Source organism: Sceloporus occidentalis, unplaced genomic scaffold (genome assembly GCF_023333645.1).
Source record: "Sceloporus occidentalis isolate IW3139 unplaced genomic scaffold, rSceOcc1.0.p SCAF_54, whole genome shotgun sequence".
Taxonomy (NCBI): domain Eukaryota; kingdom Metazoa; phylum Chordata; class Lepidosauria; order Squamata; family Phrynosomatidae; genus Sceloporus; species Sceloporus occidentalis.
In genome coordinates, this window is record NW_028317034.1 from 5430564 (window position 1) to 5501524 (window position 70961).

General features: G+C 39.6%; 1 protein-coding gene across 1 annotated transcript; it reads right to left on the minus strand.

Annotated features, from left to right (window-relative positions):
* Positions 1-14092: 14092 nt before the first annotated feature.
* LOC149288058 (DNA-binding protein RFX6-like) lies at positions 14093-46584 on the minus strand. Its single transcript, XM_089492221.1, has 19 exons — positions 46362-46584; positions 46036-46192; positions 44470-44593; positions 41123-41184; positions 34421-34498; positions 34067-34094; positions 32459-32566; positions 30158-30235; positions 29962-30075; positions 29832-29881; positions 22576-22735; positions 21997-22141; positions 21602-21696; positions 20953-21070; positions 20237-20359; positions 18369-18575; positions 17271-17783; positions 14784-14996; positions 14093-14280 (listed from the first exon to the last, which is right to left on the minus strand). Exons 1-19 carry the CDS (start codon positions 46582-46584, stop codon positions 14093-14095), a joined length of 2784 nt encoding a protein of 927 aa, XP_089348347.1.
* Between the last annotated feature and the right edge of the window lie 24377 nt (positions 46585-70961).

The following is a 70961-nucleotide window of genomic DNA, read 5'->3' on the forward strand; positions in this document are numbered from 1 at the left end:
GAAAATTAAGAATGTTTTCAAAAATAAACATGTTAATAGTTTCATAAGTTAACGACATGCAAAGTGAGTGAAAAGAAGAATAATCTATGAAATCAATATTTGGTGTGACCACCCTTTGCCTTCAAAACAGCATCAATTTTTCTAGACACACTTGCACAAAGTCAGGGATTTTGTAAGCATGTAGCTATGAATAGACAATTATACCAACCAGTTGCTAATGACCAGCATTAAAAAAGGTCAGCTGGACAGACTTGGCTAATGTTGAGTCTTTCTAATGAATAATGAAGTGAGGGAGTTGAAATTACAAAACTCTTGCAAACTCTCCTGCCAACACTTACTTGCATGTATTTTAGGTAAGTAAAGGTTGCCTAGTTGCAGCACAGCCCTGGAGGGAGAGAAATGGACGCAGGGGCCCATGACTGGGGGGGCCTGGGCTGCCCTTCCTCTCCTCCTCCACTTTCACCTTTTGAACTGTATAAAGTTACTAATTGCCCAGCTATATGTAAATCTGCAGATTAGGGGGTCACTCGGGGTTGGTCAGCAGCCCCCTGGTGCCCCCCCCCATGATATGGGCTATAAATTTGGCTCCCTACAGGGTAGGGCATTATTCCTTACTGCCGTTTGCCTGAAAATATTCCCTCCCACCCTCCCCTTTTTTTGTGTTTGTTTCTATGGTGTAGGTTTTATGCTGGCATGGTGCTAGAGCTACTCACCTTTAGGGGTGGTTGGCTCGTGGTGCACAAGCCTTCGGGCTTAAGTGCAAGACACTCCTTGGGCTAAGGGCCCTTGCGATTCCTATTGGTGCCACGGGCTGACGGGCAAGGGACGCCGTCAGTCACAGCGGGTATATGGTTTACACGCCTATGCCAGATGGTGTTTATTCATTGACGGTTTCACTGGTTACTGTTTCAGTTTGATGGTGTTTAGTTAATTGTTAAAAGGGGCGTTCGTTAAGCGCCCAACACATTGGTGTAAAGTTTACAAAGGGTTAATGGTACTTAACCCTTGACACATTAATTGTGTTAGTGTCACGGTGCGGAGATGCAAGTTGGATTGCACCGTGGACATATTAATCCATATCTGACTTTTATTGACATTGTTAAATAAATAAAGTCAATTTGTTAAAATTACATTTGGTGTATGTCTTTATTGTGGTTATGGGAGGAGGGGAAAAAGGGGGGCTGCCAGGTAGGCCCTCCTCCAGTCATGTATATTATACTTCAGATGATCCCAAGTTTGTAAGTGGGTTAAGTAACAACCTTAACAATATCTGTTTGTTGGCAGATACTAAAACATTACTTTATTTGTAACAGTGTTCAATTTCTATTCATATTAACACAAACAATTATCACATAAGCATGTCTACATATCTATAAGCAATATACCGTATTTGCTCGATTATAAGACGACCCCCCAAAATCTGAATATTAACTTAGGAAAAAAAGAAAAAGCCTGAATATAAGACGACCCTAAAGGAAAAAAGTTTTACCAGTAAATGTTAATTCATGTAAACTATTTTTTTAAATAAAAGCTATGATTGAGAAAAAGATTTTTTTTGTTTTTATTTTCTTGTATTTTCCATCCTGTCCCCCAGTTACGCACATCTGCCCCCAGGCTTGCCACACCAATATGGCACTGTGGCCCATGATATGCCTTTTAACCCTCTATATGCCACTGTGCCCCATGGTATGCCTTTTGACCCCCTATGTGCCACTCTGCCTCCAGAAATGCCTTATACCCCTATATCCCATTCTGGCATTTAGGGGGTTAAAATGCATATTATGGGGCAGAGTGGCATATAGGGAGGTATAAGGCATTCCAGGAGGCAGAGTGGCATTAAGGGAGTTAAAAGGCATTGTATAGAGCACTCTGCCTCCAGAAATGCCTTATACCCCTATATGCCACTCTGGCATTTAGGGGGTTAAAAGGCATATTGTGGGGCAGAGTGGCATATAGGGAGGTATAAGGCATTTCAGGAGGCAGAGTGCTCTATTAAATGCCCCCTTAACGCCACTCTGCCTCCTGAAATGCCTTATACCTCCCTATATGCCACTCTGCCCCATAATATGCCTTTTAACCCCCTAAGTGCCAGAGTGGCATATAGGGGTATAAGGCATTCCAGAAATGCCCTATGCCCCCATTTAACACACACACACACACACACACACACTTACTTACCGGTGCTTCCAATTTCCTGCTGTATTGCCGGGGCAGCGGGTTGACGTCTCCTTCCACTGCAGCCAGAAGGAGGTGGAGTTGGCAGCGGGGGTTGTCTGCGTCCGTTGCGCATACCTTCCCCGACTGTCAGAGATCAGAGTTCCCGGCACCGGTGCGGGGAACTCTGATCTCTGACAGCCGGGGAAGGTATGCGCGACGGACGCAGACAACCCCCGCTGCTAGCCACACCTCCTTCCAGCTGTAGCGGACGTTGTCTACGCGGATTGCGTAGACGTCAACCTGCTGCCCCGGCAATACAGCAGGAAGCACTGGTAAGTGTGTGTGGGGGGGTGTTAAATGGGGGGGACAAGGGCAGGAGGATCCAGGTCCTCTGCAGCGGTGCGGGGGATCTGGATCTTAGTCTCATAATCAGACCTCTATTTGAGGTCTGATTAGAAGACGACCCCGATTAGAAGACGAGGGGTATTTTTCAGAGCATTTGCGCTGAAAAAAACCTTGTCTTATAATCGAGCAAATACGGTACATATATTTACAGTATACATGCAATATATGTGCAGTTGCAATTGCAAATAAGGTTTATTGTAAAAATTTACAGACTTAAAGCTGTTTGCAATGAACAAATCAAACAAAAGCAATTGAAATAGTTCAACACAACAAATGCTTCAAGTGGTTTCCATCAAATCGGTTTAGTAATATTCTTGTGTTTGCGTGCTGCAACTGCCTTCTTCAAATTCCACCAGAGATTTTCTAGTTCAAGTCAGGTCAATGATGGCCAATACAGAATCTTTCAGGAGTTCTTCTGTAACCAAGCCTGTGGATCATTGTCCTGTTGGAAGGTCCAATGACGCCCAAGCTTCAGGTTCCCCGCAGACGGCATGACGTCTTCTCTGTTTTGCATAGTTTTCTTGCTATGTTTTTTTGAGGGTACCCCTAAATGTAATACATCGATGGCACAATTATTTACCCATTTGATTTTGCAAAAAGAGAAAATAACATGTAAAGGTTTTTTAACCCCTTGATGACAATTGCCGGTCCGGGCACGTCACGGAAAATCATGTCGTTAACGACAAATGACGTGCCAGGACCGTCATTTGTTAAAACGGGTAAAAAAATCGATCCGTGATCGATTTTTTATACCCAAACGGCGTTGCTGTAATGCCTTGACCTCGAGGCATTCAGCAACGCCATGATCGGAATCAGGGGCCATGTCTGGCCCCTCCCCGGGGCGTCAACATCCGCCATACAATGTATGGCGGCGGACGCCCGTTTTAAAAGCGTTTAGGAGGCGATCAACGATCACCTCCTAAACTTAAATGGTGTCGCTGGAATGCCTCGATCAGGAGGCATCCAGCGACACCAAACACTTACCTCTTGATGGACTGTGACCGCTCCGGAGAGCGGTCACAGCCGCAGCTGCCGGTGATCTTCGCCATCAGCAAGATGGCGGCGACCCGGGAAAAGGTACTGCATTCAACCATGCAAGTCAATGGAGCTCTGCTTTCTAATCACAGTGTGATTAGAAAAAAATAAATTAAAAATAAAAAAAAATTAATAATCATTAGAAAAAAAATAGTAAAAAAACAGTAAAATGTAAAAATAATTTCCCTCTGATGTCACTATCAGGGGAACCTTCAAGTTGAAAAAAAAATCTTAAAAATGTTTTAAAAAAGGCAAAAAAAAAAATTAAAATATATATATCAAAAATATATTTTTGTGAGCAAGTCCTAAAATTAGCACATTAGCTTAAAACAATTCTCGCATGGAAAGAGTTAAAATACTAGCATATTAAATGCCCATGGGGTGTCTACTTTTAAAAAATGTATGATTTGATGGGGTAAATTGAATTGGCCAGATTCAACAAGGTCCCAAATAACACGGGGGGAAGGATGGCCACACATCTAATTTCCAATTAGAAAAATGCACACGTACCAAATGTGGCCTTTTAGTTCCCCCCAAAAATGACAAACCCATGCATGTGGGGTATCACTGTACTCAGGAGATGTTGCTGAACACATATTGGGGTGTCGTGTGACAGCGGCATATACCAGGAGCTGTAAATTCATACATAAAGTAGGTGTGTGTGGGAAAAATACACACACAAAAATACTACTGCAAACTTTGAAAAAATGCTGGTGGTAAAATGTGTGCATGCAAAGAGTTAAAATACCAGCATTTAAAATACCCTGGGGTGTCTAGTTTTCAAAAATATATGGCTTTATTGGGCACACTGAAATGGCCCGGCTCAAAGATGTACCAAATAGGGCATGGGCAGTGGATCCCCAAATGCCAAAGTTCCACATTGAAAAATGTGCACGCTCCAAATGTGGCCCTTTTGCCCCCAAACAGCCAGGCAAAATCATTCATTTGGGGTATCACTGCGCTCAGGAGATGTTGCTGAACACATATTGGGGTGTTTTGTGATAGTGACATATACGAGAACTTTTTAATTCATACCTGAAGTAAAATGTGTGTGACAAAACAAATGCAAAAAAATGACTACCACAAAGTTTGACAAAGACTGGTGGTAGATATGGTGCATGGAAAGAGTTAAAATACTAGCATTTGAAATACCCTGGGGTGTCTAGTTTTCAAAAATATATGGCTTTATTGGGCACACTGAAATGGCCCGGCTCAAAGATGTGCCAAATAGGGCATGGGCAGTGGATCCCCAAATGCCAAAGTTCAACATTGAAAATGTGCATGCCCCAAATGTGGCCCTTTTGCCCCCAAACACCCAGGCAAAATCATTCATGTGAGGTATCGCTGTACTCAGGAGATGTTGCTAAACACATATTGGGGTGTTTTATGATAGTGACATATACCAGAACCTGTTTATTCATACCTAAAGTAAAGTGTGTGAAAAAACAAATGCAAAAAAAATGACTACCATAAAGTTTGACAAAGGCTGATGGTAGAATTAGTGCTTGGAAAGGGTTAAAATACTAGCACTTGGAATACCCTCGGCTGTCTAGTTTTCAAAAATATATGACTTGATGGGGTAAATTGCATTGGCCGGCTTCAAAGATACCCGAAATGACACATGGGGGGAATAATTACCAGATTTGGAAAAAAAGGCTTTGAAATAGCAAAACGCTACCTGTACTTTTTGCCCCATAATGTGTAGAAAAAAGCAAAAAAACATAAAAACATTGGGTATTTCTAAACTCAGGACAAATAGTAGAATCTATTTAGCAGGTTTTTTCATTACCTTTTATAGATGAGTAAAAGATTTTTCAACTAAAAGTTAGAATTTTTTTTCTAAATTTTTCACCATATTTTATACTTTTTTTAATAGTAAATAATATGATACAATCATCTAAAGAATGCCCTTCTTGTCCTGAAAAAAACAATATCTAATGTGTGTGGGTTCAGTAAACGGGAAAGAAGAAAATTACAACTAAACACGAGCAGCGCAGAAATGTTAAAACGACCATTGTCACGAAGGGTACAAAAAGTAAAATCAGCCTTTGTCACAAAGGGGTTAAAAAAAAATCGAGTGAACACATTTTTGCAGGAATGAGCTATAGCATCCCCAAATCACAAACTTGTTATCATTAAATCAAGGATTATAGCTCTGGGTTGTTTGGAAATAAGATTTTTACATTTTTAAATTATAGCCTTTTTTTACAGTATGTCATCTAAATATAGATATTCAGGATGCAGGTATCTTCTTGGTTGCCAGGCATCCCTACTTGTCCCACTGTCTGTAACCATGGAGAGGTTAAATGTCATTTTTTTTCTTCAGAGACACACAAGCCTCAAATAAATGGCCTTCTATTACAATATTTTATTTAGAAAGTCTTTTACCAAAAACAATACATTGAGATTTCTCTCGTTTTCAAATTTGTCCTGGGGACCAAATCCGGAAACGATTTTACATACGGGTTTTACAGTTACCGTATTTTCCGGCATAAAAGACGACTGGGCGAATAAGACGACCCCCAACTTTTGCAGTTAAAATATAGAGTTTGGGCTATACTCGCTGTATAAGACTACCTGCTTGGATTGGGTGGGTCAGCTCTCCCTAACATACGTACACACCAGCTTACAAACACACATATATACATACACTGCCCTTAACATACGCCTGTCCATACATACACATTTATACACTGCCCTCACCACACACCCCTGCCTTTACACACACTGCCACTCTGTGTTTGCCCCCCCACCCGAGATATGCTGCCAATCTGTTTCCCCCCGAGATATGCTGCCACTCTGTGTCCCCCCCGAGATATGCTGCCACTCTGTGCCCCCCTCCCCTAGACTTACCAGTGTCTTACGGGGCCGGCAGGGGACATCTATTCTACGCAGAACTGTATACAACTTCCGGAAGTTGTATACCGTTCTGCACTGGTAAGGAGGATTGTTAAAGCTTACCGCGCAGACGTTTACCGGCGAGCGTAGACAACCTCCGCTGCCAGCACGTCTGCACGATGTGCTTTAACAATCTCCCTTGCCTGGACTCCCCCCGTGGGAATTCCCGGCAAGGGAGATTGTTAAAGCATACCGAGCAGACGTGTCGGCAGCGGGGGTTTACGCGCATCGCCGCTGCCGGTGAACGTCTGCGCGATGCGCTTAGACAGCCTCCAGTGTCGGCACCCCCCCATGGGAAGTGCTGGCAGGGGAGGCTGTCTGAGCGTATCAGAGAGTAGGATGCAGGTCCCCTGCACCGCTGCGGGGGATCTGTATCCTAACCCTGCCAGACCTCGAGCTCCCTGTTGGGCTAGTTAGAGGGAGGTCCCGCTGATCAGGGAGGGCACCCGCTGATCAGGGCTAGTTGGGGAGATCACGATCTTGCACCTACCTCGGCGCTGCCCTGAAGACCGGCCCAGGGGAGGCGGCTTCTCCGCTCGCCCCTCCCCTAGAGATTCGTGATTCTCCAGTCCAGCTCGGTAAGTAAGTATACCCGGCGTATAAGACGACCCCCGACTTTTGAGAAGATTTTCTCGGGTTCAAAAGTCGTCTTATACGCCGGAATATACGGTATTGATATATAGCATGTACAGTATAAATAGGAGTTTGTAATCTAATAACGGCAGGGCCAGACTGGGACTGAAAAGCAGCCCTGGAAACATTTGGAGACCAGCCCCATATAGTTTTTCTCACGGTCGAGTTCTTGTACCCACACGCACCCCTTATACATGCCATACAAATAACTATAAAACATTCTTTTTATCCCATTATTTGTATTAAAATGCCAGAAAGCAAAGGTGTTAAAAGGCCCTAATAAATTAAATACATTACACATAATGTAATCAAAACATTTGCTACTGCAAAATTATTTAGATGAAAAAGTTTTATTTTTATTCGGTAGAACAAAACAGTGATCACATTATTCTTCACGATATTCTTGTAGGAAACTTTTATTTCTTTATTAATTCATGTAAACTATTTTTTCATATTTAAGAAAAGCTATGATTGAGAAAAATAATTATTTTCTTGTTTTTATTTCCTTTTATTTTCCAACCTTTCCAGACCCTGCTGGGATATCCGATCGCTCCGATGAGGCACAGATCACAGACACTAAACTTGGAGGGGCTTTTTCATCACTTTACCTAATTTTGGGAGGATTCAGAGGGAAAATGTTTCTAATTTTTGCTAGTTTTTACTAAATTTCTCATCCTAAATTTTCAGCTAATCATCTAACTATGGTATCAAAAGAAAGCTCAATCTCTGCTTGAAAAAAAACCCATATAGTTTACATGGGTACACTATTCACAGGAAAATGTGAATAATCGCTGAACCAACATACCGCAAAAATGGCAAAATTGCTCTGGGCAAGTACCAAAAACCCCTGGGATTGAAGGGGTTAATGATTAACGTGTTTAACAAGACACTTTGGCCAAACTTTATTTTTACATTGACAGTAATAACTAATGAAGTAATGTAGAAAGCTAGGACCCGAGCTTCATGCTTCTCCTTGTGTATGGATCATAGACCCCACTGTGTATATTAAGATACCTAATCATGTCTGATGCCTCAGGGCTGAACAATGCATTTCTTTGAAATGTGATGGTTACAACTCTGGTAACGAAAGAGTTAAAAAAAACAAATGCAAACCAGGTGATCTTTAGCATTCTAAAGGTTTCAGGAAAGCCACTAATGCAAAGTTCTAGTTAAACATTGTCCTGCCATGTGCCTTATACCGTCTGTTGTTTTTAAACTAAAGCCTCCGCAAAGGTTGTAGGTGGTATTGACTTTGTAATTAAACTATTTTAACTTCAGGATTTTTTGTAATCACTGCATTTAAAGCCATCTGTTATGGTGTAAAGGTAATTTTTTTGCCAGATGGAACAAGAAAAAAAAGCTACAGCTCCAATATTTTATCGCTCATATCGATTTTACACCTTCCGCTATTTCATACTAAATTTATAGCTAAATACTTGCTATGGACAGCAAAATATGTACAATAGTTAATTATATTTTTTATCTTAATATATATTTATTTATTTCATACCTGACATTTAGTGTAGCTAAATATAAAAAAATAAAGCCAATAATATAATGCAATATATAAACCCTGGATTAAAAAACCAGCATAATCAGCAAATCCAAGTAGTTTGATGGAAAAAAAAATACATGCTTATTCTGGGTTCTAGGTATTTATAATGATGTGATACGGGGTTTGATTAAGGCTCACTAGAAACCGGATTTATAATAAGGATTGTAAATGCTTTTACTGAATTAGTTGTTGAATAAAAATATGCATGGAGAGAATTAAACATCACTGTGTTCAACCCTAATTTGTGGTATGTGACGATTTCAGCCTTACACAGATACTTTCAGATAATCTTTGTATTTTGCATTTCCTTATAAGATATGTGGTTGTAATAACAGTTCCGAATGTCTTCCAATGATATATTACTAAAGAAAAAAATCCCAGTGCAGAGAAATATTGCTTGAAGTAAGATACTTTCAAATTTAGAGAACAAGCGTAAACATTACATGTATGCTCCCCAATTTATGGAGATCCATCATACGTATGCCGGAATTCTTGATGTTTTGTTATTTTCGGGACTGGGTGCTCATGGTACCGGGACTATATCATTTCACCAGGATAAATATCTACTATGATACTTAATTAATTAGCTGCACAATTATACAGAGAATGTTATGATAAATGATCAGAACACATTTCATGAACGGAGTGCATCCATTTCTATTTTCTATTGGCTTAGTTGCAGCCCTACCAAAAACATACATGTGTATCCTCATGGGCAATGATTTGACTGTGTGCGGCACCCATCAAAACATTATGTTTATTAGGCAGAGTAAATATTTGTTGCATTATTGTTTACAGGTATAGTTTATGTGGTTTGCAATCAATCATTATGAGGTCCTCATCATTCGAATCAGTAAAAAATAAAGCATGTCTTGGATGTGATCCTTTCTTCATACCTGCCATAATTTTGAAATGCCAAAAAGGCGACTTGTGACCTATTGATAGCTACTTGTGCAACAAAGGCATTTAAAACAAGAATGGGGTATTTCACTTATGTTTATTTTCTGCCATTTAATATTGTGTCATTTAGGGCTGAAGAACACCATGAAACAATCACATCCGCCAATCATCCTGACCTCTTAGATGAGCATCAGAGGACAGAAAAGAGACACACTTATTTAGATCCAAGTATGGATGAGAAATATGTCTCGACCAGAGCTTGGCCAAGGGTGTCAGCAATACATTATCAAACAGTAAACTTCAGCGACACTTACATTGCTACTCATTCTAACTAGTTAGGTACTTCCTGTTACAAATTTTTCTATTCAAGTACAGTCATGTGACTATGAGACAGCAATTAGGTGTCATAAGGTAGAGCACCTTTCTGTGCTATAGCAGTAAATCCCTTCTATATTATTCTGTGGAAATCTACATCTGCTTGACGATGTGGTTTCATTACATAGTGACTGCGAAGAGCTCTCCATCTTATGATAACTTAATATATTAATACCCACAGGATGGATCTGCTAATGGTCGAATGGGCATGGGGACTGAGAATCATGTCGAGGGTATTTAAACAATTTAAAGCAAATAAAAATATGACTAGTGCTGCACATTTCAAAACACTTTATGTCTCTAGTAACATGAGTCAAAGTGTCACCAATAATTTACATGCAGACAGAGATTGTAGCCTTGTACAAAACAGGTCTAATACAGTGACATAAAAAACTAGACAGAAGGAGGAACGCTAAAATAATATACACTTAAACAAGGAGAAATAATCCTGTAACATGAAACTGTATGTTGTAAGAATTTAGCAATATAATTCCGAGCTTTATATTTTCCAGTACATGTATTGCTAGAACATATAAAATGCTTAAAAAAATGTTTGCCCGTGGAAAAGATTATGGATGAGGCTAAATGTTACGTGACTAAAAAATTATTTTGGGGAAGAGTGTAATAGGTTGAAACAGTGCTAGAAATTAGACATGTTCAAATGGGACAAAAACGGTTAGTTTTTCCGTTCGTTTTTGTTCCGACAAATTCTATTTCCTGCCCATTCACTCTTTCACGTTCTCTGGATGTACAATGCCAAATTTACCAGCAATATGTCAATTAGATTTCTAAATTAATCTGTTTTTGGTTTTTTTTTTCCGAAAGAAAGCTTGTCTAAGTGTGACTATTTATTTAGTCGATACTAATGTGAATATAAGCCCCTTAATCTATCAATCGCCGAACCAATGTATGGACTATAATTAAAGATTCACCAAACTTAGTGTAGAAACAGTTTTTTTTGTAAATGCATCTGAATCAATTAAAAGCTTATATTTAGGGGCAAAGGATATTTGAGGTGATACAGTATACTCCTAAGAAGTAACAAAACAGAGCTATTACTCTCCCTCTATGGGCTAATTAGATCTGCTATTTTATTACTAATTAACTGTGATAGAAAACTTGATGGGCTTACAAGTTGCACACCCAGGCTTTTTCACAGGAGCAAATTAGGTTTGCCAAATATTGAGCGAACAAAGCTTGCTTCTTCTAGCGTGGACTCTAGGCCAGGCCTATACCATGCTCATTTTACGAACAACCTTTGCTTCACCAGTATGCCCAATCACAGGGACCAGCTTTGTGCACACTATACAGAAATTTATAGGTCTGTAGCCATAAAACATCATACAAACTTAGTCAGAAATACAATAAAGCAGCACTCTAGCTTGAAGCTTCATGAGGTGTTAACAAGAAAGCACCCTTATAAATACAAAATGCATTTTTACAAGCAAGGCTTTCATATCAGCGATGTATTTAAACATAAAATTGCGCTTTTTCAGTTTTTTTTATAAACCTAACTATACAACACTTTCAAATGGAAACTTTGAATATAAACTGACAATAAACATAAAAAAATTGTGAACAAATGGGGGAATTAAATGCACATATACATCAACACACAAAGAATATTTTATGGAGTCTGTGGGGTGATCGTGGAGCTTTCTAGATGGTTTTATCACTAAATAAATTCTTAGGTAATGCAGTGACATATGTCCTGCAAAAATTCAACAAAATGACAGCTAGTACAACCTATATTTATTGTAAATGTTAACGTGAACAAGTTTACGTGAATAGTTTGTTTCAAGTAACTTGTCTAAATACAACTGTCTGTTCAGTTTGATAAATAGACATTATATTTGCCTTTCTTGCAAAAATAAAAGAAAAAAGAGAAAAAAAGACTCATGTATAATATATCCATTTTTTATTAATCCTTTTAAAATGCTGGATTTCTCATGTTGTCTGTTTTAGCTGTAGCAACCAGGCCAGAAGGGCAAAATGAACATGTGGTCCATTATTTGAACAAGGATAATGATCAACCAAGCCAACAGGAAGACAGGTAGGCCTTCCTATTTCATAAGCTTATTATAATCTTTTATGTGTTTTCTAATTGTATATATCCATCTGTGCCATCAAAAGGAGTACAGCCTCTGTGCCAGGAACCATGTTAGATGTGAAGAAGTAAAGCTAAAACAGGCCACTGAGATAAATTCAAATACACTCGTTTTCAAGCCCGTTCCTCAATTCTTATCTTACGCATATATTGTCAAAGCTTTAAGAGGAGCAGGGAAGCTTGTTTATTTAATAAAACAAAACAGATAATCCTCAATTGACATATCTGTGCTTAATAATGTTTTTATTGGTTCTCGTGGACCACTCGTTTGTTCTAATCTAAAATGTGCAATGCATATAATTAAGAATAATTAAAAACCTTTAGAATTTTGCCAATAAAAATTTGGCATTTACCTGTAATATATCAGTTGGGCTTTCTCTATACAACATAACCTGTTTCTGTATTTATATTTACAGTTGTTGATATCTTTAATTGACCTGTTTTTCTTAGAGGTAGATTATTTCTAACTGATACCAATGCCAGATTGATGACCAAGGGGGTTTGCTGTGCTTAATAGATTGTTTTCACAATAGATTCCTAATGCTGAATGTTTTAATGTGTGTTTCACCAACTTTGGTAAAATCCCACAGGTAAAAAAAGCGTTCATACCAGAGCGACACTCACAGAAAAGTACGTACAATATAATATACAATTAGATCGACAATGTTCTTGTTACCACAAGAATCGGTCACTTATTCATATGGTTAGTTACTAAACCCGATTGTGCTTTATTTAATTATTTGTGTTTTAGTTGAAATTGATATATTGCTGACAATTATATAAAAGCTTTTGAACAGGATGTTCAGATGGATGTTTCCACGGTATACGTATAAAGTGGGTTTTTATACAATTATTTGCTTAGTAGCATTTGGGAAAATCAGATGCTTGAAACATGTGGCTAAGGAAACCAATTAATTTTGTAAGATTTTATTTAATCACTTTGGTGATATTGTTATTGATGGATCATCAAAGTACATCTTTTGCCCAAATTTTGTCACACCAGCTGGGATTTGCCGAAGACACAATGGCATCACTGCTTCTACTCTTGTTGGGATCAAAACATTTTTTTGGATCTCTTTCTTGTTGCATCATAAATCAGGACTATAATTTGAAAAAACTGTCACAGCGTTGGTAAGATTTTATTTATTGATGTTTAATATACAACAGTAGGAATATTTTTTTTTACTATAGGTACAATTGAAACCATAAAACTTGACCTTGTAAACAGTTCCATAGGAGGTAGAAATATGAACTTGACACCATGTCAAGTGAAAAGATAGTAAACAGGTACTCTGTAGGGGTTAATAAATAGGAATTATTTATAATACAGATGTTAAATAAAGATACATTTTTACAAATAGATGCACATACAAAATACAAGTAATATAAATATACATACTGTATATATCTAAAGCTAATTTGGAAGGAGAACTTGTGATGTCAAGGCAACCTGTCCTGTATGTAAAATTGCTTCCCTCAATAAGTAAAGAAACAGACAGCAGGTGATCAAAACGGGGTTAGATGTGAAGAATGGGACTGACAATGACATACTTTCTGGGTGCAGCTGAGCACTGATGGCCAGGGTGCCCTACATTTCTATATTTCTGTTCCTAGTGGTCAAAGCGATAGTAGTGTAAACAGTAGTTGGGCACAGAGGCCTCTCCCCATGATCCTTTCTCAAGATTATTTAATTGAGGGCAGCAGGTTGTCATTGGATATCCCAGTAACCTTATTCATTGGTGCACACACTAGGAATATGTGCATGATATGGGTGAGTTAGGGTGGACAAAACCTTTTCAAATAAATGGGCCATTTGTGCATATGGTCTGCATATGTCCAATAAAAGTCATACTTCACATTCTGATATCATTTATGCTTATGGTATTTACAATAAAGTTGTCTGTTACAAGAAAACATCATCCAAATATAAGCAACACAATGAAATGTATTAATCCAGATTTCTTTCCATCAACAACAAAACATAGCCCTTTGAGTTTGGGAGGCCAATTGTCCATGTTGTTGCTGTTTTACGTGCTTCCTGAAGTAGCTCCCATGAAGACAGTGTTAATGGGTGGCAAAGAAGACACCATCTCTCTGACATCATCAGACTGTCCATGGGAATCCAGTGTTTCTTGGGAGCTGTACTGGTTGGATATCCCATACATACACTGAGATGTGGATGGTGATATGACACCCTGCATATTCGAGGCTACACAGATAAAAGTAATATTATGTTTATACAGCTGTTCTTTTACTAAGCTATATAAGTTTATTCAGACTGTAGTTGATTTTACGTAGGTTTCTAATGAATGAAATGCTTTGGAATGAAAATATGTTTTCCACTACATCTAATTAAACACAATTTTATCAGTGAAAAGTATAATTCTCTTATTTTTATATTTATATTTGTAACAAATCTAATTATTATCATCTATGTACTTATGGATACTTTAAAAGGATTTAAAGATATAATCTTTACAATCATTTGCCTTTTCTATTGTAACTAATTTCATTAAAGCTCAGCCAATCATCACATATATTTACAGATACTTTAAAACTAGAAAATGGAAAATATCATGGATGTTTACTAGTTTAGCATACTGAAAGTACTGTAACCTCTAGAATCTATTTGAATAAAATAGAAGTACTTAGTCATTCTGGTTTATGTACTATATATATATGATAAAAAAAAAAATACTGCACATCAACACTTACGTATCTGGTTTCGACAAATAATTGGAGGTGAAGAGTCTGTATAGTATGAACCAAGTTTTCTTGCAGTGTCATCTAAAATGTTGAGCGGATCATGAATATCATTATATGAATGTAGAGGGCGGATGCTACTGACACTACTAATTACAGACACGTGCTGATCAATCATCGATCCAAGTCTGTGAGAGTCTTGGTAACTTAAATTGTTCCCATAATATCCTGTAAAATATTAAGCATACAAAAATAATGGAATTAAACAGTGAATAGTGCTTTCATGAATAATGCATAAACCAGCTTATCACAAATCAGACCTATAGAATTTGTGTTTTTACCACAATTATAGAATTTAACCCCTCCGTATATGTACCTACCATGTACTAGTTTTTGTACTGTGACCTTCATGGGCTGCATGTGCCATCTATGTTTGTTTTCAATATGTCTTGAATACATTTACTTAAAAGGGTGGGGATTTTATGAAAATGATTGAATTTAAGTCACTTCTACTGTTTGAGTTGGAATGTATCGAGTCATATTAGTTGAACAATGTACTGATATATAATGTGATAAGATGTACAGGTTAACCTAAATGAGGTAGCTATGAATAATAATATAATAATAATAAAAAATTAATAATAATAATATACGAGTAAAGTGTGTATAGGATTGTCTCCTAATTAAAGCAAAATGCCAAAAACTATCTAGGCCCATAGCAGGGAAAAATTTATATGTTTTATATGACACCTATATTGGTGCTATGGCATATTGATGAACTATTTGAACAACAAAACATTTTCTTATGTTATTTGCATACCAGGGAACTTCCTAGCTCCGGCTACCCGGAGCCTGCCCTGCCTGCGTGGATCCCGCTGATGTCGGTAGGCGGTCCTGCTGACATCACAGGAACACTCCCATTTTAAGGGAAAATGGGCAGACAGCAGGGCGTGTCAAGACCCCACTCCTGGAACCCGGAGGATTCGGGTGTTGACCTGGAGAACCAGGGAAGAGGTGCTTCACCCGGAGATCTCTGCGTCAAACCCGGAGACACAAAATATATTGCTGGGGTGGAATCCCTGGTACTGCTGTCATACACCAGAAGTGCACAGAAGCAATTTGGGGTGTAGTCAGCTTACCGTGAATTTCCAAGAGATTTGTAATATTTTTTTCTTCCTGACTATGCTATGAATCAAGACCCCAAGGAGCTTCAACTGCAAGTAGGCCTGAGAAGACAACTCATCTGCAAGCTCATAGTTTTGTGAATAAACTCTGATAAACGGATGAAGCTGTGATGGACTGTAGCTTTAATTATACCAATTATTTTCAATATATTAGACAGGCCAGTCTAAAAATAATCACATTTGCTAGTTCAGTTGGACGGGGGGGCAAGTAAAGACAAATGACCCCCGTCTCGTTTACTACCACAAGACCATGTCACAATATGTAACCCCAGTGTGCTCCTACCTCCCATAGCAGGAGAGCCCAAGTCAGACCGGTCCTGTATGAAAAATTGTGAACTGTTGCAGAATGTTAGTTTAACTAAAATACTTCTACAGCTAGCGAACCTGCAGTATTCAGTCCAAAGTAACACAAAGCAGCTCTGACTTGAGTCCCTGTTGCAGAGGCGGAAGTAAGATATTAGGGCCTCCTGGCACAAACATAGATAAGAACCATTCATCCCATCCAGTCTGCCCGACCTCTGAATACATTGCTTAGTCCCTGGCCTTATCTTATATTGAGCTTAGTCTTATGCCTATCCCATGCTTGCTTAAACGCCTTCATTGTATTAACGTCTACCACTTCTGCTGGAAAGCTATTCACTATCCGTTCAATAAAGTAATATTTCCTGATGTTACTTTTAAATGCCTCCCTCAGATTAAGACTAAAAACACTTCCTTTGTACTCCCTTTAAGATGTAATGTTTCTATCATATCCCCCCTGTCACGTCTTTCTTCCAGGCTATATATGTTAAGATCATTTAACCTTTCCTGGTAAATTTTGTCCTGTAATCCATGAACCATTTTAGTAGTGCTTCTCTGAACTTTCTCCAAAGTACCTATATTCTTCTGGAGATACAGTCTCCGCAAAGATATTTTTTTGTAGACAACTATATATTAGTTACGTTTATCTGTTTTCTTAGCCTGATTTCATAAACAAGCACCCTGACTCCTTATTATACAGCTTTTTGGTAATCTATAGCAATATAATCACCTAGAAGGTACCTCTTACTAATGAAAGTTTACAGAGAAAAGAGCTGCATTAGGTAACCAGGACTTCATTAGCATTTCAAAAAAGAATCAGCTCATTGTGGTGCTTGAGCAGGGAAAGTCACCCAAATTATCACATGAGTGCCTACAATCTACAGGTCTACAGATAAAGATAGTTTATATTTATAGGACATATATAAAATGAAATTAAATAAATCCTACATTTCTTCAATGCTAAAGTACATCCACAGCACTTTATAAAATGATCTGATTAAGAAACATTGATAAATACCATTGCTAGTGTTTGAAGAATAAGTTCCTCCTTGGCAACTCCCAGGGACTGAAGTATTTATGAAACTGTATCCTCCAGTATTAATGAATTGCATGCTGTGTATTTCTTGTGCATTAGCTTGTGATCCATAAGCTGAAGGAGGATGAATGTTGTATGGAGACACCGAACAACTGCTTGTAAAGCAGTCACGTGGGAGCTGTTGGTCGTTCAGTTGAGAGTATCGACTCTGATCCACTCTGTGTTGAAGGGATCCAGAAGCAGGTTGAGTGTGAGCTCTGAATATAGCCTGATGATTTGAACTAGTTCCAAAATAGTTTTGGTTTGTTGGGGGTAGATTCTGGAATATAGGCTCAGAACAAGAAGAAACCTGGGAATGACTAGGCAGTATTGGGCCTTCACTGGGAGGTCTGATAGCCATTGGTCCTTGGTTTATAACACTTCCCCTATTTAAGACTGCTGGGGACATGGGTGGAGTAATGAGATGTCCCGTGTTTTGCGGAACCTCCAGCCGATCTAAAAAAAAACCAAAAAAAACCCATAAATGCCACATTCAAATATAGATTTAAAGGAATTTTGAAAATATGCATTATTAAATAAACTGTTTCTATTACATAAAAGAGACACCAAAAGATACACCACAGGGAATGTCTCTGATTTAAGGGTAACGTATCTGGTGAATCTTTTTTCAAAAGACTATTAACGAGAATGTTCTTTATCTACCTTTCCCTTAACTTTAATATAAGTAAGGTTTGCTTAATTATGTTCTTAAAAAAAAACACAACACCATCTGCAGCCCATTTCCTCTCTGCACACAACACAACTCTTCTCCTTCCTGCCCACAACATCATCTGGCAGCCACTCTCTTCACTGTACATTGTACTCTAGAGAAGTCTTGGTGTAAATGTCCGTCATGCTGAGTGGTGCACCTAACACTGAAGTGCAGAGAGAGTGATATATGGTATTTTCCTTATTTTCACTTGCTCATTGCACAGCTTTCTCTATTATTTTTCTAAGTAGCACCGTTCTTGTGAATTTCTATATACTTCTTTGTTTCAGGTAAAACATATTCCCTTTGTATTGAACTGTTTTGCTTTTTACCTGTAAGTTGAACGCTATTGCTATCGCCATGTGAGAAAGAGTGCAAGCCACGAACAAGGTTGGCATGCTGGTCAGATGAAAAACTATAAGTTCGATCTTGCAGACATTCATTTTTGACTGCAGAGTCATTTGGAAGACTGTTGGATTTGTTACGACTTGCAAGAAAGCAAGAACTTGGCGATGCTGTAAATGTTGCTTTGCTTGCATCTAAAAAAGTAAAAAAACAGCATGTAACAATGTATTCTGGAAATTCATAAAAATAAAACATAGCACAGACACAGTTATTGTTTATTGTTCCCTATATGCAGTGTATATTTACATCATACATATATACAGTATATATATTTATATATATATATTTATATATATATATATATTTATATATACACATATATATTGGACTTGTGCACTTTTTAGATTCTGGAAAAAGGGAAAAGGGAGCATCCCTGACACCTTCTGGATTCTCCTTCACTTAGCATGCCTCTCCAAGTTTTAAAACGCATTTTAAGGGACAACCTGCCCTTAACCCTTGGCTCACAGAGGGTGGCCAGCATATACTCTAAGGTGTCCATGATGTCACCTCCTCTATCAACATACTGATCAACTTCCATGTACAACCTGTCATCTCATTTTGTTCCAGGAAGTCATTTGTGTGTCGTTTAAGGTAGGTAGGTAAGTAAGGGGATAACTGTTCTGGTTTAAGTCTTCGGTCATATGCCTAAATGGCTTAAGGACTGTCACCACCTACCCCAGTAATGCCCATTTATCTCTGCCTATTGACACCCAAATGTTCTGCCCAGAGAACATCACGTTAAGAGCCTGTAGTGCCGGTTGTGGATTTGCTGTTGTCACCAATGCCGCCAGTTTTCCCCAAGATGCACTGTGGCGTGTACGTAGGTGTTGACTCATCACAGAATTGGTGAGATGTCACCATACCTGGCTCAATACCTTTTGACACAACTTGCTCCTTGTAGTGCGCCCATCTCCCAAAGTCTCAAAATGCTCCCACGCTTTACCACAATCTTGCCCATCAGATGAGGTAGGAGTGGTATTAGTGTGTGTGGGGTTTTTTTTTCCATAATTGTAATCATAATGGTTGAGATGGTGGTGGCGATAGTGCTGCTTGTTTTTTGGCTATTTCTATTAGTTATTGATCTGTACCATCCTACACACAAATCCTCCCTTTTTTTTACCTCACCAAGGAGTGTCAAAGCAGCTTATAATGGCACCAAAACACCTTGAAATGGGGGCTACACAAGTTTACAAATTACAAACCCTACCGAAATTTCGACACTTTTGCATTGCGTTTTCGCAGTTTCATCTGTGACTGGCCTCGTATGAAAGCACGGAAATTGATTTTACACTTTCTGGACTAACACAATGAGAATATTGAAAATATATTTTGTGAGCCAGCTAAGCGTTTGCTTTCTACAAACATTGATGGACTGAAGAATCAAATCGGTCATGGCATCCTTGCTATGAGTGTGGGTTTCCTATGAAACTCCATTTTGCTGCATGCACCTTATTCCTACCTGAAATTTGTCTGATGTATTTATATTAAGTCTGGATCTAGTATTACTATTGAAACTGCTGCAGTGCTAGGTTTCTAAGGGTTGGTATAAAGCCTGCACATTTTGTTTGGTGCAAAGATGGTTATAGCGGAAAAAAACTACTGGCACAATATAGTCTGCACACAACTTATTTTATTACCCCATGACACATAGAGAGGGGCTGTTCTCACCCCTTTGGTTAATAGAAAGTCCTGGTAATACCAATTTTTTTGTTTGTTTTTGTTTTTTCATTATTTGTATTTAAGTATTGTCATAGAGCTCATCATCTGAGTTTATGTTGGACACATAACAGTTTACCTGCATTTTTCATGTACTTATCCAACAAATTCTGCAGCTCTTGTTCTTTGTCATTGTTAAATTGAGTTTCCACTGCCAGTAGTATGTACTCATCGAGTAACATGCGAATCAAATGGAATGAACCTATAAGACAACAATATTAATCCTAGCAGTAATACAAATAAGTGCCAATATATATATATGACCATAAGTGAGCAAATTTACCATCCCTATCAAAATGACCATCTCTCAGCACTCCACTAGAAGTAAAGCAGCAGGCAGATAAATAATTGCTGGACTTTAAGTGACCTAGCAAGACTAACATGGGATAGTTTCTAAGAATCTTTTTATCTAATCACTAGATAAACGATCAACAGAGCTGGATTTATTTACTACCTGGGGACATACAAAATCGGATCAAAGAGTAAACTGATGAAAGTAAGACACAAGCTATACTGAGAGGCAGCAGATTAGTTCGCATTGTGTCTGGCTGCCCTTTGCATATTTACCCTTTCTTCATTATGTAGATAATAGTGAACACATACTGTTTAGACAATCAACTAAAAAGGATGTGAGGGTTTTTAACAGTCACAGTCACTTTTCCTAGTTTTTTTTTCTACTTACAGGCAGGGTACTTGCTTTGTAATGTCCAAATAAAATATATAATATACGAATGAATCAGTTTAATTGATCATTTTAAATGACATTAATAATGTTTATAAACAAAAAGTAGGTACCAAAACTTGATGCGTTGTTTAAGGTGAGATTGTGCATAACTCTAGCTCCGAAGAAGCTCCATTTCAAGAGGAAGTCCTGAGCTCTCTTTTTCAGGGATTTTCCATTTTGCTTGCTTGCCTGAAAATACAAGTGCATTCATAAATCTTTTTGAAATATATGTTTGGGAATACACCCTGGAATTAAGTTGGAACATTACAGGGAACGTTAAAGATAGTTATATTTTTATTAATGAACAAATATTAAGACATACTGGTACAGAAGGAGACATTAAGACTTACTGGTACAAAAGGAGAGGAAAGCATTAACTTATTGTCAATCAAGGTGTAGCTACTCCAACATTTTACCTAACTATAACTCCCCCAACAAAGGTCTGGTTAAGAGTAATCAATCTTCAAACATATGTTCAGATTACATATATTTCTAAATGTATTTATTAAGTGAGAATACATATAACGGTTGCATAGAAAACAATAACAAAAACACCCAAGGCTGGTTATGTATATGTATACTGTATATATGGATTACAAATATTGAAATATTATGAACTACTAAACAGTGTATGGTTTACAGGTAAGTGTTTTCACTAACTCAAGTACTGCAGACATCAAATATAAAAAACAAAGCAAAACAACCAAAGCAATATGTTACCTTGATAACTCTTTGCTCTACAACATTGTCCAACCATTCGATGAAAGATTCAACAGTGGCATTCTTTTTAAGTAGATCTTTTAGTTCTTGAAACACTTTAGAGGAGTAAGTGACAAAGAAGAAAAGAAGATGAATGATCGGATGAAATAAGACATTGAAACCACAATTAGAACTATACCCTCCGGCTTAAGTCTATTGCTCTGTTAGATACGTGGTCCCGTTGCTCTATTCTACACCTGATATTCAAACATTTTGAGAGGGCGGCCTAAAAAAATAGTTAATAAACATATTTTAATAAAGTAAAAACAAAGTACATAAAACCAACGTAAGAGATGCTTGTTAACTAAAAACAATAGTAAAATATTGTAATTTTGTTTGCTTGTATGTAAACTCACACTCTGTGTAGACATCACAGTCAGTGTCACCACCACTGCAGCTGGTAAGAAGAGCCTGAGATCCAATGCTGTATAAGTCCACTTTTTCAATGTCAGATGTCATAGTATTTACTACATTCTGATCAAACAGGGCAGGACGCGCTATCTAAGAAGATATACATGAAAACAACTAGAATCAATTACACATCATGAAATAGTGTTTGATTCTTTTAAAAGAACTGACAATGGGTTTAAATCAGGGTTTGAGAGTCAGGGCCGACCCCACCGTTGGTAAGGTAGACGCCAACCTAGAGCGGAGGTCAACGTGGGGGTCTCCTCAGGGGCCAACTGGAGTGTGGTGCTGGGAGCATGAGGCCTCTGATGTTGAGCATCAGAATATAATGTCATATCCCGGTAGCTGAACACTGGCTGCAGCTACTCTGGTTCTTTTCAGATTACAGCCAATAAACATAGAATGTTTGCAGTAAAATTCTTTGGAATAGATTCAAAACTGACCCCAAAAATTAATTTACTATGAAAATAGAGCTGGACAATATTTTCCTCCACAAAAAAACATAGTGATATCATGTTAAAACTTGCCTGAGCTAAATGTAAGAACGAGGTTTGTCTTTTCAGCGACGATACAAATCTCCTGACGATCGTCAGTTTCTTCTCTGAAAGGGCATCTGGCAGGTTTTCCAGTGATGAAATAATCCATTGTTCCCAGTGTTTGGCAAAGTTTCTTATATCTGCTAGCAGACTAACAAATAAATCAGGTATATATATATAGAGGGATGGCAAGATGATATGTGATGCATGAAAATATTGCAGGAATAAATGTTTTAAAATCATGACCCATTTGGCATCTGGAAACAGAAACAGGTGCATAGGTGTTTAGGAATATCTAAACGTATATTGGTTCATTACACATGTGGCCAATAGATTTGATGTAGAGCCTAAAATAGAGAAAGCTAATTTTATGCCAACTATAACCAGTATTTTGACTGATCAAGTATTAGGGTGCTAAAGAGCACCAAATGAACATACTAGAAACAGTGAAAGGAGAGCAAGACTGAAAGTAAATTATGGGAAAGCTTTATTTGCTATTAACTCTCTAATTCATACTAACAAAGAAATGTGATGGCAGATAGGATCTGTTCAGTCCATCACATCTGCCCTTTTTTCATGATGTAAAGACTCAGAGCTTAATCAGTCCTTGGTCTTGTCATAGATTCAGGATAGCTTTATGCCTATCCCATGCATATTGTCAGGGTCCGGCTACCCGTTGCGGTAACCGCCGGGGTCCGGCTACCCGTTGCGGTAACCGCCGGGGTCCGGCGACCCGATGCGGTACCCGCCGGGGTCCGGCGACCCGACGCGGTACCCGCCGGGGTCCGGCGACCCGACGCGGTCTCTTACCTGGATGCCCGCTACCCGCGGGCATCGGATCCAGCAGATGTCCTACCGGCCTCTCCACTCGACCGGCTTTTGCTAGGCGCGCGCGCGCCCTCTATTAACTTTATTGTTCCCCGAACAAGGTTCGCGGGAACTCGCCGCTGTAGCCTCCCACTCGGGGGCGGAGCTTCCCCCGAGCGGCAAGTTTAAAACCAAGCACTGAGCTTTGCTCAGTGCTCAGTTATTGTGCTTCCCTGCTACATCCTGAGTGCGCCTTCCTAGTGATTCTCCGTGTACCTACTTGGCTTTCCTTTGACCTCGCTCCTGCCTGACCCTTATCTACTAAACGGTTCGTGATTCCTGGCTCTCCTTTGACTACGGCTTTGCCTGACCCTTTTGTACCTCGTTGCCCGCTCGTGTACCGTACCTCGGCTTGTGTCCTGACGTTGGCTAGTCTGCTCCTTCTGTACCTCGTGACCCGCCTGTGTACCGTACCTCGGCTTTTCCTGACAGCGTTGTTGGCCTTATCTGCTAAACGCCTCTGCCTGCATATTGAGCTCTGCTCCCTATTGAACTGGTCCTTCCTGATTCCTGCTCCCGACATAATAACTGAGCCCTGATGGAGCCCGCAGGATTTACAGAGGCACTAACTACCCTGTCTCAGCAAATGACAGCTATGACACAATCATTCCAAGACATGCAGACCAACCAACATCACCTTCAGCAACAGGTGCATCAACTTCAGCTTCATCAGGGAGCTGCATCCGAGGCTGCCGCTTCTCCTCCTGTTCCAGCCCCGGAGGGAGTTCCGGCCTTCGAACCTGCTATTCCGCTTCCTGATAGATTTGCGGGAGATCGTACCAAATACCGTACATTCATTACCTCCTGTCAAATCCTGTTTAATTTGAGGCCCAGAACCTATGCTACGGACTATGTTAAGGTTCACACAGTCATCGCCCTCCTGGCGGATGAACCTCAGATGTGGGCACATAATTTGATCCACACCCAAAACTCGGTCCTGGATTCCTGGCCTTCTTTCAGGCAGGCTCTGGACACCCTCTACGATGACCCTTTTAGAGCCTCTACTGCCACTTCCACTTTAAGAGACCTTAAGCAAGGGAGAAGACCAGTGGAGGAGTATATCACCGAATTCCGTCGTCTTGCTCTCGACTCTTCCTGGAATGAGGCTGCATTACACGACCAATTTCGTTGGGGTCTCTCGGAGGCTGTTAAGGACGAGCTGGCCCGTACTACTACCCCTACCGGTTTGGAAGACTTTATTACCCTCGTCACCCTGATTGATCGCCGCCTTCGTGAAAGACGGAGAGAACGGTTGGCTACCACCTCTGCTGGGCCTCCGGTGCGTTCTCTACTTCCATCTCCTGCACCTTCCTCCCAGGAAGAACCCATGCAGATTGGCATCATCAGAGGTCCTTTGTCAGCTGCGGAGAAGGAACGTCGCCGGACTTTGGGATTGTGCCTGTATTGCGGCAGACCTGGGCATATTTTCAAGGACTGCAGAGCCAGGGCTCGCCACGCTAAGGGTAAGAGGCCTATAGCTCATCTTCAACTTCATGCTGATCAATTACCTGCCACATCTGCTTACCTTTCCCTCTCCGTGTCATTACAGTGGAATAAAGGAGCTGTTAGCCTTTCAGCCATGATCGACTCCGGAGCCAGTGGTAACTTCATCGACTCCACGTATGTTCAGACTCACTCCATCCCTACTCAACGAAAGAAGCACCCCCTCTCCATTTTGCTAGTCGATGGCAGTCCCTTAAAGACCGGTCCTATTGTCTTGGAGACCATCCCTCTGCTCGTCAAGTTGGGAGACAGACATGTGGAATCTCTTCACTTCGACGTTGCTCCTTCTCCTATTTCTCCTATTATATTGGGACTTCCCTGGCTTCGTACCCATAACCCTTGTATCAACTGGGAGACGGGGGTATTCCGCTTTACCTCGCATTTCTGCAACCAGACCTGCCTGTCTCCTACTACGGTTTGCATCTCCCAGTCGGCCACCAACCTTCAAGGGTTACCTGCACCATATCGTCAATTTTCGGATGTTTTTGAGAAGAGAAGGGCCGAGACTCTACCCCCATTTAGGCCGTATGACTGCCCCATCGAATTGTATCCCGGTTCAGCCATTCCCTTCGGTCGGATCTATCCGTTGTCGGAACCTGAACTCGCTGTTCTTAAAGACTATGTCGAGGATAACCTCGCCAGGGGATTTATCCGTCCTTCCACATCCCCGGCGGGTGCTGGCATATTTTTCGTACACAAGAAAGATGGCAGTTTACGTCCGTGTGTTGATTACCGCGAACTTAACAATATCACTGTAAAAAATCGCTATCCTCTACCACTTATACCTGAATTAATTGAGCATGCTCGCTCGGCTAAAATCTTCACCAAGATTGACCTGCGGGGTGCCTACAACCTAGTGAGGATTCGGGAGGGAGATGAGTGGAAAACCGCGTTCAGGTGTCGCTATGGCCACTTCGAATACCGAGTGATGCCCTTTGGACTTTGTAATGCTCCAGCCACATTTCAGCATTTCGTTAACGATGTTTTTCGTGATATCCTGGATCACTTCGTTATCATATATCTGGACGACATCCTCATCTTTTCTGCCACCCTGGAACTTCACCGAGAGCATGTTCGTCAGGTGCTTACCAGATTAAGAACTCATGGCCTATATGCTAAATTAGACAAATGTATGTTCGAGGTACAAAGCGTGGACTTTTTGGGCTACATCCTTTCTCCAACCAGCATCCAAATGGATCCCAAGAAAGTCGAAGTCATCCTCCATTGGCCACCACCTACGGATCGTAAAGGAGCGCAACGATTTATTGGGTTCGCTAATTATTACCGAAAGTTCATTAGAGACTTTTCCAAACACATACAACCCATCACAGCTTTGACCTCCAAGACCACTTCATTCATCTGGTCAAAGGCCGCTCAACAAGCGTTTGACTTTCTTAAAACAAGGTTTGTCTCCGCTCCAATTCTTCAAATGCCTAACCCTCAAGTTCCTTTCATTCTTGAGGTTGACGCCTCTGACTCTGCCGTAGGAGGGTTTTATCCCAAAGACAAGCCAAAGATGAACAATTACACCCTGTGGCCTACTTTTCACGTACTCTGTCCCCCGCCGAGAGGAATTATTGCGTTGGGGAACGGGAACTATTAGCTATAAAACTGGCCCTTGAAGAGTGGAGACATCTCCTGGAGGGTGCTCTACACCCAGTGACTGTATATACAGATCATAAAAACCTTGAATATCTACGATCAGCTAAACGGTTACAACCTCGCCTGGCTAGATGGGCTCTGTTTTTTATTCGTTTTCAACTACACATCACCTAACGGCCTGGTTCACGTAATGTAAAAGCTGATTCTTTGTCTCGTATGTTTGAGGCACCTGTGAAAGATCCCGCGCAACAGGATACAGTGTTACCAACCACTCATTTCATTTCTCTCACACATACCATTTGGAACTGCGTACGTGAACATTCGAGAGGCCACAACTCGGAGACGTCCACTTTAATAAGACGCCAAGGATTATACTACCACCGGGGGCGCATCTATGTTCCTCCTGAGGCTCGTTTACAGATCCTTCAAGCTCATCATGACTCCCCATTTGCCGGTCACGGGGGCATTCATCAGACCATAGACTTGATCCAGCGGATGTTTTGGTGGCCGGTTCTTCATAAGGACGTTCGAAGATACGTCGCTTCATGCAACACCTGTGCTCGTGCCAAGGAGGCTCCTAAAAGTCCGACAGGTCTCTTACAGCCTCTTCCTGTGCCCTCTAATCCTTGGACAGACATCTCAATGGACTTTATTACAGATCTCCCACAATCGGATCATTTTACCACCTTGCTGGTGGTTGTTGACCGGTTCACGAAGATGTCACATTTTATTCCCTATAGGCGCCTTCCTTCTGCCACCGAGACGGCCGCTTTATTCATTAAGGAGATTTTCCGACTACACGGCTTACCTGGGAGAATCGTCTCTGACCGAGGATCACAATTTACCTCGCATTTTTGGAGGGCATTTTGCACTCAACTTCACATGAGCCGTAACCTATCCTCCGCCTACCATCCTCAGAGTAATGGACAAACAGAGCGAACTAATCAGACGCTCGAACAATATCTGAGGTGCTATACTACGTATTTACAAGACGATTGGAGCCAATACCTACCACTCGCTGAATTTGCTTACAATAATCACATCCACCGCTCAATTCAGACATCTCCTTTCTTTGCCTCATACGGATATCACCCCTCCATGCTACCTGGAGCACCGATCCTCAGCCCAGTACCCTCGGTTGCCGAACATGTCAAACGTATGTCAAGAACTTTCGTACATTTACGCAAGACTTTGGTTGAGGCTCAACACCGCTATAAAGACTTTGCAGATCGTCACCGGAGAGCAGCCCCATCCTACCAACTTGGAGACAAGGTCTGGCTGTCCACAAGACATCTTAAGTTGACTTGTCCTACGCAGAAGTTGGGTCCCAAGTTCATTGGTCCTTTCCCTATTGTACGACTTATCTCCTCCTCGGCAGTAAAATTACAATTACCATCATCTTTATCCATCCACCCAGTTTTTCATGTGTCCCTAATTAAACCTTGGGTCATGAACCCATTTCCCGGGAGACATGCTAGTCCTCCCCCACCAGTCATCGTCAACGATTCCCCTGAATACGAGGTTAAGGAGATCCTGGATTCGCGTTTATTTCGCAACCATTTGCAATACTTGATCCGATGGAAAGGCTATGATCCCAGCGAGGACTCTTGGGAACCTGCCAATTCGGTCCATGCTCCCGCTCTAGTTTCCTCCTTTCACCGACGGCATCCCGATCGCCCTGGTCCTCGTACAGGCCGGAGGCCTTCCGTTAGGGGGAGGAACTGTCAGGGTCCGGCTACCCGTTGCGGTAACCGCCGGGGTCCGGCTACCCGTTGCGGTAACCGCCGGGGTCCGGCGACCCGATGCGGTACCCGCCGGGGTCCGGCGACCCGACGCGGTACCCGCCGGGGTCCGGCGACCCGACGCGGTCTCTTACCTGGATGCCCGCTACCCGCGGGCATCGGATCCAGCAGATGTCCTACCGGCCTCTCCACTCGACCGGCTTTTGCTAGGCGCGCGCGCGCGCGCCCTCTATTAACTTTATTGTTCCCCGAACAAGGTTCGCGGGAACTCGCCGCTGTAGCCTCCCACTCGGGGGCGGAGCTTCCCCCGAGCGGCAAGTTTAAAACCAAGCACTGAGCTTTGCTCAGTGCTCAGTTATTGTGCTTCCCTGCTACATCCTGAGTGCGCCTTCCTAGTGATTCTCCGTGTACCTACTTGGCTTTCCTTTGACCTCGCTCCTGCCTGACCCTTATCTACTAAACGGTTCGTGATTCCTGGCTCTCCTTTGACTACGGCTTTGCCTGACCCTTTTGTACCTCGTTGCCCGCTCGTGTACCGTACCTCGGCTTGTGTCCTGACGTTGGCTAGTCTGCTCCTTCTGTACCTCGTGACCCGCCTGTGTACCGTACCTCGGCTTTTCCTGACAGCGTTGTTGGCCTTATCTGCTAAACGCCTCTGCCTGCATATTGAGCTCTGCTCCCTATTGAACTGGTCCTTCCTGATTCCTGCTCCCGACACATATTTAGATTATGTCGCTGTATTGGCTTCTTACCACTTCTGATTACTCTACCATCTTGTCAGTAAAGTAATATTTCCTTAAATTACACCTAAACCTAGGACTTGCTAGTTTTACATTATAACCTCTTGTTCTAACATTTCTCCTCCTTTGATCCCTTTCAAGTATTTAAATGTTTCCGTGGCATCTCCTATGTTTCTTCTTTCCTCCAAGCTTTGCATACAGTATAGTCTTTCCTGATAATTTTTATCCTGCAAATAATTTACCATTTTAGTAGCCTTCTTCTGAACTCTCTCCAATATGTCAACATCCGTCAGGAGATAGGGTCTTCAGAACTTTACATAATACTCTAGGTGAGGTCTGACCAAAGATCTATAAAGAAGTAGAACCACTTCTCTCTTTCTTCTTCTAATGCATCTAGCTATACAACCCAGCACCCAGTTTTCTTTTTCCGAGACTTTATTGCATCTGTCGTAATACTTAGGAACACAAGTATTATATCATTTTATAAGGTATTCACCAAAATCTACTTGGTGGCATGCTTGTATGATTTCTTATAGCCCATATATATGTAAACTTAATAGCAGGTCATTAGTGAAATGTTCTGAATAACTTATCTCAGTTCTAGAACAAAAGCTACCAATTGGAAACATGACCCATTGTGTGAGCTGTTCAGGGATCAGTGCTTAACTGAGGATATTACAACATAGTGCCGAACATAAGTATGACCAAGTACTATCTTGTTGTCCATGTATTGTATTAGATTCATTCCTGAAACAAATTACAGTGAAATAATTTGTATGTAAAAATATGTCACCTTTCTGGCATTTCCTGCATTGTTGCTGGGATAAGTACATCTGTAAGAACCTAAAGCAAAATAAAAAAGAGAGGGGGTTAAACCTTAAATTAAGAAACCATATTTTGAGAAAGAGAAATCAGCAGCATACCTTGTACAGAATGGAATCACAGACACAGAATATATCTATGATCACCGGATTTTCAAGGAGAGGGAGAAGATGATCTGGCATTCCTTGCCAGAAGTGTAATAAAAAGTGCTGGATCTAGAAAAAATAAAACCAAATAGAAATATATTTTGTACTACCACATAAAATAAAAATAATCACCATATCAATATATTTTTACCTCCTCGAAATTCCCATTGATCGCATTGTCCAGTATACATTGACAGTGAGTTTTGTACATCATGATTAGAGTGTCTACCTGTTACAGTGAAAGACATACATCAAAATATGTTTGTGTGTTAACAACTTTAAAAAAGAACATCAACTACAGGCAAATACATTTCAATAACACAAGATCTCACTGGAGAAACCTCTCCAGGTTATCTTATTCACGTAGACTTAGATACTAAACTGTGACACAACAATAACTGAAGCGCTGTATAGATATATTGGACATTTCAGTTAATTAGGCTGCAATGGATATCACAAATATAACACAAATATCACAAATATAACAAAATGCATGGGTTTTCAATTAAATTTAGTATCTCTGATTTGGTATTTCCAAAAGTTGAAGTGTTAAAAAAAATAACCTTAATACCCCCCACATGTAATAAGCATTTTAATGACTATATTATTAGTAAAATGTCTGTTATTTTCTAATTATTTGAAGACAAATATATGCATGGTTTTCATTTCACAACTCATTTTTTTTCACAACTTTTTTAAGAATTTGAGAAGCAGGGTATGTGAAATGTAATAATAATGTGTGCTATATATATATATATATATATATATATATATATATATATATATATATATATATATATAAATAATATTGTGTGTGCTGTATTTTAATATTATGGATTAAATATTAGTCTGAGTTTTTGATCCTTTGAGTCACTTTGGGTTATGTATTTTGTAAGGAAAAAGTTATTCTGCTTTAATGGCTTTGGGAATACAATCTAATTCACCAAGGTAATAAAACATTTTGGAAAATGTTATTTTATTTGCATAGGAGCTTCTGGTGCTCTAATCAAGTTCTGTCTTTGTGCCTAAGACACACCCAACCACAGAAGCAGAAGTGCTTCTGCATTTACCACATCATCTCTAAGACTAGGCAAACATAATTGGCAGTTGCTATCAGTAGTTAATGCTAACGACCCATTAGTTCCTTTTCTCTGTCCACAGTACTAACCAGAGTAACAGGACATGAATACTAACAATTTTAATTGAAATTATTAAACCCTACACAGTCCCTCCTATTACACCATTAACCTAACACTGCCGTCCTCATTACTTATTAAAAAGGTATCCTTTTGGTTTAAAACCTAAAGACTTTTTACTGTACAATAACGTAGCTAATCCATGTTCCTTTTTCCTCTGTTCTTTTTCCTTTAATCAGGTTGCTGTTACTTTGAATTCTGACATTCTTCTCCCTCGTTTGATTACCCTGCCTTCTTGAGTTCAAATCAATGAATGTTAACAGCGGTCAAAGGATTAAATTTAATATGTACATTACAGACCATGCAAACCATGTCTAGAACCCCCAAAACTTCTAGGCTCATTAGAAAATACCCTGGACATTAGCAGAAAGGCAAAACACAGTATACTAGTGACACTCCAACCCTTTCAATGCCAACACATGGACTGTAGCATAACAATAAGCCACTAAGCTTTCACTTATGATTTTGACATTTTAAGAGTGCTGGTCTAACTCCATCACTAAATACTTTCACTTTTTCAGCCTCTCACATCCTGTGCAATCTGTTACTTATGGCCTATTTAACTTTGTTGTCAAATCCAAAGAAAAAGTACCCTATTCGCTTTTGAAGGTTTTGACCATCGTCATCTTTTTCAAGTTCTCCACTGCAATTTTACCTCTCATCACATTTATCCACCCTTCCCATTTGTACTTTTCTTTAGCTTTAGTGTTTTGGGGAGTTGTCTATAAGCACATAATTATGACCTTGTTCACTAAATTAGTGTCATGTATTTTGTGTTTATTCAGTATAACTCAAGAAATGTTATTTTTAAATTACATATGTACATACCTGGGAACTTTCCAAGGAAGGCTACCCTGAGCACTCCCTCCACACAAAGGGCATAATTAGGCATGGGAGATGTTAGCCAAGGATAAGGGCAGGGCTAGCCTCCGATAGTATCAAATAGATTGGGAGTGGGTGGGGGGGTAATGCGTGGGGAGGGAGAGTAGGTAAAAGTCACTCCTCTACCCCAGAAAAAGAAGAGAGTGACCCAGAGACCTAGGTAAGTGTATCACCTGGAGACTCTTTGTTAGAGCCAGTGAGTTCCCAGGCAAGCATATGTACCAGAAATAGACTGGACAGAGAGAAAAAGCACTTGTGTTTGAGGGACAAAATGTCACTTGCGTTGTCCACTTGGATGGTACATAGTCAATCGAGAATATTGAACAAAAAAGTATTGAACAAATATTTTCCTTTTATAATACTTTTAATCTTACCTTCTCCTTGGATAAACAGCCTTGTAAAACCAGATGTTGAGCACTAGGAAATTCTGGAAGTAGAGTTCCAGTCTTTGAGCTAAGAGAATATTTTCTCGTGAAGCCCCCCTTTAGATAAACACAGAAAAGCAGGCATTGTTATGTCAAGATTTTATTATATAACTTTATTACGCTGACCATAACTTAATACACAAGAGAACAAACACAGTTTGAAGATTGCAATGTCTTGGTCATACTTTATTCAATTACCTAATTTATTAATAGCATTTACTACAATACACTGGAAGGTTAAAGTGTGTTTTCATACATTATCAAATATTATCTGTTTAGAAAATAAATAAAAATAACCATGAAGTAATGTAAAAATTAAATAAAAATATTATCAAAATGTTCAGGGTAATCAACACATTCTACCACATTTTCTTTAACCACTAAAAACAAAAGCTTGGTAAAAGAAGTCTAAAAAAAAAAAAAGACTAATTTAGAGACCTATAATAAATTATATATGGATGTTAAAAAGTTTATGTGAGATCAATATTTTACAGTTGATTTATTGCCTGTAAACATTAGGGGTTGTCTTTATGTTGATAAAACATCCAATTAAGCATTTTTATTGCTCAAATGCCCATTAAGTGTATTAAAATCTAAGAACTGAAATGCACTTAAGAATAATCTTCCTAATGAAAAACAGGTTGTTTACGTCTTTTGATATAGCTAATGGATTTACCTTGAATGTTTATCTGGAATAAATTTCCGTAAATTTATATATATCCTGTCATATAGCATGCCACCTGTTTGTAATTATTAGTTAACACCGCCATAAAGATAATATTATCGTGCCCAATACGAGTTGATATATTAAATGTTAAAGAAACGACTTCTTTGAGCAACATATTCTTTATGAAATGGAATATATCTTTATCTCACTGAATAAAACAATATGTTTTTTTGACATGTACTCTAAAATAAAAATGTCCGATTATAATAATTGCTATGTTCAATACAGAAAATTAGACTTCTGGAATCATTGGGTTGTTTTATGTGGTTTGGAGTGAACAACTGTCAAAGAGAACGGTAGATTCTAACTTTGTTTCTTAACCAAAGATCCCATGTTTAGCCATGTTGTAATCTAACTACCAAAACCACATTGTTTCTATGGAATGAAACCACATGCCAATTTGCATACAAATACAAAAATGCTTATATTAATTGATGAGAAAGGATGAAAAAAATCATGCTACTAACTAAGAATTCTAAATGGTCTGCGGTGAGTAAAGCTGAATAGATTATTGATCAGAAAGTTTCTTAAACATGGCATTAAGATTGGTGAGTACATAAATGCAAGGAGATGCTTTCACAGCAAATACTTTTATCATTAAAACAATTCAAAGTAAATTGAGGACAGAAACAGAAAAAAAAAATGTATTAATCACAAATAAGTATTGCTTATTATATTATCAATGTGGAGTATAGCTTACAGACATTTGGAGAATTATGAATAAATAATTGTAATTCATTTAAAATAATGTTTAGGGTATTCAAATGTTCTTAAATTGTGTTATTTCTATAGGTTATAGCATAATTCATATGTATTTTATGAAGACTTACCTCACTCTTTAGCTTGCTCCCAGAAAATCTTTTCAGAGGCAAGAAGAAACATTTTTACCAAGTTAATAAAATAAATAACAGAGCCAGATTTACAATTTATGTCTGCTGTCTGAGGGAACATTCTTTATTTATAATTGAATTATTTTACAAGAAAAATAAAATGACAGCACTTGGCACTGACAAAATATGTACGTTAAAACTGTCAATTGCTTATGTAGAGTAGAAACTCATACTCTGCTTTTTATTTTCAGACATACTGATCTAGAGATTATTAAGTGTTGTTATAGTGTCAGATATCACTAATGTATATCAAACTATGCTACATTAAAATATTTTATTTAAATTGTACTTTACCTTGTCAAACCTTTACCAGAATATACAGAATGATAGTATGCACTGCTTTCCTTAATCCCAATGCCATAATAATGATACCTAGGAGAGAGAAGACGGCTTTATGAGCAATGGGCTTTTAATGTATTGAGTTTACAGCTTTGAGATGAAAGGCCCCCTGGATTGTTAGGGAAGGACAATATGGCTGCTGGATGAGTCTGATATCTAAGGGCATGACAATAGCTACAGGCTTGGGTATGGGATGCAACAATGTTTCTGTAGCGGTATATATGGTGGTGAAAGGGAAGGTTAGTCCTGGTTCTGTGTGGACAGGATGCTTATCGCCCACCCAGATGTTCCAGTAGATTTGGTGCTTTGAGGTATGATTTGTTCATTATTGTTTCTCTTGTAACGTTCTGTTTTCTAGTCGCAGCAGCAGAGATGTTCCTCATGTGAACATATATTTGTTTGGAGAATGGAGGCTGTGGGCCACCGTGCTTGGGGAGGCAGATTCAGCTGGTGGCTTATGGCACCCACTGGACAAGGCCTCCTGGTTATCAAGGTAAGAAACTTTTCTTGGGCCTCGGCTCAGCAGCTGGCAGGTTGCTTACGGTTATTTTTACATGTTATCGCTGGTATGGGATTATAATAAAGCTGTGGCCAATGCTATAACCCCCTTAAGGATTGAAATTATAGTTTCATTACTTTCATGAAGATCTAGGCCCAAGCAGTCATGGGATAGAGACTTTGATTAAACATTATGAAACATCCTTCTTTCTATGATATTCCTTAAACCTTAAAAATTATTTAAAAAGTGTTGATTTTTGTAATTTTAGAAGGAGGCATAAGATTTAAACAGAGTAATGCTGCAACAGTCACAACAGGACAATCGCCAGAATTATACTCCAGGCATCACGAAACACAAAGACCAAATAAAAGTTAAAAATCATTAAATTAACTTTGCAGAAGGGATCTGGGCATAAAATAAGCCATTGTAAATAGGAAATGGATGTGGAGCTGGTGGAGATTTGTTAGGTGTTGATGGCATACCTCCCAAGCATCCTGGTGTTCATAGGACAGTCATCATTTTAAGAGAACTTGGATGTGTACCCTTTTATGACTCTGTAAAACGGCCCCCATGTTAGGTTCACATTAATAAAACAAAGTATTTTTATGGGGAAATGTTTCTTTATCCACGTATAGCATAAGTAAGCTTCTTACTTCCTCCTGAATGCTGAGATTTGTAACAAAAAGTAGCAGAACTACAAAAAAATAATGTATTTCTATTTTGACATTCTCCTCTTACAAAAGTTGCCTGAACCAGTAAAAGACAATCAGAAAATTAGCAATAGGGGAGAGATAGCATGGATGATTAATCACAAAGATCAAGAAGATTGCTGTTCCCATGGTATACACCTAAGGCCATAAAGGTTGCTTTAGGTGTCTTAACTGCTTTGCAACATACCAGCATACCTACCAGAGCATTCTTTTCTACCATTAACATTAACAGTTGATGTTTAAAATTGACAATTAACTAAACTAAACTTGTTTTCAAGCCACCTTAAAATGAGTTTAAATTTCAAAACAAGAGACATACATGAGGCGGAGAACCCCAAATTCATTGTGTTTGGGAGCCCAGGTATTGTATGTTTCTCTACTGTCGGCTCACCAAATGTACAAAAGACAACATGTATTTCTCTAAATCTAAATGAATCTAAATGGCTGCATTTTGGAGGATTTTTTTTAAATGTGCGTAATTAGTGCTGCTTTATTATGGAGCAAATGCAATGTTGATCAAAATATGAACTAGTGATAGTTAGGGCCAGTGTCAATAGACAAGTTCTGCTTGAGTTACGCCCCTGACAGAATACAACATATTTTATTAAGTCTTAATATATTAGTGGTGCACACAATATTATAGTATCAATATTGCATCTCTAACTGAAAATGTTTGAGAAATTATTACTGTGGGTGCAGTACAATTTGTTCCTAGATTTGAATATACTATATAATTACCAAAATGTCATTAATGTATCTGATTATGACGAACTTCACTGCGAAACAATTAGGCCTTATGGACAGTGGCGTCGCTACAGGGGGGCAAGGATATTCCTTGCCCCCCTCTTGCCCCCCCGCCGGATTTGGAGCCACCCAGGACAGTCCCCTTGACTGCTAACGACGGCATGGTGCCGTCGCTAGCAGTCCCAGTCAGGAGCTAACGACGGCACCATGCCGTCACTAGCACTACCTTACCTTGATGGAGGTCTGTGGACCCCCATCACCACCTACCCCGGCGATCTGCCCCTCACACTGAAGGGCATCACCGGGGCCACCCGATCCGGCCGGTGACGGCACGCACAATGACGCGATGACGTCACTGCGCAACTTTATTAATAACTGATAATTGTCAGTTAAAGCGATATGGGGGCATGCTGCTTAGATGCCTGTATCTCAGGCATCTAAGCAGCTACAGACCCCCAACATATACCGTTAGAGAGCTAATTATCTCACCTTTCCAACAGAGATAGCTTGTAAAAAAATAATTTTAAAAAATTATGTTAAAAAAAAAAGTAAAAAAAATGATTTAAACATAAAGTAGTTAAACTTTAAAAAAAAAAAAAGTTTAAGTATTCTAGCTAAATGATCACTGTGGTAGCCAATGTTACCACAGCGATCATATAGCTATAAAAAGTCACATTCCCTTTTTAAAAATGGCCGATACTAATTTTTAATCCTATGATCCCTTTGATCATGGGGTTAAATTAAGCCAACGGTAGAGGGAGGCAATTTTTTAAATCCTGATGAACTGCAAATATTATTAAAATCAGCCATTTAGCCTGTGTGGTACGTGAGTAACCATCTCATCCCTGCAGCGCCTTGCATTTTTACTGCAAACCTTTTTTTTCCTGTAAAAGTGATTTTTTTTTTCTCCCTTTACCATCATTCCTTTGGGATTGTAAGGGGAAAGAATGGCGTGTGTGCTTCTGTGAGTGAATGTACGGAAAGTATGGTGTGTGCTTCTGCGAGTGAATGGAGATATGAAAGGCGTGTAAATGATCAGTAATTAGGGTTGAAGCCTTGACGTGGCATTACTGCTCATGTAGGAAGTTAAATTATGGCACAAAAAGTACACATTTGCAAGAACTACACCCCTTGGCGCATCTAATGAGGGGCTGTATGTGTTTCTAGTACAAATCTGGAGTGCGCTAGACACAAATGAACATGTCGCTATGGTTAGAAAAAACATATTTTCTAGCCAAAGCGACATATTCCATCATTATTTGTGCACTCAACTTTTGTCCTAGAAATACATGTAGCCCCTTATTTGAAGCTCCAAGGGGCGTAGTTTCTTTAAATGGATGAATTGTCTGAATTAGGGAGAGCATGAGTTAATGTGTGGATGATTTGTCTGAATGAGGGAGTGCATGAGTAAATGTGTGGATGATTTGTCTGAATGAGGGAGAGCATGAGTTAATGTGTTTGTGTGTATCATAGATGTATAATTGTGGAAGGGCAAAGATGGCACTAGCAGGATGTTTGAGCCTTGGGGACCGAGATGGCACAGCCCGGGTGTAAATGGGACAAAGATGGCAAATCTTATGTGTGTTATCTGGGTGCTGGCCAGGTTCTATGTGGGCAATGTAGACGCCAGGGCTTGCTTTGGGGTGTGCAACCTGTGATATATGCGTGTAATTTAGGGGGTTTTAAATATACTTTTAATGCTGTGTTTCTATGTGAATTCCAATTGATCTGTACCTGCAAAGCTGGGTTTCTGTGTTATTCTGTAGATCCATATCTGCTATGCTATGTTTCCATACATTATTTATGTATACCTGCAAATACAGGGTTTGTATGTCTTGTTCAGTTGATTAATACCTGCAATGCTGTTTCCATGTATTTATTTGATCTATACCTGCGATGCTACGTTTCATATATTATTATTGTATACCTGCAAATACAGGATTTGTATGTCTGATTCTGTTTATTTGATATATACCTTCAGTGCTGAGATCACAAGTGAATTGCAATTGATCTATACATGCAAAGCTGGGTTTGTGTGTTAATGTGTTGATCTATACCTGCTATCGGCAGCAGGGTCTAATATTTATATATATATATATTTATATATCGGCAGCAGGGACTAATATTAATATATATCGGCAACTGGGGCTAATATTAATCTATATGGGCAGCAGGGGCTAATATATATATATCAGCAGCAGGATCTAATATTAATGCAAAAGTTAAGGTATTGTGTTGTTTAAAGGATTTCAAGGATTAGTCGTACTAAATTGTGGCTTCAGGCTTCCCATGTTGAATGATCAAGTATTGTATTGTCCAATAACAAAAGTATCATTCCATAGCACATTACTTTTGGCAATATATATATATATGTTTTTTCAGTGGTATGATTTAATGGTGGAAATTATTAATGCCCACCCAGTTTGACTGTGGTATCTTGTGTGCCCCCCCCTATATACTGTTTCTAGAGTCGCCACTGCTTATGGACATCTATTGTCTAGGCTACTGCACAAAACTCAGTGTATATATATATATATATATATATATATATATATATATATAGGTAACCAACAAAACATGTTTAATGAGCTGATATTCCAGAATTACATCTCATTATTGACTCAACTAAACCTTAAAAAAAAATAACTTTTTGGTGTCCTCTTTAATACATTAAAGACCTAGGTAGCAAGAACATTCAAAGAAAAAACCTCACGTATAACACTGATGTTTTTCTGCATCTTTAACACACAAGTGGAGTCCTTATTGTTGAGCACCAGCATATATCCCTAATATAATATGACATAATATCCCTGTGCTATTCCTATGAAGGCTACACGACGCTGGGAGCAGCATGCTATGGAAGCTGTGCTGGTCATCTCTATCTATCCACTTGTATTTGATTCCAAAAGTAAAAGCTGTTACCTCATCCATATTAGACATTCTGCTAACATGAACACAGGAGATTTAAAGGGAAACAAACCCTTACGAAAAAATTACTGCAGTTTTTCTGAAGTAATACTGCAGTTTTTTGGACATGAAAAAACTGCAATACTGCACTTTTACTGCAGTATTACTGCACATTTACTGCAGTTTTACTGCATTTGCAATATGCAATAATGCAATAAAGCTGCAGTACATTGAAGTACAACTGTAGGTTTGCAATATAAAAAAAAAAGTGCAGTAAATGTGCAGTAATACTGCAGTACAGTGAAATACAAATGCAGTAAAACTGCCGTAAATGTGCAGTAATACTGCAGTAAAAGTGCAGTATTGCATTTTTTTCATGTCCAAAAAACTGCAGTATTACTTCAGAAAAACTGCAGTAATTTTTCGTAAGGGAAGGACTGATTTTCAGCTAAATCATTTTATTTTACCATTTTTTCTTGAAATACCATTTGTTTGTGTAATTGCCATCAAGAAGCAGTCTTAGCATTATATAAATGTAATTTACCAAACTGTTAATCTTAAAAGGCAACTGATATTTCAATTGCCATATTTATGACTGTTTTATTTAAAAAGGTACCATACATTTCCTGTAACATATGTTCTTTTTTTGTGCACCCAGTAGTCCCTGCCATTATCACGTACTGCAACAAACAATGCCTGATAAGCTAGATGATATTAGTAAGCTTTTCACAAACTTGCAATAACGTTATCACGCGGCCAGCTGTCACATCATGTATTTTCGACATATTACATTTCTACTAATAAATATGATAATAGCTTTAACCAGCCATCTCTGAAAGCTTGGGCTTTAGTAAATGATACAGGAGTTGCTATGTGCCTAGTGTCTTCATACTTTAAAAAGGTCTTAAAAAGGAGAAATATATTAAAGTATCATTTGTTTCGATATTACATTGTCATCCATGTAGTTTATGGAATACATATATGGTTTAAAGGGAAACTTCATGAAATTAATTTATGTTAATTTATGCTTTGAAATAAGTATTGGAATACACAAAATAAACATACGTAAATGTGCTTATAGACAAAAATAAATATTACAAACTGCCATTAGAACAGTTTTTCCTGTCCTTTTTTTTGACAGCTGATTGACATACCTGGGAACTTTTCCAGGGTATGCTACGCGGGAATGGCTTTTCGGGGTTGGGTGGCAACACACAAAGCCAAGGCTAGTCATGTGAGGGGCTGGGCTAGCCCAGATAGCATTAAATTAGTGAGAGTGGGAAGAGAATTGAGCAGTGACTAGGCATGGCTAACGATGCTCTTCTACCAGGAGAAAGAGAAGAGTGACCTGGAATACTGATTAAGGACAGAAATGTGATTAATATGTTTATATTAACTTTTGATACAGATCTTACAGTTAAAAAAATAGTTCCTTCCATTTAATCCAAAAATCTCCATACCAATCACATTGATTACGAAACAAAAAGGACAATCTATGAGCACCACAATGCATTTTCCACCTCACCATAAACGTAGACCTTTACATACAGTATATATTCAATATGTTTAACTATTTTTATTTATTTACAGTATGAATACTTTAACCAACACAATGCTAAATGAATACACAAACTATTAATATTCTGATCCTTTAAACAAAGTTTACTTGTCTACACTATAAGTCTCTAATCAAGCCAGACCATTTAGTATTCTGCTAAGTTTATTGCAATTTTAGTTAGAGTACAACAAATTGAATTGAGTTGAACAATTCACTTACAAACAGTAGCATTGTCTTACTTTGAGTGTCCCCTGGTACCAAGTCTCCTTGTGGTCAGAAGCGGAAACTTTTGTCGAATTGTCTAAAATAAATTGGAATGTAATTAGTGTCTACATCTTTTATCAAGACATTGTTTTCTGTTACAACTAGATAGACAGGCAGACAGACACAGACAGACAGACAGAGAGGGGTATTGTAAGTTTTACATTTCAATTTTTTTAAACAACATGAGGACAGAAAGAATCCAGTTGTGCGAGAAATTCTACCTAAAATGTGAATGTTTATCTAGTTGCCCCTATGGCTAATTGTAGATCTGTAAGTAAAGTAAAATAAAATAAAAATACAGCTGCTAACAGTCTTGGTGACAGAACTTCCTCGATAATCACATAGGAAAGGTTACAAGCATACACCCTCGTTCCTCAAACATCTTTGTGACCAATATACAGTATATGGCCAAAGTTAACTTTATCTTTGAGTACAGCAACAAGATACGTATGTATCATCGGAAACTCCCCCAAGTCTTTTTATTGCTATAGCCCCTAGTAACTTTTATAAAAGTAGCACTTAGACACAGAAAAATCAGTCCTCTTTTAAAACATGCACATTTCCTGCAATTGTAAGTACTGTAATTCATAGGACATTAGATACGCTTGGATTCCAAGCTCTCTTTCCCTATGTAGCATAACTGCCATAAATGTGTCCAAAATTATTAGTAGTGGTAAGATTTCCCCTCACAAGCTGCAGTGTGTTATTATTAGAGGATGGAAGGCATTGTGTGGGGTCCATGCCTCTCCAAATTATTTTTCACTGCATTTTAACACCTTCAACCCAAAGAATGTAGGATGATGGGGAGACGTTTTCCCTCTAACACTCTCCCATACATCCAGGAATCGGATAAAGGAAAGGCACAGCATGGGACCCATGCCTCAATTTGGTATAAATTTCAACCCCCTCATCTTCCTGGGAATAGTTGAAGACTAGGTCCCAAAGGCATCTCTTATTATTGAGTACTGAGGATACCTCTTTTATTTTTTAAATACAATATTTCTTTATTGTTTTATATATCTTTGTGCAGGGGAGTCACCTTGCAACTCAATGACGATGTGAGGTGAAATTTAACTTCAAGTTGTCTTTCTGCAGTCCAGTGTGTGTCAGCCGCGAGTGATTTTTATGAATTGACTTTAAGGAATTTGTGCAACTCACCTTATGAATATATCCCAATATCTGATGCCAACACAAGGTAGATTGAATATGATGAACATCATAGATGCACCACATCACTATAGTCACCAGTTGAGGTCTACTTTAATCAAAGGAGAAGGCATTGTTCTCCATACAACAACTATCAGGTGTAGTAACAGGAACACATGTCAACAACATTAGTCTCCTATTGTGGAGCACTGTGGAGTATGATGATGTTATATAAATCATTAAGTAATAATAATAATAATAATAATACCATTGGAGTCTTGCAACTCGTTATGTGGATCAAAAAGTCACCATTTGGTTTGAATTTAAAAAGGTATCTTTGTTCACTTACATAAACAACTTCATCTGGACTAGTAAAGCAGTAATTATCATTCGTTACTTAACGAGTACAGAACTACCAACATTGTTGTTCTTCTTATTAATTATTGATTTATATGGCACCATCATATTCTGCAGCACTGTACAATTGGTAAACAGAACATAACAAATAAATTGTCACATAACAGTTTGGACAGAAACAAAAGTAGATTTTTAAGCCTGTTTTGACAACTACTATACCCTGTGCGCTTACCCTAAAGACTAATTGTTAGTTGAATAAAATGTTATTTCCACAGCAATATTCATTTTTTTTATATCAATGGACTAACACAGCTATTCTAAAAATGGAGCCATCTATAATTTGTATTTATGTTTTTAAAATGGGGAAAAGAGAGTCCTCGGTCAAACAACTGCATTTGTACACATAAAAATGGCATATGAGGAGCAGGCAGTCTCTCTAGGACATAGGAGGGTTTGTAGCATTCAGTCTGAGGAGCAATTCCAGCCAAGTGACCCAATAATATAGCAGCCCAAGACATATATGTTAGACAACACTCCTAAAATACAGAAAGGGAATACATGGAAAACCTAAAAGGGAGCAAAGGATCAGGATTTGGACACTTCTAGGCACTTTGTGCTCACACACATATCCATGGAACAACCCAATTAAGGCAAGGGAAGATGGATTCTATTCTCCTCAGTTTTATCTAACTTTCAGTTTTCAGTTGCATATTTAACTTCGGCACTGACCTAAGCATATGCCTGTGAAGCACCATGTCTGCACCTCATCCTTCTTCTGAGCGCCAAGATATGATGACCATATCCCTGTGCACTGTGCCTTTCAATGTATCCTGTAGAAACTGTGCCTGCTCAGCACAGTCCTCTACAGTGTTAATGGAAAGGTTAGTGATAATAGATCTTTTTAACCAGCTCACTGAGCAAGGGTACTACTGGGAACCTCTTGCCCAATTGGGATTCTGCCTTCCTAGATCTGCTGTCCAAGGCTTAGTTGGCCTTAGTTTCAGTGGGGAAAGGCCTAGCCTTGTATGGGCTCTTGGATCTGTGTGGGTTCAGCTTTTCCTATTGCCCTGTGGCAAAGATGGTCCTACATGTGAGAATTAAGACATGGATTACCATAAACCTAATCACAGAGTGCAAGATGATCAAGAAAGCAGCCAGGCTTAATTATTAACAAGTGAGCCAGATGTGTTGGCTTACAAACAGCAACAGTGTATGACACTCATTGTATGGCTCAGCTCTGGCTCATCAATCATATCAAACCATGAGCCAAACAATTGGCTGAAGATAGGGTTCACTAGTGTTGTGAGATTGCAGATGAAAACAACATTCTGTTTAAAAATGAATTCTCATCTGAAATTTCAAAAATCTACTTTAGTAGTGTTTGTAAAAGATATATACCATTACTAATTCAGTAGCCTAAACAAGTGCAAATTTATCCTAAGCCTCAAAATATATGTATTTAAAAAATGTTCAGAAGACATTAATACAAACTTCCCTCTGTTAAGGCTAATTAAACAAAATGTATAATCTCATACTAATTATCTGATATTTATTTAATTTGGAAAAAAGAATCACATGGTATGTTTCAACTTTAACAAGCAACAACTGTTTCTTTTTTAAGTTAAAATTTTTTACAAATTGTAAAATTAATATATTTAAAAATAAAATAAAAAAAACAGCAGCATTGTAATGAGACATTTGTTCATAGTTAATATATTTCCAAAAATACTACTTTCCTTAAAATATTTCTATTTTAGATGAATGAGAACATTAATCAATTTTCTATTTTGTTTTTTAGGACAATACTGGTGATTAATACCTTCCCAAATGTTGCAGCACAGGCTGGTTCTAGTTTTTCCTTTCTGCAGAAGTCTAAATAGTGTGCATACAGTATGCATCTGGGCAGACAAACTCCTTCACACACTATATAGTTCTCCTCCAGCCTGTTAACCAAAAGCAAGTATTTTGAAAAACAATATATATATATATATATATATACATATAAAAACACATAGATGGAAGGATATATAGAAAATGTAGATTTGATTTTTTTTTACTTCAAAGTATGAATATTGCATTGATATTGAGATGGGAAACAAGAATAATTGGTCCACCTAGGCTGCTCTTGATTTCTTTGATAGTTTTATGGCAATCAAAAGCTTTTTGGATTTCTTTATTGTGTTTTCCTGTACTGCTTCCACTGGTGGTTTACTCCAGGTATCAATAACCTGTTCTGTAAAATAACATTTTCTCACATATCAGCTCAGTCTTCCACTCAATAATTTTAAATCATATCCCCAATATCTGCGCTCCACTTTTTATTTCCTTGACAAACTTGAATATTTCTATCATACGTCTCACATTTTACGACTTTGTGATCTTTCCTTGTATGTTCTGTTAGTAAGTCCACATATAATCTTAGTAATCTTTAATATTATTTATGTTTTTATGAAGCCACAGTCTCCAAAACAAAACCAAATATTCAAAATAAGATTTATAAAGTGTCATTAGTATGTTTCCCAACAAAAGTGATAATTCAAAGTATTGGGCTTTAGAAGAAAATGCAAACTAAGCATATTAATTACCCTGTATCCTTTCATTTTATGTACACATACATAGTAATTATAGATGGATTACTTCTGTTGACATATTTTGTTTGCCATCAAGGAAATGTTTGTAGAGGTTTTTTTTCAATTGTTTAGTTTTTAGTTACTCTGTAGTGCGAACATGTGTCATCTGAAAGTTATTTTAACAAAATCTCACACGGAGGTCTCAAATAAGTTAAATATATGCACTCTGTACACTGCTTCAATAAGATGTTTCATTGATGTTATTATTTACATACTTAGCCAATCAGCAAGAGGAAATTAATTTAGAGTGGACAATTCTAAAAAATCAGTTTTACTTCCAGAACCTACATCTAGTTTCTTGCTTCATAAATTTATACAATCCTTTTACCTTTTAAACTACCGTAAGCGAAAACAAAATATTCCTAATGATGTATAACACTTTAAAATAAATAGTATACACGTCCAAACACATACAATATATAAACAGATATTCAAAATTACAATCTATATAGAAAATGGTATTGCCATTTCATACTTATGACTGTAAATTATATCAACAATTAGATAAATTAAGTATTCATTTGGCACTTTTTCATTGCTGAGATTGAAACACATGATGTCATAGAAAGCATGCTATATAATCAAGTTCATCATTCTATACTTCTTTTTTATGTAATTATTTGCTGCAATCTTTTTTAAGTAACATACTTGCTATATCTCCTACTACATTTACACTTTGTGACCGTTGTTAATTTGGGTTTATTTCATTGGTTATATTTTCATAATATATTTTAATATTCAGCAAATCTACTTACCATTGTAAAGTAAGCTGTGTTTGCTTCTTTTTATCCTTGATAATCTGTGTGATGGATTTCTTTTGAGATGCCTTATTGCCTTGAGCATTATTTTTACTGTATATAATATCCAAATCCTCGTCTTCTGATGAAAATGTTCCATTGGAGAAGTGGATCTCTGATAATAGGGTGAGAACACAACATATTTAGAACATAGAGGTTTAATGAACATGATTCTTGCATATGGTTTTGTTCTAGTTACAGAACCTCACAAAAAAAAACAGTAGTAAAATGGACAAGTTAACTTGAAATTATATAACAAGGAGTAAAACTAATGTTTTTCTTACCTGTTTTTATTCCCAAGCCTGCAGATGTTTCTTCATCCTCTGGAGTTAGCAAAATCCCATCTTGTCCTTCCATACATAGATCCTCTTGAGAGTATGAAAGTAAATCTTTTCTCACCACAGTCCCATAACAATCCTCAATCCTTTGTGATATTTTTTGGCAAGGCTCTACATTTTGAAAGGGACAATCTCCCTCTTGACTCTCAACAAACCTCTCGACGGGCATGGTGTTAGATGCAAACCCATACAACCATCAAATATTAAGTAACGTGTGATGTTCAGACCACAGTTTAGTTCAAAGAAAGATCAAAGATCATTCCAAATTTAAAATGTGCGTGGTCTTAAATTCGAAAAAATAAATCTAAATCCCAATTTGGTTAATATGGGACACAGTAAAAGATAACTGGTCCATTTAATATGTTGTAAATTAACACAACACAAGCGAAATGTCAAATATATGGAAAAAATCCTGTGTTCTATTGTAAGTTCCTTCTGGGAAGCCTCGGAATATTTGCTTGCTGGTCTGACAATACCATTCCTAATGGTTTAACATGACATGCTATTTTAAAGACAGTCTATAAACACGCCCTTTTGTTGGCATAGATCTGCTATCAAGTGAAAGCCAGTTGAACATCAACGTATTGGTGCCTTTTATCCCAGGTGCTTTTATTTTGATGAAAAAAAAGTCTCATAGGGGCAGACTTAATTAGTTTGAATGTGACGTTGCAGCAATGAATTGGGTTATCTGTTGTCTCAAAAGGATAAAAAAAATGGTGGCGATCAGATCAGCCTCATTAATGATTAACAAGTTGGAACAATCATGTCAGATTGTGTGAGTCAAAGTGATGTTTGTTTATTATGTGTTTCCATATCTCTAGCTGTATGGGTAAACCAATGACACAGTGTTTGCTTCTTGGTTCAATCAGTAAGGAAACTGAACATGTAGTAGTATATTTAGTTGATAAGTGACAAAAAAGAATTATAAATCCTGACACTAATACTTTAAAAAAATGACAGTGTTTTTTTTTACTCTACATGTGATGCATACATTATAGGAGAAAAAGGCATCATTTAAGAACTATAAGCAGACTCATAAGGAAAAGGATTAAGTGCAAAGCTAGGCATAAGAAGGAAAAGTGCATTATTACTAGACTTGTGCATTCGTCTTCGGGCGAACATGAAAACGAACACGAAGAGTGTGTCTTCGTGTTCGTTCCGAAGACACGCCGAAGAGAAGACAGCGGCGGTAAAATGTAGGCGAAGACGAAGACACACACCACGAAGATCTTCGTGATCGTCTTCGTCTACCGTTCTTCCCCCCCCTTCTAACTTACCTTGTCTTCGCGGCATCGCGGCAGCTCCCGGACGTGGAAATCCGCAGGTTCGCCGTCACGGGTTACAGGGTAGTGCGAATGAGCCTATTGGTCGCCTACAGGGACCTCCTCTGGCATCAACCAATTGGTTCACTCGCACAGTCTTTGTAAGTTGTAACCCCTGACAGCGAACCTATAGATTTCCGTAAATACGTAGGTTAAAGGGCCGTGCAAGTGACCAATAGGCTCACTCGCACGGCCCCTTAACCCTTTAAAAAAAAAGTTAACCCCTAATAAAAGTTAACCCCAATGCTGCAACTTACCCGGCAGATCCCACTGGTCTCCCTGTTCTATCAGTTAAATGTCCGTACAAGCGACTTTATTGGTCGCTCGTACAGACATTTAACTGATAGAACAGGGAGGCCAGTGGGATCTGCAGGGTAAGTTGCAGCATTGGGGTTTTAAAAGTCTGTACGAGCGACCAACAGAGTCGCTGGTACAGACTTTTAACTAATTGAACAGGGAGGGAGACCAGTGGCATCTGCAGGGTAAGTTGCAGCATTGGGGTTTTAAAAGTCTGCACGAGTGACTCTGTTGGTTCCATGAATATTCGCCCGAAGAGAAGACAGGAACGGGCGAATATTCGCGGAATACGAAGATTTTTTTCCCCCCGAGCACAAAGACGAACATGAAGAGCCCCCTGGTGCCCAAGTCTAATTATTACATACCCCAAAGTATACACAAAGAGAAAACTGCCCAGATAACAGGGGAGGGATGGCACATTCTGGCCTGGGGGGCACACGTAAAGCGAAATGGCCCCATCGGCCCCTATCATCCCCCTTAACTAGCACATGCACTGGCACACATGTTTACACACACGTACGCACTCACATTGACACCCACATAAACACTAATGCTAACACATACACACACTGACACACACACTTACATGTACTCCCACACACTAACACAAACACACACTTACACGTACATATCCATGCTAACACACACACACTGATAACACATACACACAGATAGACACTTAAGATACATATATAAATACTCTCTTGACTTGGACTGGCCCTTTTTAAAGAATTTTGGGCTGGTCCAGGGAGCCAGCATGCATCTGTTGGTTAATAATGAGTATATTTTTTTAGATATAGAAATAAGAGCAAGGGAAAGCAAGAAATAGTTAACCTGAAGTTAAATGTGGATACAGGTTTAGCTGTCTGTCTCAATTAATATTTCTGTTCTTTTTTTCACAAAAGTGAGGCTGAAGGAAGGATCCTTAGACAAAAAAAAAATAGTGAAACGTAAATAATTTATCTGTATAGGTGAAGAGATCCTACTTCAACTCTCCCAAGTAAAAAATATAAATAAACACATGATTTTAAAGGAAATTTTTAAAAGCATTTTGAAGTGTTCTGGTAAAAGTAAAACAAAGACTGATAATTATTTTTCTGTATCCAAAATATTGTGCTTTTTTTTTTTTTTTTTCTTAAACAGTTCTAATTTTTGCATAACATAATGTTTTCAGGTAGCTGCATACAAGTCATTTGTAAATGTTCTAAATATTACTCTAGTAGACAATCATTCTCACTATTTACCATACAGCCTGTGGTAAACAACAGAATAGCTCAGTCTTAATAACTTATACTGACTAGTATTAGAAATGAAATTACTTTATTAGCATTGTGATAAGGAACCAACTCAGTGTGGTGACTGAGCTGACAAAGTCTTCTACAATAACTCATACTGTCATTGGCAGTATCCAGGACTACAGATAAAGAGAATGACAATAAGATAAAATGAGGTTTTATGAATGCTAACCTACACTACTGTATAGAGTGCTGCATTTTATGCTCAATGAGAAAAATATTTTATTTTGCAGACTATGCTAAAAGAAATTAATTGGGCTAAATGCTAAAGCAATGCAAAATGGTTTGGTTTTATTCTAGGAGTAACCTGTCAAACTTAACCTAGTTGAGTTAGCATATCTAGATTCTAGGAAGATATTTGACACTGTCCCTAAGAAATACATTGCAGTGTTTAGGTTTGGATGTCTCATAGGTAAGGTATGCAGACCCGCACCCTCCTGAGAACTCATTTCAACTACATAATTTTTTTTGAAAGGACACGCCATCTTGCGAGTGGCAAAATCACTTGCATGTCCTGGGATGAGAGTTCGGTGTGAGGGTTCAGCGACACCATTGAAGTTTAGGAGGCGAACATTGATCGCCTCCTAAACTCTTTTAAAACGGGCCTCCACCGCCATACAGTGTATGGTGGACATTGACGCCCCGGGGAGGGGCCAGACATTGGCCCTGATGCCGATCTCAGTGTTGCTAAATGCCTCAACGTCGACAGATTGCTTTCTACACCTGTTTAAAGCCATGATGGTCCTGGCATGTCAATTGTCACTAACCGTATGTTAGTGCATGACCTGCTAGAAGCAGCAATTATCATTAAGGGGTTAAACATGTGTAAGAGTGAATCAGCCTATTCTCTTTAGGCCCACAAAAGTAATAGTAATGGATAGACTACACACATATACATTACACATGCCAGCCCATATACAAAGCCATACAAGCATACACATACATTCACATTCATGCTTGCCCTTACACACAAGCATCCTGGCTTACACTTGAGTTCCAGCCACATGATTGCTTGCACTTAGACACATTTGCCCTAACAAACACTTTCAAAACACACAAACTCTCTCTCCTCATTATATCCCCCTTTCTCCCCATCTCTTCTTTCTCACTATAATTTCTCCCCATCTCTTCTTTCTCTTCTTACCTGACTTCTTGATTTCCTCACATTCTGGCACCCAGAATCAATCACATTGTGTGAGAAAGCACTGAAGCAGAGTTCTGTATGAAAAGACCTCACGTCTTGGGCCGGTTAGAGGGAGAACCATGATCCAGCAGTGGGTGCCATCCTGATTATAGCCCAGGTGGCTGCCTTGGTACTAAGACCAGGAGAAAAAAAAATCTATCTACCCACTAAAAACTATATTTTTTTTTCAGACTGTTCAATTTTTACTGGTAGCAGGTGAGATGAATTGTACAAAAATAATACAAAAAATACATTTGTTCATACTATTTTACATTCTGAAAAAACAAACTGTATGAGGGTGAGTCAAATAAATGACTAAATAAATATATTTTGAAATACAGCTTTTCTTTTAAGTATAGTTTTATTGTTTCAAATGGAATGGTGGACCCTGGTACTGACACCTTAGAGGCAACCATAAAACTGTATCTAGCCAATTAAACAAGGTGAATTGAAATTTGTCTTGAGTCTGAATTGTAATCAGATGATACAAAATAAGTTTCCCTTCCCCTCTATAAACTCTCCATTTTCAGTAAAAATTGCAGTCAATCAAGAACCAGTAACAAAGCAATTTGAAAGTAGTAGGAGAATACCAACCAAAATTAAAACAAACAACTAACATATTATAACATAATATTTGGCACCTCAAATTATTACACAAGAAATACTTGATTCCAAATTCTATACAGTATATATATATATATATATATATATATATATATACTAGACAGATCGGATCGACTGGGATAGCATAAAGCTCCACCTGCCTCCCCTTCCCCAACACATCAGTCTTGGGCTACCTCAGCCAGACAGCTACCTGTCCCCCCGCTGCACTCTACATACCGCACAGCCAAACCACCATTTACTTAGGCTTACCAGCTCTGACACACAAAATGCCCCAGAGAAAGCCAACGCAAATGTCACCCTAAGCAACGCCACCTCAGAACTGTCTCTGCACGCCCCATACAAGACTCCCAACAACAGAAGACTGGCCTACAGGGGGCATCTAAAATCCGAGCGTAGCTGTCCCCTCTTAATACCCAGCATTGCCTGGCGGACCACAAAATGTTTTGTAATGTCCACCCAGACCCTTAAAAGAAAAGCAAGCGCCACAATACACTTGTCCACTCACGAGGGGGATGCCACACCAAACTCCAAACTAGTCACAAACCACAAGACATTCAAGTGATCCACTTTGCCATCACACCATGTGATCCCAGTCCTGATATACGCAGCCCAGGTGGCCAGGGTCATCAAAGACCTCACACATCCCACAAGCATGCGATCCCAAGATTTCACATCACCTCCAGGCCAGGGCAAGCTGTTCGCATCCACCCCAGGTGCTTTCCAAAGAATATATGACCACATGGTCATATATTGTTTAGCTCACCACTACATCAAATGACCACAGGGTTGGCGAGTCCTATCTAATTTTACATGGATATATTGCTTACCAAGGAGCTAAATCAATTGGACTGCCTTGTATTTTTAACCTAAATGAGACACTCAAGCACCTAAGGCTTCTGTTGCAATCGGAAGAAAAAAAGTAATGGAGAACATTTGCTTTGTTTAGTTACTTGTTTATTGGTAACATAGATTTCTGTACATTGTGTCACATTTTAAAACAGAGATTTGTATGCCATGCTAAAGTCACAAAAACTTTTAGTTTAATTAAAAAAAATGTGTGCAACATATATACAACTATACCACCTATACCACCAACTAAAAACAAAATGCGAGAAGCGTATAAAGAGAAAACAGGAATACAAATGGTAACAAGTAAATGAAACAATAGTAAAGTAAAAGGCAAAGAATTTTTTTTTTATTACAGCATGAACATTAAAATTTCCGGTGTGTACTGCAACATTGTAACAGGCTACCTCCAAAGCTTAAGTACAGTATGACTTCAGTTTTAGGCACTAATAAATATGTATTTTGAGTAAAAATAGAGTTCTTATAAAAACGGATGGTAAAACAACACACCACACTGCACAAAACAGTTCAAGAATAAAAACACACAAAAAACGAATAACATAATCACACTGGTGGTACTGTCCTTTTCCAATAAAAGTATTTTACAATGGAATCTAAGGAAATTAAAGTGATGTATTATACTTTTCAAAGTCAGGCATGTTAATAAACAGCCACTTACCAGAGTGGTTGTTGGGGTAAGAAATGTCGTACATATTTCTGTGGTGGGGGCAGGCAATAACGCTCTACTATATTGCTCATATTATACTATCATCTGTGGGATGTACTGTCCACCATATGTTATATATGAGAATTGTTGTTAAATTAGAGATTAGGAATGTTGATTTGTATTATACTGCATTAGTGGATTGAATGCAAAATGTTTAGTGTGCACAGTGGTGTCTTAGGTGTCTGTTTCAGTGATCTCCAACATTTCAGATACAAATCACATTACAGTGCACAGAAGTGATACCATCTAGCCATATTTTTCCGTCAGGATATTTGTACTTGTTGTGTCAATATCTGTTGATAATGCTGTACAATGCTAAACTAAGGCCCTAACTCTTTTCCAATTATTTTTTTTGTCTAAAACCTGGGTAGACTTGTAAGTGCTTCCCTTTTGAAGCTGTATAGCAGGATTCACCCCCATGTGGCCTTCTTAAGTATTGCTAGAATATTCACATATTCACATTGAGGACGCTTCAGTTCTATTTGGGTTTACTTGTTTTTTTGAGTTGTTGCACTCACCTGTCAGAGCATCTCATTGACATATATGATACATTTGTTTACTTTAAAGTTTATATATTTTATATAGTAGCGTTGACACTTTTTTCTTAACTACTTCTTCTTGATAGATATTTGACTGTATTTGTTCAATTATAAGACGACCCCCCCAAAATTTGAATATTAATTTAGAAAAAAAAGAAAAAGCATCTGACTACCCTATAGGAAAAATGTTTTATTACCAAATATTAATTCACATGTAAAAAAATTTTCACATTTAATAAAAACTACACTTGAGAAAAATGGGGTTTTTTTGTTTTTATTTCCTTTTATTTGCCAACCTGCCCCCCCAGGTATGCACATCTGCCTCACGCCTTGCCACTCTGCCTCCCTGATATTACACTCTGCCCCCCTGATATGCCTTATACGCCCTATATGTCCCTCTGCCCCCCCAGATATGCCTTATACCCCCTATATGCCACTCTGCCTCCCTGATATGCCACTTTGCCCCTATATGCCACTCTGTCCCCCCTGGTATGCCTTATATTCCTTATATGCAAATCTGCCCCATATATGCCTTACACCCCCCTATTTGCCACTCGGCCTCCCTGATATGCCTTATACCCCTCTATTTACCACTCTGCCCCCCAGAAATGCCTCCTCTTATAATCAAGCAAATATGGTAATAAGTAGGACTATATCTGTAGGTGTGTGACATAACATTTAATCTTAGAAAAGGAAACTTACAATAGTCATAGTGGTAGCAGTTGTAGATCGTTAGGTTAGTCTAAGGTGTTAATGTACATTTTTTATGTATAATCGATTAACAGCTCTCATGTCTCCTTCTAACTATTGAATTTCCACCTGAGTTCTTTGATTTAAAATGAACAGAGACTCTCCCTTTAGTTTCTGGGACACAATTAGTAGCTGGAACTTGTAAATGTGAGCTACGTTGATAAACAGATAAAACACTTCTTTTAGCCCTGTAGAATGCAAAAACACTTTGGAGATATAGTTCTCTGATGCAGGTTTTTCTTTTGAACAATATAATGTAGCATGGTGGTAAAAGATGGCAAATCAACACTCCATATACTGATGCCAGTATGGCAATGACCTGCACCATTGAAAGATACATACCACTGGTATTCATATACACTTGAATAAAGATAATCCATACAAACATGTAGATGAGCATGCTGAAGGTGATACTTCTGGCCTCGTTATATTTTTCTGGTAATTTCCTGCCTTTGTAAGCTAAAAGGAAACAAGTCAGTGCAAGAAATCCACTGTATCCTAACATGATACCAAATACAACATAAGACCCCTCTTCACACTGCCTTATCAGGAGGTGGGGTATTGTGTAAATCTCGGTGGGAAAAGGCCTTTTGAATATAAGCCATAATATGCAAATTAAAATCTGAATACCAGTTAGTATGATGATAATAACAATTGGATGGTAAGATAACGTAGAAACCTTTTTAATTCTATTGGCTGGCTCAAATGCTATAATGATCCGTAAAGATTTGACCAATATGCAAGAAACACATAGGGTGAAACTGATACCATATAGTGGTTGTCTCATCATACAGATAACTCCACTTGGATGGCCTAAATTATCTACTAGGATGGCCAATAAAAAACCCAGTGCTCACAAAACTTGATATTAAAGAAATCATTACTGGGTAAATGTAATTGCCACCTGCAGCTTTAACTGCAAGTGTATCTGAATGCTTTAGGAACAATATTGCTATAATCATGACCAAGACAACACCAATCCCTGCGAAAGTGTGATAGCAAATGGGTGATTCCAGTTGAAATACTCAATTGTCCTGTTTTCGCATTGTGAGCGTCCATTATATGACCACTGTGACAGAGGACACTTCAAACATTCATTCACATCTATAAAAATAAAAATGGAAGATTGTTTTGTATAATATTATAGAAATTCTTGTTAAGTTTTGTGATACATTTTGAGAAGCTATCAACTCCACAAGTACAGATAAATACTTTTAACGTTTATAATAACAAGGTTTTAATTCAAGGCAGCTTCCAAACATTTGAAAACTGGAATACCACATATCTGACACTTATGGTCTTAGATACCTTGAACATTAGAACATACATATTCTAGGTACTCCAACAGTGATCCTTTTATTTATCCACTAAAGTGCACAAACATTAACAGAAAAGATTAATAGCAGCAGAGCTTCTTGTGTTCTTGTGTTCTTGCAGGAGAGTCAAATTCATGCATGTTGGTTGTGAGTTGAATGGCGCCTTAAGTTTAAAAAAAGGGTTGCATCCTTTGAATGCCAAGGGGATTGACAATGATTTTTTCCATACCTGGGGGACTTAGAGGTGGTGGAGTAGGAAGTGATTCTTCTTTATTCATTTTTTTAATCAATAACCTCTCCATCTGGTAGGCCATGGGTGGAGAGAAGGGGAGAGGCACAAGCTGGGGTCTGCAGCTCTCCAAATGGTTAATTGTGTAATTGCACCCTCCATCTCAGAGAGCATAAGTTATATTTATAGTTATAGTAGTTGAGAAATGACTTGTGTCCATCAAGCTCAACCTTTTTCCTATTCCTTGTTAACCGTTGTTAAACCAAAAGAAGGCAAAAAAAATTTTGATGGGGGAAAAAATCCTTCTTGACTCCAAATGGCAACAATCACTAAATAAATATTAATTCCTATACTATCATGCATAGCCCTCTATTTTCTGCTTCATTAAAAAAAGTATCCAGGCCCCTTTTAAAGGAATCTATTGTATTTGCTAGCACCACCTCTTCAGACAGTGTATTCCATACTTTTATTGCCCTTAGCTGTCGTAGACTAAATCTCCTTTCTTCAAGTCTTAGCGGGTGACCTTTTGTCCTTTGTAATGTTCTATTAATGAACAGGTCTTTAAAGAGCCCTTTGTATCGGCCCTGTACATATTTATATACCATTATCATATCCCTCTAATCATTTCTCTAATGTGTACAAATTTTACTTTTCTAGCCTTTCTTGATAACTAAAACTTTCCATACCCCTTATTAGTTTTGTGGCCCTCCTCTGAACTTTCTCTAGTTCCATAATGTCTTTTTTAAGAAAAGGCGCCAAGAATTGAACTGCATATTGAAGGTGGGGTCTTACCATGGACCTGTAAAGAGGCAGAATAATATCTTCCTCCCATGAGTCAATACTCCTTTTAATACATGCCAATATATTATTTGCCTTTGCAGCCGCTAGTTGGCACTGTGCACTACTGCTAAATCTATTCTCTACAGGATAATTTTTAAATTATCTATGTATGCCTCCCTACTGCAAAATCACTCCAAAGAATCCAGGATAATGCAGCAGAGAGTTAATGGATAATGCAGCAGAGAGTGGAGATAAACAAGAAGCAGACCAAGAAGTGGAAAAAGTGAAGCCGTTCTCCAAGAATGTAGAGAGACATTGTGTCAGGAACCATAGGACTTGAACCAGTGACTTTGGGCATGGCAGACTGTGCACCTAGCGGTTTAACCAACAGTAGGCTCTGTGGTCACAGGAGTTAAGGGGTAATGCTGGGGTCCAGCAGATTGTGAAAGTGTTAGGTATGATTGGATGTTAGGGTAATGTTACTGGCTATTGATCAATGAAACTGATCAACTATCATTGATCTAAAAGGCATTTCATTAGGTTAAACATTGTTAAGAATTATATATATTGCAAGATTACTTGTAAGTAAAACGTTTAGGCTACTGATGTTGATCAGTGAGACTAATCAATAATCAGTGACCTAAAGTGTCACTTATAAGTGATCAGGTAGTAATAATTATGTATTAAAAAATAATAACATGGAGAGATCTTGCAGCACTAGTGCTGGGACCGAAGAAGCTCAGAGCTTTGTCCCTGAAGTTGCCTGTGGCATCTGCGATGCGATCAGCCTACCGCCTTGCTGTGAAACCACTCATAAGAGGCCAGGATAATGCAGAAGAGAGTCAGGAGAAGAACAAGAAGCAGAAAAACTGAAGCTGCTGTCCAATAACGTAGAAGGACATTGTGTCAGCAACCACAGGACTTGAGTAAGTGTTCCTATGCAGGCTCTGCGGTCCCTGGGATTCCTGTTATTTATGTGTGTGTCCAGTTGTCCCTGGTTCCTGACACACCTGAGGCCCATCAGGCAATCTAAGGCCTTTATAACTGGGGTTGCTCCCAGGCTCTCTTGCTAGAGCATTGTACTCTGCTCTGTGAGTTTGTTGCTTGAGCTGTGTATTCCTGTTCACCCCCTAGCCTGGGACTCTGACTATGTTCCTGTTTTTGCCCTTTACCTGTCTTTTTCTTGCAATTATTCAAATTTTGACCTTTGGCTTGGACTGTTATTCGTTGGATTATTGTTCAGTACTGTGTTATTGTTCCTTACTGTTTATGACCTTGGCTTGCCTGACTCATTTTCCCCAGGCTCATCTGCCTGTCAGTCAATTCAAAATCTAATACATCTCAGTGTTTTCATTGGTGCATGTTTATTTGGATAAAAGGTGGGCTTGGGTCATGAAATATATAGTTTGTGTGGATACATACAATGAAAATGACGAAAGACGTAAGGGTTAAACATGCTACATACTGAAGCCTGGAATACAAGAATGTCTCCCTACAGAATGTGTGCTCTTGAACTGTGAAATTAGGGGCATGCCTAAGGGAGTTGCAAGGTGAGTCAATTGATTTACCATAACTTTAAGTTTGAAAAAAAGACACATTTATGACTTATTTTTAACCAAAAACTAAAATACTTGCATCTGCATACACCGTATGTTAGCACATACCGCCATCATTAGAATGCTTACCAACTGTAGATAAATAGTATCCTTCTGCACACAGAATACATTCGTAACAGCAGCTTATAATAGAATGTTTCTTGAAGTGTCCAGGTTTACATGATTTTGAGCAGTTAGAAGATGGAACCTACAGTAAAACACAAAATACATTGAATTAAAGTTAGTTATCTTTTTCAGATTTGAACTGCATTTTACTTGACTTTGGATCATCTGTTGACATGATGCTTCAATTCAATTATGGCCCTAATGATTACAAAATCAGACGCCTTCTTATAGTGTTGCTTTAACTATTATTTGAGAAAAGTTTGCTCGAGAAGCTAGACTACTAGATCTTGTGTGAGGATGACAGTTTAACATACTTGCCGCATGTACTTATTATGTTTCAAATAAATCAATTTAGCCATCACAAAATGTTGCCATGCTTATACGTGTATAAAATGATGTGGGTTAACAAATGGAAAGATCTCATTTGTGGATATTAGCCTCTAAAAGATAGTGTTGTGGAGCATTATAACTGTCTGGGAAGGAATTCTTACAATGTGGCCTACGCACTTATCAGAAGCATCCCTCTTGAATAGAAAATTAAAATATTCTTTATTTTTCTTGTTAAGTAAGTTTGCTGTTAAACACGGAACTTTTTGATCATCTGGTAAAACCATTCTTTTATATTTACATGCTCATTTCAGGTACAGGCTAATTACTGTATGATCCCATAAAAGAAAACATGTGGAGGTTTTATACTTAGATCTTTTGGTCTTTGCCTGTTGTGTAAACAAACGTTACAATGTTTTGTATAGTTTATTAAAATTTGTTAAACTTTTTTCAATATGAGTGTCCAACATTGTTGTCTGTATTCCACCATAGAATACTTCTGTTTAATTTTATGCTCCCATTTGACAGGTCGTATTTTCCAATAATCTTAATTTCTGTAGAACTGTTCTGTAACAGTTAATCACATCATATCCAATTAAAACATCACCAAAGGAATCAAAGCTGAACATATTACCATTGCTGAAATAAGTTCCTTTCTTGAGTTCTTGGAGGAGCTGCAAAACATTCCAATTTGTTATATACGAATACCATACTATCCCTGACATACAAACTGAAAAAGTAGTAGAACAATGGAGTCTCTAAATGTATGTTAAAAAAACTTAAAACTAATTTTAAAAAAAACAGTAGAAACTAGACTGAGAATGTCATTATCGTTGGTCATGTTTATAGTCAACAAATTTGACAGAAATATACATTGGTTGAGTGGATTAACATAGAAAAGTGATAATCCACAGTAAGTGTGGATCCCCCCCCCAAAAAAGGGTACATGTAGATTAGGAGTGTGAACTGTAGCTAATTACATATATTTACACCAAGAGAAACGCTAAAATATATGAGAATGGAAGGAAATGGTTAAAAAGGAGAGGAAACATGAGGAAACAAGAGACATTGGATGAAGTGCATGGCGTTACAATTGCTGTGTGCATGTATGTGTAAGTGTATATTGTGAGAGTGGCTGTATGTGTTTGATACTAGAGTGTCTATGCATGTGTATGGTGTTAGCGTGTCTGTGTGTGTAAGTGTATGTTTTAAGATTTTGTGTGTGTGTACGTATAAATGTAACTGTATATGTGTATGGTGTTAAAATGAGTTTGCGTGTATATATTCATGTGACAACACTGAAGAAATGACACTGCTACAATGTAAATATGTGAGTGCACAGCCTGTATAACAGTGTATATTTGCTGTCCCCTCAAAATAACTCAGCATTGATGTCTAAACCTTGGCAACAAAAGTGAGTGCACCCCTAAGTGGAAATATCCAAATTGGGCTCAAAGTGTCAATATTTTGTGTGGCCACCATTATTTTCCAGCACTGCCTTAACCCTCTTGGGCATGGAGTTCACCAGAGCTTCACAGGTTGCCACTGGAGTCCTCTTCCACTTCTCCATGACGACATCACTGAGCTGGTGGATGTTAGAGACCTTGAGCTCCCCCACCTTCCGTCTGAGGATGCTTGGCCAGTCCATAACCTTTACTTTAGCTTCTATAGCAAGGCACTGATCGTCTTGGAGGTGTGTCTGGGGTCGTTATCATGTTGGAATACTGCCCTGCAGCCCAGTCTCCGAAGGGTCATGCTCTGCTTCAGTATCTCAGAGAACATGTTGGCATTCATGGTTCCTTCAATGAACTGTAGCTATCCAGTGCCGGCAGCACTCATGCAGGCCCAGACCATGACACTCCCACCAGCATGCTTGACTGTAGGCAAGACACACTTGTCTTTGTACTCCTCACCTGGTTGCCGCCACACATGCTTGACACCATCTGAGCCAAATAAGTTTGTCTTGGTCTCATCCGATCGCAGGACATGGTTCCAGTAATCCATCTCCTTAGTCTGCTTGTCTTTAGCAAACTGTTTGCAGGCTTTCTTGTGCATCATCTTTCATGCAGACCAATTTGATGCAGTGTGCGGCGTATGGTCTGGGCACTGACAGGCTGACCCCCCACCCCTTCAACCTCTGCAGCAATGTTGGCAGCACTCATTAGTCTATTTCCCAAAGACAACCTCTGTATATGACGCTGTGCACGTGCACTCAACTTTTTTGGTTGACCATGGTGAGGCCTGTTCTCAGTGGAACCTGTCCTGTGAAACCGATGTACGGTCTTGCCCACCGTGCTGCAGCTCAGTTTCAGGGTCTTGGTAATCTTCTTATAGCCTAGGCCATCTTTAAAAACAATTCCTTTTTCAGATCCTGAGAGAGTTCTTTGCCATGAGGTGCCACGTTGAACTTCCAGTGACCAGTATGAGAGAGTGTGAGAGCGGTAACACCAAATTTAACACACCTGCTCCCCACTTACACCTGAGACCTTGTAACACTAAGGAGTCACATTGACACCGCGGAAGCGAAATGGCTAATTGGGCACAATTTGGACACTTCCACTTATGGGTGTACTCACTTTTGTTGTCACGTTGTAGACATTAATGGCTGTGTGTTGAGTTATTCTGAGGGTACAGCAAATTTACACTGTTATACAGGGTGTACACTCACTGCTTTACATTGTGTGTAATTTCTTCAGTGTTTTCACAGGAAAAGTTACAAAAATGTGAGGGGTATACTCACTTTTGTGAGATACTGTAAATGGATATTTTGCTCAGGCATTAGTTAAAGTTATTCGTGACATTCATATGCAACGTTGGACATTGAGACCCTTATAGTGATTTTTATTGCTATATAATCTTTAATATTACATCTTCTGGATATCTATTACCTTACTTTGCTATATGGAATTTAGTGTTTCTGATACTAATGAAATGTGAACTTTCATGAATTATTGATGAATTATTAAATTGTTAAATTAGGCAGGGAATCTGGATGGGGGTACGTCAATTGACTTAATACCTCCTGCACTGTAGGCAGATAGTAATACTTCAATCCTTTGGACACGCAGAAAAGCAGAAAGATATTTAGAATTTAATAGAACTTTCCCTTAGAAGTTTTACCAAGGAGCTACTACTCCAATATGAGTAATTACTAGACTTCGTCCAAAGACGTGCCGAAGAGAAGACAGCGGCGGTAAAACGTAGGCGAAGACGAAGACACACACCACGAAGATCTTCGTGATTGTCTTCGTCTACCACTCTTCCGGTCCCTTCCCCTTCTAACTTACCTTATCTTCGCGGCATCGCGGCAGTTCACGTAAGCGGAAATCCGCAGGTTCGCCGTCAAGGGTTACAGGGCAGTGCGAATGAGCCTATTGGTCGCCTACAGGGACCTCCTCTGGCATCAACCAATCAACCCTGCAGGTGACCAATAGGCTCACTCGCACGGCCTTTGTAACCCCTGACAGCGAACCTATGGATTTCCGCTTCCATGAACCGCTGCGATGCCGCGATGCAGCGAAGATAAGGTAAGTTAGAAGGGGAAGGGACCGGGGAGAGTGGTAGACGAAGACAAAGACGATGAAGAAGATCTTCGTGGTGACCCCTTCGATGCTGCGTTAGATAACGGGAGCGGAAATTCGTAGGTTAAAGGGCCGTGCAAGCGACCAATAGGCTCACTCGCACGGCCCCTTAACCCCTTAAGGTGCAACAAGTGCACCAGGAGCCTAAAGTTAAAAGTTAACCCCTAATGAAAGTTAAAAAGTTAACCCCTAATGCAGCAACTTACCCGGCAGATCCCACTGGTCTCCCTGTTCTATCAGTTAAATGTCCGTACAAGCGACTTTATTGGTCGTTCGTATGGACATTTAACTGATAGCACAGGGAGACCAGTGGGATCTGCCGGGTAAGTTGCTGCATTAGGGTTTTAAAAGTCTGTACAAGCGACTCTGTTGGTTGTTCATACGTACATTTAACTGATAGAACAGGGAGACCAGTGGGATCTGCCGGGTAAGTTTCAGCATTGGGGTTTTAAAAGTCTGTACGAGCGACCAACAGAGTTGCTCGTACAGACTTTTAAAACCCTAATGCAGCAGTCTGTATTGGTCGCTTGCACGGACATTTAAACTCCTGGCGCCAAAGCTGCTGCGGTACGCGTTAACGCCGTATTAACCCCTTAACCGGAAAAAAACTAAGAAAAACCGAACACGAAGAATGTCCACGAAAATTCGCCCGAAGAGAAGACAGGAACAGGCGAATATTCACGGAATACGAAGATTTTTTTTCCCCGAAGACGAGCACGAAGACGAACACGAAGAGCCCCCTGGTGCCCAAGTCTAGTAATTACTACTGCAGCTAGGTAATTACCATTGGTTGGTGTTACATTTCTAACCGATATCTTGATACAATAATACACCAAGTTGCCACATACTTTTATAGGAGCTCTAAGATTCGGTTTGCCACCAATAGGAATGTATTTTTTTCGATTTAAAAGATTTTTATTGACAATCAGGCACAGCATGCGACAGAATAAGCAAATACATACAAATCAGGTCAGACAGGAGCGGTGCCTGGACGTCAGTTTTTTGGTCTTAGACATGTGGTAACAAATGTAACACGTAACATGTGTAAATACAGTGGAACATCAACAATACCAGTATTGCGAGAGATCACGGGCCGCATCTAAATGTAGAGGCTAGGAGAAGATGAGGGATGAAGGCCCGGAAGTGGCGACATAGCAAATACTAGTACCGTTCTTGTAAGACAAAAGCACGATAGCATTTAGTGCAAACAACTGAGGGGAGGGAAACCCCAACAGGAAATGGGCAATTCCGTAGGCAGAAACCCCATATGGACACGGATTAAGCCGCTAGGCGGCTAGAGATAGGGGAGGATCAGCCCAGTTGGCAGGGGACCACCGAACAGGAACCGGGGGGGAAGGGAGTACCATGGCGGAAGGCTAGAAGGGCCAAACGGGCGTCATAGTCACAATAACAAGAAATGGCATTGATCCCTGTCGGAACCTCAATCCCACCCCCCTCCTGACCAGGACTCCCCAGAAAAGATAACTAGGAAGAGAGAGATAGGAGGGAAGAGAGAATAAAAATAATAATAAAGAAAAAAAAAAAAAGAAAAAAAAGGGGGGGGGAGCCCTCGAGAAGTGCCGAGAGGATACCTCACAGAGCAGGGCCTGTGGAGCCGTCAGCATAAACGGAACACATCCAGGGGGTCCACACCTTTAGGAACCGCTCAGTAGTGTTGTGTATGTATGCGGTGAGTTTTTCCATGTGCATAATGCATGCATTCCAATTTTTAGCGGTAGAGAGTAGCGCAGCCGCACAAACTCTGTGAATGAGACGATGAGTGCACCTGGGGAACTGAGGGTTAGGGTGGTCCTTGTTGAGTAAAGCTGTCAAAGGGCATCTGTCTACAAGTGTACCTACAATTTCGCTAAGAAGGTCAAAGACCCAAGTCCACATATCGACAACTAGAGGACATGTCCACCACATGTGAAAGTACGAGCTTCTCCCTCCATAACCTCTCGTGCAACCACTACTGGAACCCGGGAAAATCTGGGCAACCCGGGAAGGATGGGGATGCCACCTGCCAACCACCTTGAACGCACCCTCTTTAATGAGAGTATTAGCAGTAAGTGAGAACGTGTTAGCATACATTTCCGCCCAGTCCGTTTGAGCTAGAGGGACAGCAAGATCACGTTCCCACAGTCGGCAGTGGGGAGTGGCGTCAGGAAAGGCATGGGTGACAAGGTGAGTATAAAGCTGCGAGATCGCGCCCGGTCGTCTCCCCTCAGCCCAACACAGTCGTTCGAACGGAGTCAAGGGTGGTAAGGTGCAGGGAAATTTGAGCGCTGCCAAAAAATACCGGAGCTGAAGGAAGTGAAAAGCCTCCGTAGGGGGCATCTGCAGGGAGGTAGTGAGTGTGTGCAAAGTGTGTAGGTAGCCCCAGAGGTACATGTGACCAACTTTAGTAATGCCATGGGACCTCCACCAGTGGAAGGACGCTAGCGTCAGCCCAGCAGGGAAGGCAGGGTTACGAAACAGAGGACAGATGGTGTGTGTTGCAATTTGTATCGTGTTCTAAGGCGTTCCCACAAAGAGAGGGAAAAGGACAGCGTGGGGCTATCGGCACAGGATGGGCGCACGCCCCCCCCAGCCAGCAGATCTCCGAGACGTCAGGTAAGTGGCACATTGCTTCCTCAAGGGGGACCCATCTAGGGGCCTGAGAACCGAGATGGACCAGAGAGAGCTGCGCCAATTGGGCAGCATGAAAATAGGACAGCAGGGGAGGTACCCCCAGGCCCCCCGCGTCGCGCGGACTATAAAGGTGGGAGCGTCACCACCTCGGCCTGGCACCCTTCCAGACAAAGCGAAAAATCTCCGCCTGAAGAAGGTCCAGGTCCCGAGACACCAGAGGAATTGGGAGCGAGCGTTTTTTAGGCAAAAGTGTCATTTTGACACTATAAACCCTACCAAGTAGAGAAATGTTATAGGGCATATATCTACGGAGGTCACCTTTCAAGCGTTGCAGCATCGGAAGGTAATTAGCTTTGTAGAGATCAGAGAGTTGGGCAGTCAGGCAGACCCCCAAATAGCAAAGTCGAGAACACACCCTCAACTATCCCATGATCAGACCAGGTGATTTCATGGATTTGGGAAGATAGCAAGGAGCCAAGCAAATTTTGCGAAATAAAGATATGGTCTATGCGGGAGTAGCTGTCGTGAGGGTTTGAGTAAAAGGAGTAATCCCTGTCTCTGGGGTGGAGCGCGCGCCAGGCATCGAACAGAGTTCAAGCAAAATCATCAGTAACAGAGATGGAAAAACAGCCAGGTTTACTTTCAGAGCTGTGCTTTTGGAATTCATCAAACTAAGGCACAAACCCATAGTAATTACTGACAGTGATATGTGACAGTGAGTATATGTATGGTCACAATAGACTTGAAGGCATCCATTGTATTTGATAGTCCCACTTCTCTTTCCAGTGAATTCCATACTGTTATTGCCCTTACTGTAAATAATCTGTACCCTTGTTGTCTATGAAATCTGTGCTCTTTGAGCCTCAGAGTATGACCTCTCATTCTATGTACATTTCTGTTACATCTCTGGAGAACTCCTTATATTGGCCCTACAGATATTTATACAGTAAGCAGCATATAATATACAGCATTAGATCATTTCTTTAGTAAGCCTAAAGCTCAAAAAAATGTTCATATTTCATATGAGCTCCATTATGTATTATAATACAATACCTGGGGAATGAAATGGATGCTAAGAATTCTGGAAATAGCGATTGAATTTTCTGAATATTCTCCTCCAACTACTGCTTTTATATTAGGTATAATCCCTGTATTGTGGCATTCTGTGAAATTATTTTGGGCAGCAAATTCCGGAATTAGTCTCATAGTTGCATGAGTGGCTTTCATGGCATCGGAGCATGAATCATAAATTTCATATCCCAATGTAATGCCTGATAGAAAAGTTGAATTATTTATCCTTTCTATTGCATATATCATAGAAAGGGCATTAATCATGCTCCGTATATTCAACCTGGAATACATAAAAAAATATCAAATACACAAATGAACCAAGATAATAACATAAATGGTTAAATATATATTTTATTAATGACAAATTAAGAAAGCACAATGTCTCGCCTAAATGGAATGTAATTCTGTCCAAAACACTAATTATGAAGTGGAGCAGGAAAAGATCACTAATCCTATTATTTAATGGTTTTAGTAGCTATGAATTAACTATAATTCCTATCACACTTCAATAAGGGCATATACTTCTGATAAAATAATCAATATTTTCTCTGAGATTCAATATATAAATAACTATAAGGTTGGAGTGAAGAATCAAGCCTGCTGAGGGTGCCGCAAACACCTAATATGTTTTGCCAGACAGCACCTGCTGATGTGTGGGGAGCCAAGGGCACCAGGAAAAAATCATCCCCCTCCTTATTAACCAATTGGACTGTGATCTGTCAATGGCGTAATATCTACACTAAAAATGGCAGCCTGGGATCAGCTATCTTGATAACAAGTGTTAGAACACTAGTTTAGTTAAATGGTTGCTCCTAAAACGTAAAGGATTATTATCATGGATATTGAGTGTCCAAAATAGTTATGAAGATTCCCTATAAGCAAACTATTAGACTCACTTGTTCTGGATGCTGACTAAATGAAATATTGGTGCTGTAAATATCCTATGCTCAGAATGTGGTTGTGTTATTTAGTATTTGATGCTATGTATAGTTTATTTTCTTTTTTTTTTTAGAGTACATCTGTTAAATACCGTATTTGCTCGATTATAGGATGACCCTGATTATAAGATGACCCCCATAATTTGAAAAAAAGCCCAAATATAAGACTACCCTATAGGAAAAAGGTTTTAATTCACATGTACTTTTACCCCCCTATATGCCACCTCTGACTTACCGATGCATCCCTAGACTTGCCCCATGTGCTCCAGACTCCCTGGTGTCAAGTGGGGGCAGCTGTTGGACGTCTGCGCGATGCGCACAACCTCCGCTGCTACCTGGGACCTCTGCCAGGGCTTCTATGACTGAGCACTGGAAGGTCACGTCACGCCAGTGCTCCATCATAGAAGCCCTGGCGGAAGTGTCGGGTAGCAGCATTGGTTGTCTGCGCGCATCGCACAGACGTTCACCGGCTTCCAGAGATGAGGATCCAGGTCTCCTGCAGCGCTGCTGGGGATCCTCCTCTCTGGCAGCCAGCGAATGTCTGCACAATGGGCGTAGACAACCTCTGCTGCTGGCCAGTACTTCTGCAGGGGCTTCTATGGTGGAGCACCGGAAGGTCATGTCACGCTAGGGAAAAATCTTACTCAAAATCAACAAAAATAGCAAAAGGTTAGGGACAAAAAGAATACATGCAATACCAGAGAACTAAGCCACAAGGTTGGGATAGTCAGAGTATATTAAATGTTAGAATACTTAGCCAGTCTATAACCAGTAGACTTGGGCACCAGGGGGCTCTTCGTGTTCGTCTTCGTGCTCGTCTTCGGGGGGAAAAAAACCTTCGTATTCCGCGAATATTCGCCCGTTCCTGTCTTCTCTTCGGGCGAATATTCGCGGACATTCTTCGTGCTCGTTTAATCTTCGTTTCCTTCCCGGTTGCCTAGCAGGGGTTAATACGGGGTTAACAACACATCGGAGCAGCAGCAGCTGCCGTGAAGGAACGTGTGTGCAACTCTATTGGTCGTTTCGGCAGAGGGCTGGTCTGGCATCAACAAGTGAATTGCAGAACGCACTTCATTCGTTGATGGCAGGCCAGCCCCCTGCCGAAACGACCAATAGAGTTGCACACACATACTGAGGTGTACTGTACACAAAATGACCTAGAGACAAATGCTCCAAGGAACTTGGCCTCCGTTTATCATACACAGTCACACATTCATAGATGTTTAATAAAAGAATAGGGATTATTTTACATTTTTAAATTGATTCTGGACCACTTGTAATGCCTAACATTTGCTACCTATTCACAATGGCATACTTTGCAACAACCCAACTTTTACTGGACAGGACTGGAAAAAAGCAGGACTGTCCACCAAAATCTTAGGTGTGTTGGCAGGTATGCGGATGGAAAAATGTTGGACAAGAACTAAAAAATAGCTTAGGGTTAATGTACGGTTATGTTTAAGATTAGTAGCAGTGCACTGGTTTGGTTAAAGATGTATTATGTCTAAATACTAATTTAATTTTAATTTTAATGGGTTTTAAAAAATTAAGGGGTTTATTTAAATGTATTTTAAAGTTAGATTTATTATTTAGTACTTTATTATATTTATTTAATGTTTATACTAGTGCTACCTACCGAGCTATAACTACCAACGTGTATTTGCATACCTAAATAGCTAAATTAGATGGGACAGGACTGGAAAAAAGCAGGACTGTCCCTGAAAAAGTTGGGTCTGTTGGCAGGTATGTGGATGGAAAAATGTTATAGTATGAAGTGTGAGTTATAGCGTTAATGCTAGTGAGTGTAGAAGTGAAGGCCAGGACAAATAACAAGAGGAAAGGTCCTTGTGATTTGTGCATTGTACGTGTATGTGTTATGTGTGTTATGTGTGTTGTCACTGTGTGTTATATGTGTTATGTATTATGTCACTGTGTTATTTGTGTTATTGTGTGTGTTATGTTTGGTTGGTTGGTTGTGTATCAGAAGGAAAATAATGAAATGGAAATGGAAAAGGAAATGGAAAAGGCGAATGAGTGGGCAATTGGCGACCCACTCACCTGTTTCACCCCAGAGCAAAGCATCCAAACACTGTCAGTCCTAGACGTTTGGCAGCGGACTTCCAGAGCTCAGACACAAGGCCCTAGCGTAAGCTGGCCACTCCGGCGGAGGTAGCAGGCGTTGCCACACCGCAAACAGACGCAGCCAGGGGGGAGAAACTGCCCTTACCATTAGGGACATTTTGGGCATGACTCTAGCCAGGAAGCAAACTGGCACGGAAGAGATGCTGGCACCACCACCACAACCACCACCAGCAGCAGCAGTGAAAAATGGGAAAGGCGAATGAGTGGGCAATTGGCGACCCACTCACCTGTTTCACCCCAGGGCAAAGCACCCAAACACTGTCAGTCTTAGACGTTTGGCAGCAGACTTCCAGAGCTCAGACACTAGGCCCTAGCGTAAGCTGGCCACTCCGGCGGAGGTAGCAGGCGTTGCCACACCGCAAACAGACGCAGCCAGGGGGGAGAAACTGCCCTTACCATTAGGGACATTTTGGGCATGACTCTAGCCAGGAAGCGAACTGGCACAGAAGAGATGCTGGCACCACCACAACCACCACCACAACCACCACCAGCAGCAGCATTGAAAAATGGGAAAGGCGAATGAGTGGGCAATTGGCGACCCACTCACCTGTTTCACCCCAGGGCAAAGCACCCAAACACTGTCAGTCTTAGATGTTTGGCAGCAGACTTCCAGAGCTCAGACACTAGGCCCTAGCGTAAGCTGGCTACACTGGCGGAGGTAGCAGGCGTTGCCACACCGCAGCAAGTGCAACCAGGGGGGAGAAACTGCCCTTACCATTAGGGACATTTGAGGCATGACACCAGCCAGGAAGCGAACTGGCATTGAAGAGACGCTGGTACCACCAGCAGCAGAATTGGGAAAGGCGAATGAGTGGGCAATTGGCGACCCACTCACCTGTTTCACCCCAGGGCAAAGCATCCAAACACTGTCAGTCCTTGGCGTTTGGGAGCGGACTTCCAGAACTCAGACACTAGGCCCTAGCGTAAATTGGCTACACCGGCGGAGGTAGCAGACGTTGCCACACCACAAACACGTGCAACCAGGGGGAGAAACTACCTTAAACATTACAGAGAAAAAAAAATAACTTTCCAAGCTAAGAGCTGGGTAACCCAACTTGGGCAGATTGAATTTAAGAAAGGCAATCTGCTCCATCAGATGAGGTGCCATGCGTGAGCGCTGTGGACTCAGTATGTTTCCAGTCATAGAAAACACGCGCTCACTTTGAACAGTGGTTGGCGGACATGATAGTAGCTGCTGCGCAACCCATGAGAGTGCAGGCCACACACTCTTCTTTTCATCCCAGTAGCTAAGAGGATCAACATTAGGCGCAGAAGGAACTTCACAGAGGTAAAGTTTGACCATTTCAGCAGCACTACTCTCCTTTCTGCTGCTAGCTCTGTCAGATGGTCCAACTATACTCCCAAGTGCCTCTTCCCAAAACGCAGCTGCTCCACTCAGCTGTGTTGTGCTGCTTGTGGCACTGCTGCTGATGCTGCTGCTAGGAGTAGCAGACCACATCATCTCTTCCTCCTCCTGCACCTCTCCCTCCTCGGACAGCATTCCCATTTTACGCTGCCAGTCACGCACCTTGTTGACCAATTGCTCCCGGTAGCTACTGAGAACATTAAATTTCAAAGCTAGCTTTCCCTTAATTCTTGGATCACAAAGGCACGCTAGCATCATTTCGGGACTCTCTTCCATTCGTTTGCGAAGGTGTACTTTTAGCAGATCCTTCAGCTTCCTGGCTATGGCTGCTACGTCAGGATGTAGAGTGCCACCTTGAACAGCCTCACGGTTTCCAAGGAACACATCCATCTTGCTGCCTAGATGGGAGAACACTGGGATTACCTGGGCCAGACTGGCAGTGTTTGAGCTTAAATTTTCTGTGGCATCCCTGAATGGTTTAAGGACTGCCACTAGCTGGGCGATCACTGTCCAATCCTCCCTATTCAATGGAGAGGTAATCCCAATATTGTGCTCTGAGGCAAGATTATGGATTGCCCTCTGCTGCTCCAAAATCCTCTCCAGCATGTCTAACGTGGAGTTCCACCGTGTACTGACATCCTGGCGTAGGCAGTGTACGGGAAGACCTGACCTCTCTTGCTCTTCCCTCAAAAGTTGGCTAGCCTTAACACTATGGTGAAAGTGCCCAGCGATCTTTCTGCAGCGGGACAGAACTACTGCTGCCACATTAGTTCCTTCTGACATTGCTGCCTTCACTACAAGATGGATGATGTGGGCTGCCCAGCGCACACCAACAATATGACCATCTCGCAGCGCTTTCAC

Coding starts and splice junctions, on each gene's coding strand:
- LOC149288058 (XM_089492221.1), bottom strand. CDS start 46,584: ATGCCCGTCGAGAGGTTTGTTGAGAGTCAAGAGGGAGATTGTCCCTTT. Junction 21,697..21,996: donor CTGTGATGTCTACACAGAGT/GTGAGTTTACAT, acceptor ACTCCTCTAAAG/TGTTTCAAGAACTAAAAGAT. Junction 17,784..18,368: donor CAATAGCGTTCAACTTACAG/GTAAAAAGCAAA, acceptor GTTTTTTTTTAG/ATCGGCTGGAGGTTCCGCAA.